The following is a 69627-nucleotide window of genomic DNA, read 5'->3' as shown; positions in this document are numbered from 1 at the left end:
GGAATCCTACACTTTGAGCAAAGATATCATACATCCAACTATAAAATTAAATGCTCGCATGCAAATTGAAATAAAAATTTAATTACAGATACAAAGCATTTCCCATTTACTATCAACACAAAATATAGCTTTTTCCATTTATTTTTTTTTTCCTTCAATAAAAATATCTAGCTATAGTCAGAAGTATATCCGAACAGACAAACAGGCAGGGAAAGAATCATCTTGATTGCCATTCAACTCATATTTATTCATAAAAGCAACTAAACAAGTTAATTAGTAGCCTCCAAGACATTAATCAATTGAACAGTAGAAATTACAAATCTCTCTTGTCCATCCAATCAAATGAGTATTTTATACACAAAGTAAATATAGTTAGATCGAAGTTCTCTTCCCCGAGCCTTCGAAAAACTGTAAATGGAACAAACTAAAGGCAGTTGCTTCTCGGATCAACCGAAGCATTTGAAATCACCTTTACAATAAACCAAGCTTTTAAGAGTCTCCAAATCTCTCCTACCATTCCTCTTTACAATACAACTACAAAGTTTGCAGGGACAAGAAAATGGAATATTTGCAACATACATAATTAATCTACTAAATTCCTTGGTCAAGAAGCATGTTTGCAGAAACAAGTCTATATACAGATTTTGTCAGCAAAATAATCCATTACCAATTTCAGTAGATACACTTGCTTCCTCCAAATTCTTCACACTTCATAAACATGGGTGGTTGACTCATCCTCAACACCATAAAGTCATGTGTGAGACTCTGACAATATGCATTCTGCCCAAAAATCGGATCCTAGAAAGCAGAACAAGAGAAAACAAATAGCTTAAAATGTAATCATTGTTCAAAAAAAAGAGAATCAATTCAATAAAATTTTAGATGAGAGAAACTGGATATTAATTACCATATAGAAATTTTAGCAGATTAGAAACAAAACAAAATGAATGCCAGCATTGATTATTATAAAAATTCTAGCAGAAGAAAAAGGAAACTACATGTAAGGCATCTCATCAACCCATCCAGATATTATTTTGTCACGTAAATATAGTGATTTATTACTTGAAAACCTCAAATACCAATGGAAGTTAAAGCACCAGACAAGCAAATTCCTCTCAGGAAAGAAACATTAAAAGAATTTCACTTCCAACTGTTCAGTATGTTACCCTTACAGGCATTCACTGGACAAGGTGTGGCAAAGGAATCAACTGTATCTCATGCCTGCAAATGATAGTCAAGAGTGAAGGCACGAATATCAGATGGCCCTGTCCCAAGCCTGCCAGCAAATATCAGAAACAAAACACGATAATGGTAAGCTTTCATAAAATTAATAATAAAACAAAAGGTAAATCAAAGTCACTGAGGAGTGAGCAAAAGGGCAAAATTCTCTATCTCTTTGATAGGTCACATCACAATAGGATTTACTGCAAAAGTAGAAAGGAATCTCAACATTCACACAGCCAATCCAAACAGTTAGGCAAGAGAAAATGAAACTGCAAAACTTAAAATTGCACTTTTACTCTTCACCAAACATCAGGAAACAGGTTTTCTCCCAATTTCACTGTTTATGTATCCAAAATAATAAAAAATATATATATATACCTTTTGTTAATGGTACCATAGTGAAACTTTATTTTTCCAGATTTAACATCTTCAATGTACTGCACCAACAGAAATACAATACAATTAATTAAGATTTAAGCTAAATGGTTGATGAGAATAGTAAAATAAATTTTAAAAAGATTTATTTTCATCAAAACAAAGAAATAAGGCTCTTACCAAATTCAACGTAACAAAAATTGAAGAAAATGCCAAAGAATCAAAAGGTATATTGTCCAATTCAAAGAGACAGCACTCGGATGACTCTGGTCCCGGTGAAAAGTGGGGCTTCTTCAGCTTTGCTAAGAAGATTATGTAAGTCTGCTCCAAAAAGAGACAGGAATATCGACACAGAAACATCTTCAGTAAATGCAGAGGAAATAAAAGTAGAAGTAATAAAGGATGCTCTCACTAACTTGGCCAATAAGAGGAATGTCCAGTTGTGCAAAAGGGGACACCACTTCCACTTCAGCCCCTGCTTCTTCCCAAGTTTCCCTGACTGCCCCTTCTGCAGCTGACTCCCCAATTTCCAGGTAACCAGCAGGAAGGGTCCTACATTAAGGCCACCAGGTCAACTCAAGTTTTTATATTAGCCATCAGAAATGGTAGAAATTAGCTACTTGACAAGAAAGGAAAGTGCTAGTAGCCTATATTCAATGCACAATTAATCTCCACAAGTAAATAACCAAAAATTAAGAAGAAAAACAATATGTGAATCCTTTCCTAAACCAAATTCCATTCAGTACATACATACCAAAGACCATAAGAAGGTTCAATGTTTCGCTTGCAAAGTAGGATCTTTTTCTCATGCTCAATGAGGCAACCGACAACCTAAAAGTATCAATTGCAAATAAGAATTAAGTATACAAAGTAGTACACATTAAGAAAGGAGAACAGGGATTCAGAAGACATGCTGTCGCACATTTATTCAAATCATTATTTCTCCAGTAACCATCCAAAATCACAAGGAATACCACCCCCATCCCCAATGCAAGTGGGCTGTTTAAGGAAGGAGGCAAATACCATACTCTGACTAGCATGAGTTAGAGTTCATGTCAGACATTGACAAAGTTATTCAATTTTGCAAAATGGTAAAGGCAAAAGGATCTCAACCAACTAATTACCACTTTCTCCAGGATACAGAAAAATAAGACCAACCCATGCCATGAAAAGCACCCACATTTACACATTAGCATTTTGAAATAACCAGCGGCTGCAACCATTTAAATAAACGGATAAAAGGAGTAAGCTTGGAATTAGGACACCCCGTACTGTGTGTATCCTAATTCCTAATAAATAAATAAAACTCACAACTACAGTAACCATTAAAGATGATCAAAATAAAATAATTACATTTCACTTTGAAGTTGTAGATTAAGGTAGGCCTTCCCATGATCCGTTACATTACTTTCAAAAATCTTGGTAGAAAATAGGGAAACAATCATAAGATCATACACTGAGGAATAGAACAACCGTTGTTCTAAAAAATAATAATAATAATAAAAAGTAACCACATCCTATATAAAACGTAGGGGGCCTTCTCTTAAGAGATATAAGAAAGCACAGCAACATCATTAGTTATCTGCATGATACCCATACATCAAAGTGAAGAAACTGGAAGAGGCAAAGGCTAGAACACCACAGCTATACTCAGGCAATAGCATGCCATGTCGCAAACAGCAGCTACATTCTAAATTTGCTGCAATAAATGAACATACCATTTTTGGATTTTGATAGGCAATTTTTCCACAAAGAGTGCAAATAGCTCTTATCTTCTCCTCTCCGTCAGGTATTTCATGCTTTGCTGGCCCACCACACCACTGACAGAATTTGATCTTATGAACATTGCCCTGTAACATAATATAGATTACTCAATCACGGACATACAAATAGGTATTCTACTTAAAATGTTCTTAGTCTTGACCTCCAGGGATACATATACCAGCACAGTGGGAGAAAACAACTATGAATAGCGTCTATACAGAATGTCAGAATCCATCTTTCAGTTATTACTTCATCAAAGTGATTTAGTTTTGCAATTATCTTGTTTCTGAGAACGGTTAAGAGTACCATCATCACTAAGAGTTTCAACAATAATAAACTTTGAAAGAGAAATTAATGACTGAATACTCAACAATAGAGCACGTAAAATATAATTCCAGTGCTACTCCTTCAAACCAAGTTAAATACTATAAGAGCATAACAACCACCCAATAATAAGACATGAGCATCCACAAAGGAGTACATCAAGGCATACTGTGTGCTTTAAACTTCCTAGAAACCTCCTTGCCTCATGCTTTATTGCTTGCAATATTTCAGAAATCAAGCAAAGGAGCCATTTCTGACTAAGATAGAAATCGGACATCAAACATGACATGAGTGGTTTTTCCTTTTGGCCAGGAGGAGGAATATTGGGGGATCGGGGAAGGGGTTGCTTGGGTTTGAATCTAAGCCTACATGCCTCACTAATGATCCTAGTTGCCACCAGGCCAAGTGCGGCTGGCAAACATTAAATGAGTTTGACATAGCCGGAATGACAGGGAGCTACTAATATCTAATATAGAAAATAATTAACAACTACAAGAATAAGGGGGAAATTTTATGAATTTTATCCACAGCATATTAGCATCAAAATGGTGAAAAAAAAATTAATTGCTATCAAGCAAATATTTCTAAACAAACATATCAACTAAAATATAGACGATCCAAATAATAACTGATATTCTTATCTACAAAGGACAAAGTAAAGGAGCAAGAAAAATTGGTAGTGTAATTTTAATGTTTTTCTTTTCATCATACTGCAAAATGGTACAAAAGTTAAAGTTCAAATCATCAAGAAAATGGAGTTTGAAAAAACTGTCCAAACTCAATGAGTATATCCTTTTTTTGGTCAATATGAACCATATTTCATGAACCTGAAAATAACTGCCTAACGTGCTAGAGAACTCAAATCCAAGGGTTGAGACAAAAAACCAGCTAAATGCTATTTGTTTATCTATGAAGAAAACCAAAACTCTAAACGTACAACTGCACCAAGCTCTAAAATCACTGTAAAATCAAAATCAAACATGGTTGCCTTATACAATGAATCATCCAATTGATAGCATAAGTATCAATGTAGGTTGATCCTATTATTATAATCTGCATTAACCAAAATTACATTTCCATAGGCAATTAATCCAAACCCACAATTCAATATTCCGAAAAGAGTTACTAGAACCAAGATAAAACCAAGTTCACCACATGAGCATTTGAACCCCGAACAAACACTTAAGTTTTTTGGTCAAATTGGTAATAATAATCACATACAAAGCATACTACTACATAAAAGTAAATTACTTAATTAATTGCCTAATTACCCAAAAAAAAAGTCAATTTTTTCTATTAGTGCATGTTAAATAGACCACAAAATCCAAATTCAGAAGAAAATACTCACAGCCGAATGAACTGCAACCGAAGAAAAAGAAGAAGAGGATGCAGGAGCATTTGAGTTGGACTCGGACTGAGTCGAGAACATTCGAATCAATCTAAAAGTCAGAGTTTTTGGAGTCCAGAAGGGATGCAGAAACAAAGAAGTTGAGGTGTCGCTTCCTTTTGAAGAAATTAAAGAAAACCCATTACCAGAATGAGACTTCTTTAATCTTTGAGAGATAAACCCAGATGAACAACCAAGAATTTGTATAGCTTTTAGCATTACGAAGTTAAACAATGAGAAAGAGTGAAGAACGGGGGAAGAAAGTTAAAAAAGAGAGGGAGGAAATTTAGATAAGTGAAATAAATAAATGGGTTATTTTGGTTTCAGATGATGATACATGAATCAGAATAATCCATTGTGGTTGGTCGATTGTAAATGAGTTCATCCCCGCTTCCAGTCGGCCCTATTTGACTTGGGTGTTAAATGCTTAGAGGAGTAGGTTCGTGTACGAGTGCTTTCTGTGATGCTCAGGTTAAAATCCTTTTGACTTGTGAGGATAACTCGAATCGAGTCGGGTTGAATTTCCAGCGAATTACTCCAAGGTCATCAATTGTTCATTTTCTGTCACATTTGTACTCCATGAGTAGACACTAATTACCTTTTAGCTTTCAAAGAGGGTCAGTTTCTTCTTTATAGTTTTCGATTGAGTTGGGTTGGGTTATGAGCAGGGTCAACAAGATTAGTCAGGATTTTAGTTTAATAGTTACAAGGTGAGTTTCAATTATAATATTCTTTCTTTTATGCAAAAAGGGTACTCGAGGAACTACCACTATCCTTTATAAACCTTTATAAACACAGTAACAAAGTAACCCAAATTTAACCATCACCATTTCTAGAACATAATTTCCTTCCTGCAATTTGAATCTGTTCCATTATACATGTTTTCCACCAAGCACACATCAACCTTGGGCAGGCAAAGATCACTCCATTTCCCTATAATCCCATCCTCAGCAAACCCGGACTAGATCTATAACAATCTCTGCTGTGAAACTAGGAAAGGATGACAGTATTTTGAATATCGTCATCAGACCCCTGTCAGTTCTGGTAAGCAACCCGAGATGAGAAACAAATAGGCTCATTCTAGTCATCCTTACGAATGATATAAATTATTACGCATTTAAATGTTAAATCACAAAACCACCATAGCTGGTGGTCATGCCACAGTAGAAATGGGGGGAACGGAACTATATTCGCATAGCCAGAGCAACAGGACCATTTTGTCAATGAATCTAAACTACAAAAGTTGATCTGACTGCCATAAACATGTCAGATTTCCTGCTTTCCAGAGAAATGCAGTGGCCTGAAGAAATCTCAGAGCACATGCATTGGAGAATCCTCAGTTCATAGCCAACTTATCACATAAAGACTGATATGCTGAGTTGCAAAGCTTGAATTTCTCCTCTGCAACAGCCTGCTCAATGTGCATTTGTTTGTCAGTTTGCTAAAACAAGTTAAATAACTATGATAATACGGACAACAGTAAAGAACATATCAGTTTGAAGCCAACAAGCAATTATTTTTGTTAAATGAAAAGTCCATTATTTAAAATGTAGCATTAAAAATCGTACAAGTTTGGTTAGATAAATAATCAGTGTAACTGCTGCGCTATGTTTCTAAAACTAGATGATAACAACTATTAATTTAGACTTTAGATATCAAAGTACTTTTTTTTATATATAGGGATGATCCTGAATCTTCCATAAAACAGTCCAAGCTGTCCAGCACACTAAGCAGAACAAAGTACCCTGATGATTGGGAAATGTTGATACCTTGGAAGAGCCATGATGACGATCTGGATGCCATTTTAGTGCACTGATTCGATATCTAAAAAATTAGAGAATAATGCAATCAGACAACATAAAGAAATATCCTCTAAAATTCAGCCATGGTGCTTTCAACAACAAAAACAATTTACAAGGTTATTGTATGTAACCCAAAAAACTAACAAGAACATACAAGTGTATTTGAAAAATGCAACAAAGAACTCACGCATTTTTAACGTCTTCAAGTGTCAGAGGACCAGATGCACTTAGGCCAAGGGCCCGCCTATCTGCAGCTGTATCTTGGTCTGAACTCTCAGACGTACCAGGTTCTGTTGAGGAGTCAGAGTCCTCATTAAATCGATATCTCCAGTTCCAAGATTGCTCATAGTTATTTGAATATCTGGATGAGCTTCTCCATTGACGATGCTCCTCATTAATGAAGGACCAGTAAAAGAACCGATTTCCACCAAATGCAGACCTAAATATAGTCTCAATGTCGTCGTCGTCGTCTTCACAAAATTCAAAAGGTCCTGATCAAGAGTTTAAAAAGGGTGAGCTTCTGGCACAGTACCCAGGAGAATGACATGCTAGTGCACATAATATTCTATAACCACCTAATGAATTTAATTAAAATCTTCTGAACGAGAGCATAAATTGCTGTGAAGTAATAGAATGACAATCATATGCTTAAAATGGATCATCATATCCAAAAATGAGTGATCATTATCAAAGTAAAGCCATGTGTAAAAAAAATCAAGAACTAAGGTTTCAAAGTCACTCCAGGAAAATTTTGAAGAACAAAATCAGTCTAGAGGCTCCTTTAGATGAGCATCATTTCATATGTCCTATAATATATTTATAGGTGTACCAATGACATATTTTAAAAGATTAAAATATCATAAAGCAAAGTCTTTCTCATCCTTACTTCTTCCCCTGTACTGAAATCCCCTATTGCCAGGCCGATCTTTTCTTGATCCCTTACTGTACTGCTTTTTAAACCAAGAGGGACCTCTGCTAGATGATGGATCATCTTCACCAAACTCATCTTTCCAGCTCTGAAAACAGGAAGACCAAAGCACAGTTGAATCCCTTTCAATCAAAGATATAATAAAAACAAAAATATACAAATAAGTTAAATATACAAAGATTCCTAACTAGTGAAGATAAACTTCTGAATATGTATGAAGCATTAATAGCACAACCTAGAGCATTAAAACTTGGAATTAATAGCTATTATATTTAGAATTAAACATGTTATGACGATTTTATAAAAATTAACCTTCTATCTTTCCTACAAAAGCTAACAAAGAATTTTTATGCTGATTTTTTGTAATAAGGACAAAACCAACTTTAATGAATTCCATCAGAAATATCAACTAAAATTTGACTTAACATGCCAAACATTATTTTTAGTAATTCCCTATTCAATAATATAGCATCCTCGATTGAAGCTATCCACAATCCTAATAGATCAGAAAGTAGCAATATGATCATCTTACATTACTAGATTTTCACCAAAGGATCAAGCTTAACTGGCAAGTTCATGGATATGGATCTTGACTGCATTAAGTAATAGTTCCAATTCAAACTAACAGAAATTTAGGAGGCCAATCAAGGTCACCGTGGTGCATGTTGGTCCTGCACATCATCTGTGACTGGGACTCTGAAAGGTCCTGGACATATATACGTGCATGGGAATCCCAAAATGCAGGATAACTCCCTTCAGCAATGGAATGGCCAATGGCTGCTATTAGAGCTATCATTGGGCTCCTATCAGTGGAATATGGGCCACTGCAATACAAGTCATCCATAATGCAACTTTTGAACCCACAAGGATTATGTTTGCTTTACGATAAGTGCACAGGTTTTATTTAAATTTTATAAATAAGTCATCAACATGAATACAAACCTCAAATAAGAAGTCTGCATAAGCACTAACATTTCGCAATAGTTCTTGTTTTCCACGCAGCCTTCTAGGCCTCTTACCCTGCAAACAAAAAAAAAATTACTAGAACTGCATAAAATTATCATTCACAATTTAAAAGATAATAAGAATAACAACCAACAACAATGAATTTTACAAGATTTTTCTATCTATGTTCGAAAATGATTAACCAAGTGAAAAATAAATACTCCTAATGGAGTAAGAATTGGCAGAAAGCAATCAGCAGATAAATCCTATAATACCTAGCAGAAATAACATCCAAGGACGATCTTACTGCTTAGAAAAAAGGGGAATAAAAGAATGTGCTTAAAAGAGTGAGACCAATGCTGAGAACAAGTAAACATACTCTACCAGTACAGAACTAAAAGAAAAAGTGAAACCTGAATCCAGTCATCATAGAGAATTCGGGCAATCTGCAATCAACTAATGGATACTTCAAATAATAGCTTATGTTCATCTTCACTGACTAATAATCAAGTATTCAACAAAAATGTTCAACTCCCAAGCATTCAAAAATGCAAATCCATTCCTTTCAATAGCTTCATCCAGTATCATATGTCATGCAAAAGTCTTTTTCTCAAAACCACAACTCACACTGCCAACAGATCTCAAATCACAGTTGGCTATTCCACCGCAGATAGTAAACCAATGACTGCTAGTTTCATTTTCTAGAAACATATTCAGACATTTGATCAAGAGAGCATTATAAGCATAAGAAATAGCCACACATAATACTTTATACATACATACCAGAACAAGCAAAGAAATATTAGAGTTTTTCATTAAATTGAGAGTAACAACATAAACAAAAGTCCCGTAAATTGAAGTCAAATGAATGTCAAGGATGATTACGATGCCATGACATCTAACCATTCAAAATTCGAACCAAATTCAGAATCTCCCATTTGCACTAAACGAAAATGTTTCATTTTGCACTGAATGATCTCAACTTGACATTCTTTGGAACCCCAGATAGCAAAAAGGCTCCTACTTTATCTCGGATTGTACAAACATTCTCTTAACCCAGATTATCTAATCTAAGACACCATAAATCATCAAAAAAACAGCAACATTTCACAAAATTAAACAAAACCATAAAGCGAAACATGCTAAAAAGCACAAAAATCTTTAATCATAGAATAAGAGAGAGAGCAAAAGGAAGCTTACAAATTGCCAATGAGTGCGTCTTTTATGTTCGAGAACGGGAGTGGAATGGAAGAAGGCGGCCCTTAGGAAAAGATAGCTGCTTTGTTGGTTGAAAATTGCTGCTTTTATTGCCCTATCCATCCTTCTCTACCCAACAAATGAAAAAAGCTTACGTCTTCGCCGAGATTATTTTAAGAACGAAGATCGAAACTCGCCGCCCGGAGACAAGACAGCTTAGAACAACAACATACCGGGTGTCTCGCAGACTCGATTTTTTCGGGAGGGTCAGTGGGTGTTAATTTTTTTTCTTTTTTACTTTTTTTACTTTTACCGCGCTCAGGCCTTTCCTTTTAGTGGATGACGAGCCCTCATAGATATAATTGAAAACAATATTAGAATATCAAATATCAGAATTTTAATTTAGAGGTGTCCGTGGATCAAGTTCCATGCTCAGGGCCGTCAGCCCAACGAAGACTTGGCTCTAGACATAATATTTGGCTCCAGCCAGTCAGGGTTAGACAGATTATTATATTAATAAATATTTATTTTTATTTAATTATAATTTTAAAATATTATTATAAAATATTTTTATAGTTTTTTAATAATAAATATAAATTAAACTGACTAGTCGAATAAAATTTTACTATATCAATTTTTACTTGTAAAAAAAATATTGACTGATATTCAATGTAATAATAATTTATCTTTTAATCAAGATCGAGAGTTATTTTCATATAATAAGAATATCAAAATTTATTTAGAAAAAGTGATAAAATTTGAAAGCTTATTTAATATTTTAATGAACTTTTAAGTTATAACATCAATACAATCCAAATAGGATATTAACTTTTATTTTTATTTTATTAATAAAAAATTTTTGTTGTTCATGCTTTATCTCATTATTTTTTTATAAAACTAAGGTGATATTTGGTATTTTATTAGAAATGTGATTATTGAGAATGTGATTGTTGAAAATATGATTACAAGTATGTGATTATTAGAAAGGTAACTTTGTAACGTTTAGTATAATATGAGAAAGTAATATTGTAAAGAATGTAATTATTGAAAAGATTATATTGTTTGTTTTCTTTTTAATGGATAACGAGTCCTAATAGATATAATTGAAAATAAAATTAGACTATCATATTTCAAAATTTAAATCTAAAGGTGTCTACAGATCAAGTTCCATGGTTAGGAGCGCCAAATACCCTTTATCTATAGATAAATGGAAGATAGTGTTGAATGTTTATGCATGTTTAAAGGCTTTCAAAAGCAAAAAAGGTTTCTAAGAGTTATATAAACTTGTTTTCCATGCAATTGCTATTTAGAATGTGTTTAAGTTTCATGTTTCATGACCTTTAGGGTTAAATAGTTTATAAATGGCATGAGATTCTAAGTGCATATTTACAAAACACTATCTCCCTAGGCTTGTCTTCTTCCCCATATCTATTAATAGAGTTTTATGACTCACACGTAATTTTCTTATACTATTTTTATTGTTGATCAATGATAGCCCTTTTGATAGTAACTAATATCACAAAGACATGATTTGTTCTTCTTTTGGTAAGTGATCTAAAAGCTACTTGTAGCTTGGAGATCAAGTCATGTTCTATTGGCGAGTCGATCTTATGTTTATATTAAGTTTATGCTTATGTATGGATAATGAACATATTATAATAATGTAACCAATAATGTTTAGGCACCTTACATTATGAATGTTATGATTAAATGTACAGAAGTCGCTCAAGAGCTTATATGGACACTCGAGGATGTTGATAAATGTTTATATGATACGATGTATGAGATTTATGACACTCTGATGTTATATGAGATGTTTGTACTTATATATTTATGTTAGGAAGTTTCATAACTATGTATTATTACCTATGATTGCATGCATGTGATTACACTATATATGTATGATGATTTAATGTAGACTTCTGGACATGATTTTAAATGCTTAATGATGAATGGAATGAGTCTTGGTTGAGCCTAATGAGCTACATCTGTTTGGGTCCATGCACTGATCATATCCGACCACAAAATGGGATATAACACTTATCTAGAGTTTTAGGTAGTTAATGATGCTAATAAACTCACTATATTTTTTTATAATTTTGTTGAAAGTGGGATCAAAGAATCCAAGTCAAAGTAAATTTAGCAAAATGTAATTTATATATTAATATTTAAATACTATATGAAAAGGTAAAAAAAATTTCTTCTATAATTTAAAATTTTATTGAAAAAGTCAAAACCTAAATTGAGTAAAATCCAAAAAACTTCCTAAAAACACTTCAAAATAACACTTTAGTCCTTTTTGTTTTAAAATGATGTTTTTGATCCCTTAACTATTGACACCGTTAGTCAAATAATTAAAAAAAATTATTTCTAATACTATATATATTTTAGGATACAAATGTCCCCTTAAAAAAAACTTGTTCATGTTCCTTCCAAAACTTAAAAAAATTCAAAATTTGACAGAGAAAAAAAAACTTAAAACTTAATAAAATTCTAAACATGGTTATTTGTCTCACTTTGATTCTTAGTAAAATTCAATATTTGATAGAGAAGAAAATAAACTTAAAACTTTTTATATATAATAATCAAGTTAAAATATTTTTATCTCACTCTACATCCTAGTCTCAATGAACAAATGTTGGGTAAAAATTTTTCAACAAGATTAGTAATCATTGTAAAAAATTAATCTCTTGACCCGATACCATCAAATTTAAAATATCCCTCATTAAACAAAAAATTTACTTTTTAATATATTCTTTTCAATGCAAAAAATTCTCAAACTATTGAAGAAATAAAGAATTTGATGAAAATAGCCTTTACCTTAAGAAAAAAATTTATGGTTTTTTAAGGTAGATATAGCATCAAATTTCCTAACCTTCAAATCAAAATTTTTTAGGTTTTTTTTTTCTGATTAAGGTTTTGGAGGAAATGATTAGTAGATTTTTTTAAAAAGAGAATTTGTTTAAATTAAAAAATAATATAAATGATATTTATATCTTAAAAAATTTATGTAGTATTAAGTCTAATTTTTTTTTTAACCGTAGATTAACAGTGTTAACAATCAAGGGACCAAAAATATCATTTTAAAATAAAAGAGATCAAAGTGTCATTTTTAAGTATTTTAAAAGGATTTTTTGGATTTAATGCAATCTAAACTGCTCTCCTTCTCCGAAAAAAAATTTCAAGTCTTACTCTTGAAATCCGTAGTGACGCTTTCTCTTCACGGTCCTTGGTTGCGTTTTTCACTCTTTATAAAATAACTCATCTAGACGTCAATCGTAAGTAATTTTTAACTCAAATTAAGTTTTTAAAAACTTCATGTATATATATTTTTTGATTAATTTGATAGTTTGGGACTCAAACAAAATCTAGCGAATAGAAAATAATATTGCATGTCAAATAATATTTTAAAATTATGAGTCTTTCTTTTTTTATTTATTTTGTAAAATGTTGTTTGATTATTTGATTTATGTATTTAACTTTATATGGTTTGTGGATGCTTATATTTAGGTTTGATCAATAAATATATATTTGTCAAATTGTTAATTGTTGAACATGATAATTTGTTATGCAAGATCATATTTTATTTATTCTAATATTTTAATTTATACTAATGAGAAATGAGGAATAATTTTTAACAAGTTTTTGAATAAATAAGTTATGAAAAGATAGTTTAAAATACAAGAAATTGTTTCATAAATCTTAGATTCTAGGCAACAACAATATAATTTTACTAATGATGATACTCCATAATCTTTTTAAACAAAATCACGTTGAATTTGATTTAAATATCCTCTGGACAGATCCTAAATTGAAAAGAAAATTAATTATTATTATTATTTTAATTATGATACTATTTAAAAAATGTTTAAGTTCATCCTTGGGTACATACATTTTCATGGCTTATTCTTTCTGTAACAGTAAGTTCCTTTTGGTTCTTTAGTTTTGCTTTTGATCTAGAGGAAGATTTGATTATTGTCTAGATTGAGTTTACAAACAAAAAACTTGCAAGAAGGCTGAACTAGTGGAAACAATCTATTAAAAGAATAGGAAGAAACATCTCCTGCAAAGATTGTGAAAGAAAAGCTAACGAAAAGAGAAGTGTAAGAGATAGAAGAAGAAGGTAAAACGCTGTAGGGACCTAAAAATCAAAGCTGCCATTAACTAACATTTTTCGTCCGATTAAACAAAGTTTAAACCCAAGAGAAACATGGCAAAATAATATAAGCGGGGTAGGGAAGGGAGCACAGTTTAGGGATAGAGGATTTCCTTTCGGTTCACTCAGCCGCCCTTTTTGCCACTTTTATGGAAAACCAATCTCTTGGAAATGCACAAAGCAAAAAGCAGGTGGGCAAGTCTTCTATATAGACACAATATAGATCCATTGCTAGTGCTGCAATAGATCTTTATTGCATTCAAATTTATTTTCTGAGCTAATCCAATCTATAGCTTTATATATAAATGTAAAAATTATTAACAATTATATATATGATCTTTTGTTATTCATTACTATAGTAAAAGGATGCCCGAAGGGTTCCTAACTTGACACATGAAGAGGTTTTCGGCTTGACACATGGATTTTTTGGCTTAGGGTTAGTGGGGTGTGGGTTTTCAGGCTTTTGCTTGATTTTGGAGCTTCTGTTTTTGGGCTTTTGAACTTAACTTTGGGTTTTTGTTTCCTTTTTTTTTTTTTGATTAAGTTTTGTTTGCTTTTGGTTGAGGGTGTATTAGAGGTTTGCTCTTTTATTCTTAAGGTTTATATGCTTATTGTCTTCTTGTGTTTCTTCATGTTCCCAATAGCCGATCACTTCTAGATTTTTTTTCTTCTTATGTTTGGCTTCGAGATTTTAGTTTTAGCTTTTGCGTTTAGTTTTAAGTCGCTTGATTCAACTATTGGGGATTCTTATGAGGTTTTTCATTAGGATTTGGGGTTGTTAGTTTGACTGTTGTCCTTTATTTATTGTTGTTTTGTTCTATAAATAAGACTGATTCAAATAATTAAGGTTCAAAGTTTTATTACAAATTTTTGTCTCGAGCTTTTTAGAATGGTTTTATAATGAAACAGTTGAAAAAAGCAGCACATTCGCATATACCCCTGTATGTGTGTGTTTTTATTCTCTAGACCTAATTTTTGCTGCCAACATAAATTTTTGATTGGCATAATCCTTGACTTTTTGAAATTTCTTATCATATTGATATAATTATTTTTTCTTTGGATATTGTTAATTGGATGTTCATACACCCCTTCAAATGTTATATTTGTTCTGTTAATGGTTTTTGTTTATATATATATACATATAAAATACATTGTACTTTTATTATTTTGTGTAAAATTCTATTAATTTATACAATTTTCACACCATCTGATTCATTTTATTATTATATAATTGTTTTTCTCCAATTCCTCTACCATTCTTAGTGTATCTTTTTGAAAAACATATTATAAAATTTTTACTACCCTGAGATCATTACATTCACACATTATTTCAATTGCACACTTTTACCTAAAACTACAATTGTTTGATTACAATTTGACATAAAATCCTAGAAACAAATGTAAAAAATCACTAAATCCACGACAAGCCTACTTTTCAACTATTGGTATTTTGACAATTATAGATGAAAATACTTTATCCTTTTTGTATGAAAGCAACGATCTTGCATCCATATTGTTAAATATACACCATTCAATTGCAAGCTTTTGATCCACATTTTGTAAAAAAACTTATTAGCAAACCACTAAAATGCCTACAGATATAATAGTAGTATCTTTTGCAACAAAATATTTTCTACAGTTGAAACCTTTGACAGCTATTCTATATGTTGATTAAATTATCCTTAGTCTATTTCTCCAAGTATCATATACTACAGTTAAAAATGAAAACTCTATATTTAGTTCATTTCAGAGTGCAATACATGGACAGCACACTAATATAATGAAATGTAGCCCTCTCCCACACCCTTCCCCATTTGCAAAATCCAGATTCTGAGACATTTAAGTTGGAGCTTCAAGTTCTTACACTTAATAGGGTGTCTCTTGAGGAACCTATGGAAGAATTTTTATGTTGAATGATAAAATAACACTGGCAAATTGTATGTTACGATTGCAACACAATGGAAATGTAGTGCTGCAGGGCCCACGCATTTGTCCACCGTTTGGTCAATATCTTTTTGGAATGACCAGGCTGGAACGAACTACTTTTAATTCTTCGCAAAGTGTGTGTGGGTTGGGCTAACATGATCCGACTGACTCCCACCCGGCAAGGCAATGGTGTCAGTTTCGCTGCATTTTGATTGTTTCATTGTTAGGGCATAAGCGGGACCGCAACGCCTGACAGCTTCTAGACAAAGCGTACACCGAATGCATTGTTGATGACGTCAACCGAATTAAAACTCTCTTCAATGTCATGGCTTGTACCAACTAATACCTAAGCTAAATATCGTAACAGAAATATTATAATGGGAAGGGTAAATGTAATATGTTTTTATTTTTAATTTAAAAAATATATTTATTAGATAAAAGAAAATATTTATTTATAAATTTAAAACTTATAAAACATCAATTGGACTAAGCAATATCCAAAAAACAAGATTGCAAACCTAAAAAAAGTAAGTAACCTCTTACTATTAATTTGATATCTAAAGCAAGTAATAATCATGATTATGCTAAAATCTGTTTCATCTTAGAGATCGGAATGAGACATAACCAATGTCAAAGTGCAATAACAAAAAGGGATTCATACAAACTTTAATATTTGGGTTTAAACCTCCAACCAACCCTAACCATATGCGACTGACAGTTAACTAAAATGAATGAAGTGCAAATAAACAAAAGCACATGATCGCACTTTTAGACTAGAAAACTCATATTGATACATTGCTGGATCACTAGGGAGTTGAGTAGTGAGCAGTGACCTCCATCAACAAAAAAAAGAAAAGGTTTGTCTTTGCATTCGTGCGGGGCCGATTGTGAGATGATAGCCGGCCATAATCTAAAAGGTAGAGACGTTCACATGAATAAAGATGTGGCCAAAAGCCATCTCATTTGCTTCCATAATTATGTTCGTTCCATGTTAAGCATGATTAAAGTAAAGTAAATTCGTGTTTTTGTTTGGTTTCCAACTATAACAACTTTGGCATGAAAACAACTGCAGTAATTAGTTTAACTAAAAGAAATGTCAACCAAAGAAAGTTGGGTCTTATGTAACTATTTATTTACTTTGTTTTAACTTGAGTTTTACCATGTGAGAGTAACTATAAGTAAAAGAGAATACGTATGCATATATATATATAGAGAGAGAGGTAATTTAATTAATTAAACAATAATTAAATATTATATATCTTTGGTAATTCTCTTTAGAAAAGAAATAGAAGTGGTCAAACATCTAAATCTCGGTGACCGAGGTGGGCGACCACGTTGTGTGTTTTTATTTAACGGTAATGCATCGCACGTTACATATGCTTGCACACAATCGAACGCCAAATCTCCCGTTAATCATGTCAACTTATTGATGTTCGACGTTGATCCGGCTTTGGAGTCAAGAGAATATCAGAGGATCAGACAAGTGTAGGTAGAAGTGAGCCCAGCCGAATAAAATTGGTCATTAACTGCGAAGAGTTGGGAACCGAGTGCTGAGTTGGCAGATTGCCTACTTTTCCTTTATTTCTTTCTTCTTTTCTTTTTATTGTATGATCCTATGTATAATTAGTCCAACACTAAAGTGAGGAAAAAGGAAATTTAATTTAGAAAATTTTTTTCTTTATTTGGTAGGGTCTTTCTAAGGACTAATCTACCCCTTGAAGTCCTAAGAGAGATTGTATGGAGTCCTACTTGTAAAAAAAAAGAAAAAACACCTTATTTAAAGAGCGGTAGATCCGTCTACACATATTGTTAAACCGAGAGGGCGCCAGCTGTTTCCACCGTGAACATGACGAGAAATGGGGTCCGTCAATGAGGAAATTGGAAACGGACGGCCAAGATCTTCGGAAATCGAATTTGGGGTGCATTTAAGGTGAATTTACATTTGAAGCGGAGTTTCATTTGCACCACCTTCCTTTTTTAAAACAACGAGGGCGGGTACCTTAACCGCACATTCCCACGAACTCAACAGTCCGTTCAAACAGCAGCAAAGAAAGGAGAGAGAGAGAGAAAGGTATTTCTTGTATTTTTAAATTTAATTTTTTTTGTTGGTAATCGTTATTTTGCTTGTTCATTTGATTTTTCTATTAATTTTATGGTACTAATTAGATTGGATTTCGATGCTTAGATCTTCAATTTCAAGATCATTTTAATGTAAAATTCTGAGTTTTTACTTAATTTCGCGTTTAATTATTGATAATTCTTCTGCATTATCTTGTGGTAATATGTGAGATTTTATGCTAAATTTTCTGGTTCTTAAATTCGTGTAAGGAGTTAGATCAATGGTGGAATCGAGAATCTGCATATTGAGTTCCTCAATTGAAGTTCATTTTCAGTTGAGGATGGAGGGAACAATGCTACTCTTATTCCTTGTTTATGAATAGTTATGATGTCATTTTGGGCTACGGATCATATGTATTGTATAGTCTCAAGTGGATTAAAAGTGTCACATCTTACAAATAGTTTATAGTGATGGGATGTATCAGATTCTGATATGAGATCATCTTGTGTATTTATGATTATTGATGTTGGTATCGGATGTGTATGAAACAGGCAATAGAAAAATGGCAGAAAACGAGGATGTTCAGCCACTTGTTTGTGACAATGGGACTGGAATGGTCAAGGTACTCAATTATCTGATCTCCATTTCCTTTTATTGCTGTATGATGATAATATTAAGTTTGGAAAAGCGTGTTGGATTTGTTGGTTAGTGCATTCAAAATTTTTAGATGCTGATTGATGTCATACTTTTCAGGCTGGATTTGCCGGAGATGATGCTCCAAGAGCTGTTTTCCCTAGCATTGTTGGTCGCCCACGTCACACAGGTGTGATGGTTGGTATGGGTCAAAAAGATGCCTATGTGGGAGATGAGGCTCAATCTAAGAGAGGTATTTTGACGTTGAAATATCCAATTGAGCATGGTATTGTTAGCAATTGGGATGACATGGAGAAAATCTGGCATCATACCTTCTACAATGAGCTTCGGGTTGCCCCTGAGGAGCATCCTGTTCTCCTCACAGAAGCTCCTCTTAACCCCAAGGCCAATCGTGAGAAAATGACTCAAATTATGTTTGAGACGTTCAACACCCCTGCTATGTATGTTGCTATCCAGGCTGTTCTTTCCTTGTATGCCAGTGGTCGTACAACGGGTAAGCACTTTCATCATCTGCTTCTTGTCTGTTCAAAATAATGCATGAAATTATGTCCATCTGATTATAGGTCCAGATTCATGATTGAAATGAGTTACTTGAAAATTTTTGTAATGTATGAAATTGGAAATCTTCCTGCCTAGATATTGTTAGAAACACAAATGAGCTGAGTTAATTAGTCATGATCAGGCATGGTAAATCTAATATCCATGGAAGCCCATGTAAACACATCACTTTACATTTCATATATGCATATTGCTCTTGTTGTGACTTTGGGAACAATGGTAAACAGCTTGGTTACGGGAATTTCAGATGTCCTGCAATTTCCTGTTTCCATGATCTCCATAAATTATCTAGAGCAATCTTTTTGTTTCTCTTGTGAAAACAATAACTTGGTCTACCTACTGAGTATATTTTGGACTTGTTATAGAAGTGATTGTTTTTCTGAATGAACAGGTTTCATGACCTTGCCCTAATATGCATGGTTATTGTTTAGGTATTGTATTGGACTCTGGGGATGGTGTGAGCCACACAGTTCCTATCTATGAAGGCTATGCTCTCCCACATGCCATCTTGCGTCTCGACCTAGCTGGTCGTGATCTCACAGACGCCCTCATGAAAATTTTAACAGAGCGTGGTTACTCTTTCACAACTACTGCAGAGCGGGAAATTGTGAGGGACATGAAGGAGAAACTAGCTTACATTGCTCTTGACTATGAACAAGAGCTGGAGACTGCAAAGACCAGCTCTACTGTGGAGAAAAGCTATGAGCTACCAGATGGACAGGTTATTACTATTGGGGCTGAACGATTCCGCTGTCCAGAAGTCCTCTTCCAGCCATCCATGATTGGGATGGAAGCTGCAGGCATACATGAAACAACATACAACTCTATCATGAAGTGTGATGTCGATATTAGGAAGGATCTCTATGGAAATATTGTCCTCAGTGGTGGCTCCACTATGTTCCCTGGAATCGCTGACAGGATGAGCAAGGAAATTACAGCATTAGCTCCAAGCAGCATGAAGATTAAAGTGGTTGCACCACCAGAGAGGAAGTACAGTGTTTGGATTGGAGGTTCCATTTTGGCATCCCTCAGCACCTTCCAGCAGGTATTGTGTCCTTTTTTTATGAAGAAAAACCAATCATACCCCATTGATACCTTTATAATTTTTTTGAATCTTGTGTTTTACATAAAATATGCTTTGGAATCACTTTAGTTCGTTACAAATACTTGTAAACAACTTTGCATTGTTTGTTATGAGTTACCATACAGTAACAATGTCTCTACTTAAAAAGTCAAAAAATTTATTGTGCTACTAGGGCAAGACATATCGTCTCGCTCTGAATAGCAATAAACCCTCATGTTCTAAACTGATTCCTGATGGAGAACAGTTTAGGCAATTTCCGTTCCTGACATTTTCTTTTGATAATACTTAAAGAAATCCGGATTTTAAGATATTAAAAGAAAAAAAGGTAAATTTAAGGGTGGATATTTTCTTTGCAGATGTGGATTGCAAAGGCAGAGTATGACGAGTCAGGGCCATCAATTGTACACAGGAAATGCTTCTAGTTACGCAAAAGCAAGAGGTGGGGGTGAAGAGATATACACTACACATTTTGTATCACGGCAAGGCTTATAAATCAAGTGCTTTCTATTTCTATCTTTTCTTTCTTTCCTTCCTTTTTCTTTTTAATTTATTTTCATTTTTTCCTCTCTCTTTTTTTTTTTTTTGTTTCCTTCTGTTGTTTTCCACTGTTGATGTCCAGAAGATGAACATGGAGCGGTTCAATTTTTTTTTTTTATAATTACTATTTGATTGTAGAAGCATTGTGTATTGTTACTGATTTGGTTTTGGATTGAATCAGAAATTCTTTTCATTATAATTTCACGAGCCTTCATGTAATACACAAGACCAATTATTCTACGGTTTTTTCTTTTTCTGCGATGAGTTTCCTAATCATCATTTTATCATGAATTTGGAACTTTCTGGGACGCCAACTAGGCAGCTATTGTTTTACATAAAGTCACAAGTTTAAAACCTATTCCTTCTTTAATTGTAATATTGAAATGTCATATACATTTCTTATCCCACCTTATAAGTCTCATCCCCTTATATTAAAATTTAAATCCGTAATTATATCTAATCTTATATATCTTAAATCCATCTATCTCAATAATTAAATCCGATACTTCCAAATTAAAATCTCAGACTTGTAAAATTATGGAAAGCAAGCACTCGCTAATCAACATGGTTCAGGAATCATGAACATGCTGAGATGCCCTCAAGAAAAGGTTTTACTGCTAATTGCTTAACCAGCTTCATACAAATATAATTAATCTAATTTTTGTCTTTTGAGAAGCAGCATTTTATTGAATCGAAGCACATGAATTGGACATGTTGAATATATACAACTTCATCATCTGGAACAAGATGAAGGGTGAAAAATGCCCATAGAAATGAGGATGGAAAGGACAAAAAGAGAAGAGAAAACGCAGCATTCTCCTATCAGGGCTATCATCATGAGTTGCATATCAAAATATAACAATGAAAATCAGCTCAAACTTTTTCCAAGACTTGCTTGATAATGGGAGGAGAAAGGAAACGCAAGGCAGAGAAACTTTTGGAAGAAAAAGAAAAAAAAAACGTATGATTCATACAGAAACTTGCTGAACTTCACCACAACCCCACTGCTTATTTTACGTCACAAGGTATTAATTCAGATGATAGACCATGCATTTTACAGCAATCCTTAAAGAATGTTAAAGTTTGATGGTCCAGTGGTTTCGACGAACCCACGAACAGACTGCTCTGGCACAGACATCTTTGCACCCAGCGACTCATGGTCTATAAAGATGACAACAACTGTAATATCATCATGGAAAAACCGCCTAATCCCTTTATCAACCTTCTTAAGATCGTCATATCTCATCTCTCTTTTCCTAGCTGCCTCGTTTAAAGCTGTTTTAATAAGCCTCTTTGCAATTCCCTAACATTTTTGGAGAGAGAGTGAAAAAGTGAATTGGAGTTCAATGGTAAACGAAGATGCACTCAAAATGGTACTTACTGCTCGTGGATAGTTATACACAATGTCGACAGCCTGCTGATTTGTCAAATGTTCCCAAAGTCCATCAGATGCAAAAATTAGAAACTTATCACTAGGTTGTAAAACCCTGGTGCACATGGATGGTTCGGCTGTTAGCACAGGTCGACGAATGGGTTCAGAGAGGTGAAATCGTGGGAAAGAAGGATCAAGAGAAAACTCTGGTCGCTTCAAGTATGCATCTCCGATAGATCTGGATACCTGTTACCATTTCATAGGCAAAAACAAAAGAAGATAGATAAGTCAAAACACAAGCAGATTGTATTGCAAGGAAACCAACATCAAATTGATCACTGAATCAAGTGAAAGAAACATCATAGATTTTGACAATAAATGTTCATATTAAGAACCAACTACGGAGCCCAGCTCGCTGAATATACTTATTATAGTGTACCAATAACAGCAATAAATTCATCAAGAAAAGTTAAAGAGTATTTCTGAAATTGATCCTCTTACACCTTTTCCATTACAAAGATAGTTCTAGCCATCACATATATAGCTGCTAGCAACTCAAACTAAGGAAAGCTGCCATATCATTCTAGAAAGCCTCAAGCTATCTGGATAAGGAAAAAGCCAGATGGTGCATCTTAAAAGGACATACTTCTAGAGGTATAGATGACTATGCATAGTTTAGAACTTCAGTTTTGATCAGCAAATGAAATTTGCAGGGGCTGCCTTCATATCAATATTGCAAAACCAACAACTAAAGATTTTGAGGTGGTTTCTGCTACCATGTAATGAGCTTCTTGACATTCCAATTATGTATTATTAACTTATTGACATTACTACAACTTTATTATGAAAAAGTGCTATATCTGAAGCTGAAAAAAGATCATAAAATAAGAAAAGAATAAGGTAATCCTAAAGCAGATGCGAATACCATGAAACGACATGCTACAAAGACCTATGAGCGATGTACATATGGCACCAATAATCCCATCAATCAAATAAACTTAAGAGAGAGAGAGAAAGATATTGACTGAATGACAGAAAGAGTAATCCCAACAATGTAGTCTGAAGACAGGGATTTCATATGCAATGGAAGGAGATTATAAAAAGGGTAAAAGGCTTCTCCTGCAAACTAGCCTGTTTGATCATGATATTTCAATTAATAATCTAATATTTGATGATTCCACAGCCATTAGACCACAGCATTCATCCCCTGATAATCACATAACAGAAAACTAAACACAGCTAACTTGAATTGATACACTCAGGGGTGTAACTATCCCAAACAATCTTAAAAACATATGCAAGAAAATTGTGCTCCATTATTGCCTATGAAAAGAGATTCAGTTAAAAAAAGAAAAAAAAAAGTGAGCCAGTCTTTTTGTGGTCCCCCTATGTAACAACACACATACATCATAGCATAAAACATGGAGAGCAGATGACACTGAACAAAAGAGATCATACCTGAATGATGCCTTTAATACGCCATACTCCATGCTTCATAACAACAATATGAGAATCATCTGGATGCAATGACCTGAGTTCCTGTCTGACCTCCTCTATACTAGCATTATGATCTCTAGTCAACTGCTCAGCAACTATCTTATTTGATCTACCTAAATAACCAATTACAGCTCGAGAATCACCCAAATTAGCAATGTATAATGTTCCCCTCCATATAACTCCAACCAGACAACAAGATCCAATTGCTGCAATTAATGGTTTTATTCCACATGTCCTACGTACAAGAGTAAGAAACCCATCTTCAGTTGCGGAAAAAGCACTTCCAAGAATATCTTCAGAAATGGTTCCATTTGCTCGAGCAAGCCCTGTTAAATGATATGTAAGATCCGTTCAAGAATGAATTACTAAAAGGCATTGAAAAAGACATGAGAGTGATCTCAAGAAATGCATCTAATACAAACTAAACAGTTTATGTATTTTGAAGGAAGAACACAATCATCTTTGTTAAAGCTTACACGAACATCTTCCTTATTGTAAGACTGCTTGACTGTAAAGAGAATTTGCAACTATAGAGCCATGGCATATGAAATGTAAATTTATTCAGCATATAGTCATATATCATTCTTCTCTTTGCTTATCATACAGAAATAAGTTCTAGTCTTTGGATTTAGGAATCATCACAGGATATTAGAAAAAGTTGCAATTCCTCTGACTTTGTAATAATCCAATGTCTAGTCCCAAGTATATCCCAATGAATGAAATTTTGCAGCCTTAACTTTGTTAAGCGAATTTTGAGTTTTCAAAGTCAACTGTAATTTACTTTCTTTGTTAACACTAGACATGATATTTAAGCCATATTAGTTATAACATTAAAAACAAAATTTTCATTTACTAAAGTCAGAATTCCAAAAAGAAATCCAACTCTGTGTGACATCACACCATTTTTGCAGTAAGCTCCAAGAAAATAGACAACAGACACATACAAATTCAAATAAGGTTGCTATAAACCAGCATCAATCATAGCCTACTGCAGTGAAAAACAAATGCGGAAACCAACAAAAACTAAATTCAAACAAATATGGAAAAGGACATAAATATATCTAAGCAAAGAATTCTACAAGATGGCTAAAGATACAATCAAGTTGTGTATATTAAAAGAAAGTTAGCAAAAATTAAGAGTGAAGAAAAACTTAAAAGAAAAAAGAAGGCAACCCACAAAAATTCCACACATCAAATTTACAAAATTCACAACATTACCAACATATGTACAAAATATACTACCACAAAGACATAACACCAAGTATATATACCTAAGAGCTCAGCTCACTACCCAAAAATTCATCCAAAAAACACATAATTAGCACAAATCAACAAAACCAACCAAAGAAAAAGCAACAAAAAATAAACCCCAAATTAAGAAAACAAAAGGAAAAAGAAGAAAAAAAAAAGCATCCACTCATCAAAAATTCCTAAATAACTCAACGAATTATCCATTAAAGCAGAAAGCATTCATACAAAGAAAAAACAAAAATAAAGAAAAGAAATAAAGAAAATAGGTAATTTTTAAAAGATAAAAAAGGGAACCTACTAATTAGATTTTGAAAGAGATGATCAGAGATAAAGCGAGAAGCATCAGGGCCACCATGTCCATCATAGACACCAACAAAAGTAGCATCTTTTCCGGTCTCGACTTGACTATGATCTTCAATGATTTCATTGGCTTGAACAACAGCAAAGGAGAAATCACCATAAGAGTGTTTTTCAAGGTCTCTACACCAAAGAAGTGAATCACGTAAAGAAGAAGAATCTTCTTCAAGTTCGTCATTATTGCTATTATTATTATCCTTGTTCATACGGGCATATCGACTCACTGGTCTCCAACAAGCGAGAGCTATCCTTGCCAACCATGAAAACATCCCTCATTTCCCTTAAAAACAATACCCTTTATTGAACTTTTTCACTTTGAAAGAAAAAAAATAGGGTTGAAAAAAAATGGGCTTTTAAGGTTTAGATAGTAAAAATTTTGGAGACCCCCACCAAGTTTTTTGATCAAAGGCAGTGAATTTCGGTTTGGGTTTTTCGGAAAAGTGAAGAAAGTTTAAGTCTTTGAAGGTAGTAGTTACAGTTGATGGATTAAAGAAGAAAAAAAAAGAAGAAATGTGAAGAAAGAGAAGAAAAGATGAAGAATTTGATGGATCAGAAGGCAGAGAACAAGTGGGGGGCGTTTTAGAGAGAAAAGTTGCAGACAGAGAAAGTGGATTTTTTCAGGAAGAGTTTTTTTTTTTCCTTCGCCAAGGGAAAGAAAAGTTGACGAAGCCTATGAGGAAATAGCAATGCTTTTCCTTTTCTTTTTTTTTTTCCTTTTCAGAAACGGAAAGAAGAAAAGGACCAACCTTTTCTTTTTCTTTCTTCCCTAATTTTATGCGTAGGGTGAGAATTACGATGATGCCATTAATTTGAAGATCAGATGCTGACCTCCGGATCTGGGACCCCTCTTCATTGCTTTCTTTTGCTGTTCTAATAACGAAAGGAAAAGCAGTTTAGATATTCAAATCTGCTTCTTCTCGTATAATTGGGAAACTGAGCTCAGAACCCCAACTCAGCCAGAGTTAAAGCTTCTGTTGTGAGTCAGCTCACTTAAAACAGAAGAGCAACTCACAGCCTGAGCCTTCTCTCTTGTTTACATTGGAGAAAATATTTGTTATGTTCAATAGTTACAAGTCGAAACAATCTGAATAAAAGAGATTGAAGGAAGACGCGTGTAGCTGAGTAGGTGGCTTCCAACAGTTACAAGCTGTTTTTGTAAAGACTAAGCCTTGAGAGGGAGGAAATGGGATGTTGTTGTGCGGTAGAGTTATGTTCTTTTCCAAAACTAAAAAGGACCCAGTATCATGTGACATTGTGGCATGTGAAACTGAGGCTTTCTTTTCCTTTTGTGTGTCTATGTGTGCGTGTGTCACAAGCCTGTCAATGTGTTTTAGCTTACCTATAAAAATCATCCCAATCTTAATCTTTAAGGCCACCCATCAATCATACAGTGTTGCAATAAATTATAGATATTGCAGTTTTGCCAGCATCAACATTTGATTGACCCCACCACCACATTCAATCAGACGGTGGTGATTCCTGTAGGTTTTGTCAATATCAAATGAACAGAGTTCAAAATGTCCCCAATCAGAGGAACTTCCAAAATCTTGGTGTTGTGCTGGCTCTCTCAAGGTGAAACTACTGTTGAAGCTCCTCTCCTTTGATGTGATGGCTTGGAACTTCAGCAGAAACAGACACATTTTATCTTGTAAATTTCGCAACTTATCTGACCTCTTTATGCATTGAAGTTGGAGCAATGTGTATTTATATGTAAATTCCAGAGTCATGAAAACTAGTTCAGAATCAAAACAGATCGATCATCTTTTTCTTCTCCAGTTCATTGTTGAGCTCAATTACCTACACAGCTTAGTTAACTAGCCTTGCATTTGAACATGTCACTTCTTTTAATTCTGTGTAAAATTCATGAAATGTTTTTTGATGTGTAACCTTTATCACATATTTATTTGTACATTTTACACTCAAAAGCATTCCATGAGTGAGACTGAATTGAAATTGATCAATCTTTATTTTGCTAATAACAAAAAAATATATATGAATAGTAAGTAATAATACTACATATACAAATTGCTGAGCCTTTCTTCCCCAAGTCTTACAAGGCCTAAAATTGAATTCCCATTTCCTAGCTAGGCATCAGCTCTACTTAGACAACATCATTAACCAGACGCCTGTGCCTGTTATAGTGTTTCTCCATGAAAACCTTCGAAGCTCCTTCTATAGTTTTCCGCCATGTCTGCATTAAAAAAGGCCAAAAGTATAACCAAGAAGAAGAGAAAACAGAAAAAACCAACCCAAAAAAGAAGAGCTTGAAAATGTTTGGTATCTAATTAATAATTAGGTTTTGTTTTAAACTATGAACCACAGTCTTTCTTATCTTATCTTATTAAATTAAAAAGGGTTTTTAGTCACTATAACTCATTTCTTATTGATGAAGCAAGAGGCGAAACTAGCTAACTTTTATTGAGAATTTAAAGATGAAAAAAATTAATGTATAAAATATTAATAATTAAATACGATATACAAAATTAATAATTTTTTCTTATATTATCAATATTGTTTAAAAACTAAATAAATAATTTCTTTAAACTAAATAAATCACACAAAAAAATATATTATATAATCAAGATTAATAAAAAAATGATATATTAGTGAAATTTTAAACAACAATCAACAATTGAATGTTACAATCCATATTTGAGAATTATACAATAATATTCTAATTTTTAAAGACTAAAATTATTGAAAACACATAATAAAAAAAATTATAAGTAGAAAATAAAATTACATAACAAAAAAGAAAAAAGAAGAATATAGTTAATGATTTGTAAAAATTTGAAAAAAAAAATCTATAGAAGCTTAAAATATATGATCAAATAGAATAGAATTGAAAAAAATAAACAAATAATACTAATATAATTAGAACAAGAAAGAAAAAAAAAGCTTTGCTTTTTTGTAATTTGGCAATAAAAAGATAAAAAAGAAGAGAAAAATAAAAGAAAGAGATGAAAAGAGGTGTGAAGAAACTTAACAATTTTAAAATTAGGATAAAATTAAATGAATTTATAGTATCATTTTATTATTTTTTATTTATATTAATAATTTAATATAAAATTATTTTAAGTGTCCATTAAATAATATATATAAAACATATTGTATTAACAATTTATTAAAAAATTATTTTGAGGTTCATAAATTATACATATATACATAATATAAAAATATTTAAAACTCGTGGCCCGCCATTCACAGGGGACGCTCGGCCCCTGCTGTGAAGTCAATCATTTCAATTTGATTAGCACAAGAAATAGCTTATTATCTACTTCCAAAATTGGAGATGAAAGATTTTGGTTTGGGTCATTTTCTTGTCCCCTCCCCTCTATTGAAAATGATGGGCATAATCATATCTATGTCCAATTGTATAAGAATAGCGATTAGGCAATGATCAAATATTAAATTATCATGATTTTATTATTAATTTCTCACCTATACATTTCGAGATTGATTTTTATTTTTAAAGAAATTAATATATAAATAATATGCATTTCCTTACTCCTTTAACTTCCTCGTGCAAGAATAACAAGTCTTTTTAACTCTTTACCTTCTCAATGGTGCCAAACAGGGAGCTGTTCCTGATTTCCGTAGCTCTTATCTGCGACCTCCCAATCCCAAGTTGCCTCAGCAATGCCGACCGCCGCCTGGCCGCCGGGGGAAGAAGCCATTTCCTCTCAGCCAAGCTTGTGCTTCCATTGCCTGAAGGACTCTCACACTGACTATAATCACCCTCCCTTCTCCTCAACGCCGCACCAGTACTTCTTTTCCGCCGTTTGACCGCCACCCTTAACTCCTTCCTAGCTGGACCCTTGTCATCGTCGTCACCTTCCAGTTCAGCAAACTTCCTCAGCAGCTCGTCGGATGACTTTTTAGTCACATGTTGAACTTGAACATTGCTAGGATTAGCATCGGCAGCTTCCATTGTTAGAAAAAGAGGGAGAGAGAGAGAGAGAGAGAGAGATATCTGGGGTTAAGAGATTTTGGGTCAGAAATGGAGGGGAATATAAATGATGGGGTGGATTTTGTTGGGTTGCGGCCAACAGTAGGTGGGAAAATGGGAATGGACCGTTGGGGTTAGTGAACCATTTGAATAATTAGAAGGGTTGGCAAAATATAGCCGTTACGCTGGGATGAGGGGGGGATGAATGATGGTATCTTTTTTAGCAGCAGGATGTGATCTTAAATGAAGACAAAACAGGATATATTGCATGTCATGCTACTTCAAATTTTCCACCTTGGTCGGATCTCCGTGTAAATTGCGCTCTCCCCACGTTGTTTTGCTGACAAAACGTCGTGGGTGGCGCAGAAAAATGGGATCTCTTTGAGAAAGTAAAAGGAAGACTCAATGGCTGCGGTTTCATGTGAAGGTTTACTAGGAATACCATGCAATGGTTAATGTCTTAACGGCTGCTTGGAAGTATTAGTTCATGTTTATTAATAAATTATAAGTATCAAATTTAAATAAAAATATATATATGTTAATTATAATTTTTTAATTAATATCATCCTAAACCGCGATTATAGACAATCATTAACATTCCTTGATTATGTAAGATAAATACAATTTTTTTTTTCAAAGGAAACAATTTGAGCATGTGCATGCTTAAAAACAAACAAATGAAATGAATGTGAACTATTCGTAGTAGTAAAAGGGATGACTTGTTAAAGATTTGGTCAATAGAAAATCTTTAAATTGTAGATAGTATATTTGTTTCAAGATTGCTGTTGAATTAGAACTTTGGGCAATAATTGGACGGTTGAATCTATTCAAAAAGTTTAATTGCCTTCTTTTTGCAAAATTATTAAGTAGATGTAGATCATACCCATCATAGTCCCACCCACTAATAACGTGCCATATTAACTAAACCTCTCGTGTCAGATTGTTCTAATGAATGTGGGTTTGGAAGCAGGGGGAAAACAAAAGAGAAGAAGAATTAAATCTGATGGCACATGTTAGCCTGTGAGAGGAAAAGGGGGAAAAGCAAGAGAGAAGAAAAATTGAACCCTAAAGTTTTCTACTAATTGTTATTTTAATTTGAATTTTTTTTATGAATTTAGGGACAAATTTTTGACATAATAAGTTGAGTTGACATGACACTTTAGTATTGGGTGGGGCTATCGTTGACAGAATGGGAATGATCTACTTAACCCTTTTTTCTTTTTTTCTTTTTTTTGCCTGTTTTAATTACATATAAATAAATGCTTTGATGGATCCCCTTCTACATTTTTTATTTTGTAAAAGGAACAAAAAAGATAAATAAACAAAATCTAATTGTTAGAAAGTAGAAAAGAAGGCCATATGCATATCCCTTGGAGTTGAAAATCTCAAAAGCGTCCCTTGAAGAACACGTAATAGGGTTTTAGTGCTCAACTATCAGTGGATTTTAGGTTATGATGGGGAAACAGAAGCCACCCAAAATGGTGAAAGATGAGACTCCTTTGCATCTATATTTCAACCGACCAATCATTCATTGCAAAGAGGTCCTTTTCTATACGGATCGTATAGCTTTACCGCCCTATTAAACACCATATCCTCACTTCACTGACTCTGAGATCCTTTTCCTTAGCTCTTTACATGGATATCCCCCAATGGGTTTCAGGTGCACTTATACATCTCGTTATCTGTCCCATCACCATCCACTCCATAAACATGAGGTCAGATAATCTCATTTTTCTTTTTCGTATGTTAATACTTCAAAGATAAGAAACTTGTCACAACTCAAATTTGAACTAATCCTAGTTTACCTTTCTTAAAAACACTAACGTCTAATGTGCAAATCCCCACTCTCCTTGAATTTTACTTCCCCATATGCACCAAGTCAGATAAAAAAAACTTGTATTAGCAGTCAAGCTACTGTAACTCTCCTTTCTCAAGGCCTAATATTAAGCAAAGTAAGAACAAAAAATGATGTCAGCATGGTGAAGCACCCTGTTTATCATGGAGTTAATATTATCCTATCCATGTCTTTTCCACAAAAATTTATGCTTTAAGCAGAAGAGGCATGGAGGCGGATCAAGCACAAAACATCATATTCTGTTTTACTTACCAGTCATATACTTTAATTAACAAAGGAAAGGGAAGAACAACCATTGTTTTCTTTGTTCGATGCAGGTTGTATCACTGATTTTTTTCCCCATATAAATTGTAATCAATCATGAATAGTTCACAAGTTAGTAAACTTTTAGCAGTTCCACAACACTAACTGGTATTAAACCTCCCTACCATTTTATGAGCTGAATTGAGTCCCAAACGTTAGAGCATGGCATTCAAGATTTCTCATGTTGAGCTGCAACAGAAAAAACATAAATTAGTAGGGATGGTGAATGTTACCAGAGAAAGCTTATCATCATGTAAGTGAAAGAAATAAGACATTAGCCTATGTGTCTTTAGACCTGCAAAAAATTCCATTAACTTTCACTTCTCTGGGTGACATCGTTAGAATTACCGTGAAAAGAGTTTATTATATTATACATTTTTCCTTTATGCTAACAAATGGAGCATAAATAACACATTGAACTGCTAGAGGCGGAAAAGTAGCAAAAAAGTCATAAAAGCTTATTATCCGTTCTTTTCTTTGACACAATCCAACTAGTACTTTCCTTTCTTCTCAAGGAGGGGGAGGGAGGGTGGAGAATAGGTGGCTATTCAAGTTAAAGTTAATCCCAAGTCATATCAATCTAGATGCCTGATCAAGAAGAGTCCTACATGTACAACAGTAACTTTTTATTCACACACATTGGGTAGATGACTATGATGTTTCTTGTCTTTTTAACAGGCTGACACTAACCAAAGCACCTGATGATTTATCATTTATTTAGTGGAGAGGGATGATTTTGGATAAAGGATAGCAAGCACAATTGTACTCTTTCTGACCGTATGAAAGCAATAATGCACCATATAATAGATTGAAGACATTGTTCATCATGTAGGAATGATATAAACCAACATTTCCTCCATAGTAGCTTAGGCCTTAGGTAATGCCTGACACAGACATGCATCTCCACAAACTAACACAAACATGCTAACTTGATTTCCAAGTTTAACATCTTTGAAGAAGACAAATGCTTACCACAACAGCAACTCCTGTTTCATAGAATCTAGGAATGCAAATAAGTCTTACTAATTGCCCTTCTGACCCTGCATCAGTTAATTGTAAGTTGAGTTTTATTGGTCAGGTAACGAAAACTAAGGATGCTGTTATCTTTTTCCTTCTGCTTGAAAGGTAATTTTGAATTGTTAAGTGCAAGGGTTGGAGTAATTACCTTTTAACAAGCGAGTTTCATATTTTTCCTGATTACCAACAAAGTAAACATGAGGGCAGCTATCAATTAGGAAGGGATCCCGATCAGTGAAAGGATAACATCCTGTCAGATGACAAAAGCAGTAACAATTTACATAAGCTCATGAGGGGACATAAATCCACCAGTTTCCTGATTTCTTTACAGAATATGTTGCATCACCACAGGTTAGCAGCTTGTTGGGCTGTAACAGAATCAGAAAATATATTACAGGTGCCTAGCAAAATTAATTATTAAAAAAGGAAATAATCAGGAGAAAAGGTTTTTTAAACTGTTATACTTAAGTTAATTTAGCATGATAAAACAGTTATTTAATTTATTTTAAACTCAAGATCAAACATGTTAATGTTGTGTTATTAATCAGTACCAATCTTTCATTATTGAACTGAGGAACCTTATTCCATAAAGTAAGCCCCTTTTCCTTCTTTGAAATTTTCTTTTTCCAATTATTGGGGGACTATATGACTCACTGATGCGCTCAGCCTCTGACATTTTCCAAGTTAACATATACAAATGACTATAATGTACAAAGATGCATATTGCACTAGTTTAAGAATGAAAATATAAAAATATATAAAAGTTTTACCAAGAGTATTAGGTGCTGTTGGGGCGAGATGCCTCCATCTTAATGTCCTTTCCAGAAAGTCAATTTTATCCTTTGCCTCTGAATACTTAGTGAGATCATTTATGTTCTGACCTGATGTTCCAAGAAATCTTGAAAATAAAGGAGCACAATGTCAGCAATCAGCATCCATCTAATTTAGGTGAGCAATTACAATCAGCTATATTCATGTATTACCTGATGTTATCAAGCTCAAAGCAATGAGGATTGGTACAGGACCTAAAAGTGTTATAAGTTGCTGACCCCGGAAAAAGGCATCTGTTCAAAGGCTGAAGGAGCAGGATATTAGAAACGATACAAAAGCAGTTCTAATGTACACTATCTCAACATGTAGAGCAAACCTGCTGAGGCAAAGAAAAATTTGCAGGGTCATTAGATCCAGGCATGATATCCAATGGCAAACTTGCAGCAATCTAAACATAAGTAAAAATTAGTAAGCAACAAGAACAGTATGTGAACTATAAGAAGCTAACCTTAAGTTGCTAATCATAACAATGGTGAAAAGGACAAAAACCTGAGTCAACAAAATATCCAGCTCTTTAATTGGCTCAGACAACCTTGACTGGTCCTTTGAAGCTAAATTCTGCCCAAACAACATGACTCAAATATCAGGTAGATGCCTTCAGGACTTTCTAAAATATCACCTCTCCACATTTTGGTATTTCAGGTGATAATAAAAATAATGCTGATTTTTTATTGTCAACATTATATGGAAATACTTCAACAGCAAGACCTTTTGCCAGAAATATTTTGCTAAATAGAAAGTTCAATTCTTTGTTGTTGCTGTGGGGGAGAGAAAGGCAACATCACTCAAATAGCAGGCAGATGCCCTCAGGATTTTATATATTATCACCTCTCCACGTTTGGTATTTCATGTGATAATAAATAATGATGAATTTTTATTGTCAACATCATATGGAAATACTTCAATGGCAAGACCTTTTGCCAAATAGAAAGTTCAATTCTTTGTTGTTGTTGTGGGGAAGAGAAAGGCAACATCATTCAAATATCAGGTAGATGCCTTCAGGATTTTATAAAATATCACCTCTCCACATTGGTATTTCATGTGATAATAAATAATGATGATTTTATATTGTTAACATCATAGGGAAATACTTCAACAGCAAGACCTTTTGCTGGAAATATTTTGCTAAGTAGAAAGTTCAATTCTTTGTTGATGCTGTGGGAAAGAGAAAGGTGGGGATCGATGCAGGATTTATGATTATTGTTTAATTAGAGAAGGGGAAAGGGAGTAAGTGCTATAACCATAATCCACAATGAGAGTAGGAGACTATTATTACTGTCAGACTACTCTGATGAGAGATCTTGAAAAGAGGTCAATGATTTAAAAAAGCAAGCAACAAAAAGATAAAAACTTGCAGCAGAAAATCTTGACTGGCTTGCCATATTAACAGACTAAGAAAAGAGAGGAAAAATTTCACCTGTCCATTAAGAAGTCCACGAGAAATTTCAACAGAGTTCCCAGCAATCACAAGATGAACTATGTCTGCTGCAAGGCCTTGCTCCTATTGAATCAAATATCATGAAGTAAGCAAGCAGTAACAGGTCCCAAGATATTCAGGACAATGGATTAGAAAAAAAAAAAAAATACAACAGAAACTGCAAGAACCTCTTCATCTCCCAAATGTCCTGTTATATGATCAACAAGAAGCTGAAATTGAAGGGGATTAGAAGCGCCACTCCCAACACTAAGCCCGGAGACAAAAACAACATACTTGTCTTCTCCTGCCCACAGTCAAGATTTGAAAATTTTGAGGCACTGTTTAAAGACACAGAAATGCCAAACTTTCATACACAGTTTAACTATGTATACTGAAAGCAAATTACAAGGCCTTGGGTTTATCAGCCAATTAAGTCCAAATATCCAAGTTAAGAAAAGGTCGAGCCATATGTTATCAAAGCTAATTTTCTTCCTACCAATTTCAATACTCAAACTCATTATTGAGATATAATGGGAGAAATCTAACAAAAAAAACAACTAGCAGGCGCAATTCATTGTAATCATTTCAAAAAGTACAAGAAAAATCATAACAATGGAAATGAGACAAAACAAGGTACAATTTGTAGGATTACTTTGACATACTTAGGACATGTCATGTCCTGAAAGATCATGGGTAAGAGATACAGAGATTGAGAGAGAAAGAGAGAAAAGAGCTTTCCTTCTCAACACTTGATGATGACTGAAAATCACATCATGAATCAGCAGAAGATTTGCAGCTTTCATTGATGAATCATTTCAGGACCAATTTGTCACTCCATTTCCTCACAGTCAGAGAGCCTATAACTTTTAATTTATAAATTGTGATTTGATAACTTGTTCTAATAATTTCTCTATTTTAGCACAAACGAAGAAAATCAGTGTTCAGAGCAATGCATGAATTTCCTAGCAAATTAGATGGTAGTATTAATTTAAACAGGGATAAACACTTTACACAGACTACTTAACATGAGGAATGACTATGACCAACAAACAAGTGGCAGAGTTCTGGTGTAATAAAAATTTTGGAGGGGGGAACATATAATACTTGATTGCAGCGGCCGCTCAATCTGAGGTGGTAGGCCAGCTTCCAGAACGTCTTCAACAAAGAAGTCCCCTGCAGTGGTTTCCTTCCCATGCAATGCAATGACAACACCTATCAAATGTATCATGTACGTGCAAAATCAACATGCTTCATAAGAACAATGTCTGAATCCATAAATTTCATTAAGTCTAGCCTTAATTACACATAGAAGACTAGGTTCAATCAATCACATGCCTTTTATAGATAGCAGAAGCTTTTATTTAAAAAGAAGAAGAAGAAAAGGAAGGTTCAGGAATGAAGAGTGAGTAAAACTGAGTGTCTTCGAGAGGACAAGGATGGATGAGCCAAATAGTTCTAGCTATCAACAAGTTAATATGATAAAATTCTAGAAGAGTATAATTAATAATATTTGAACACAAGGCTTAGAAGCAATCAATTGTAAGAAATGCGGTCATTTCCAATGAATTAATAAAAATAAGTCGATGCAAATAGAAATTTCTATATTACAGTCAGTTGTCTGCAATACAGACCTGTTACATAAACAGAAGGTGAAAGCATAGTGCCACCAAGCTTAACTCTTCCACTCTCATCTTCCAAAACCAAATAATCATCTTGATGCATAAAATTATGAGGTTTTACAAGAGGGGCAGTAGATCTCTGAAAATTACAGCAACAAATTTAGAAGTCAAATAATATTGAATTCCACATCTGAATTTCAAGATACAAAATGAAATAAAACCAACGCAAATGGATTGCATCCATTGACAACCATAATACCTCCTTAGAATATTCATCAAGAATGCAAGGTTTGAGTTTCATGTGCTTGTAAAGGGTCCCAACAATGATGCATTCTTTGCCTTCTTCTAGCCCCAAAACTGTACAAACTGCAAAAACGCAATCCAAAGAAATAACTTTTAAATCACTAAAACTTGATCAAACTACTAGTTTACTCAAAACGTCAACATTGTGAGGACTGGCTTGGTTCTTAGTGCTTCAAAATTCTACATGAAAAACTAAAACAATGTAGAAAACAGAATCCCAAATACACACAAATGATATTAATAGCAAGCTCGCCGTAAAAGTAAGCAATTAAAACCTAGTGAGTTATCAGAATTCAATTTTCCCAAAATACACGCTGTCACCTTGTACAAGTTTTTGAATTGGAAATCCACTATCATCAACTAGCCACCCACCACAATGCAAGTATTTAAAACATTACCTTCCAATACTAATCACCTCAAAACCTCCAAAATGAGTCCATATAATCACCAAGCAAGCTCACAACCAATTAAAAGCCAAAACCAAAAACTTTTCCCGTACTATTGAACTAACATAGGCCTGACAAAACCTTAAAACCCGATGAAATTGCAAATTACACTATTTATTTAACATAAATAGCGATTAAAACAGCCAAAAGTGACCCACATGAACAATAAAAACAAATTGAACAAATACTTCCAACTAAATAACCTCACCAAAATTGAGCAAAAAAAAAAAAAAACCTCACCAAAGCTGCCTACCCAAAAAACTAAATTCATAAAGCACAGTGCAGCGACCATACGTAATTAAACCCAGCAAAAAAGAAAAAATAATTTTGACCCCAGAAAAAGAATGCTAAACATTGGAAGCTTTTGATTCTAAAACAAATAAAATAATACTAAAAGATAGGTCACCGGGGAGATGGGATTTCCAGTTGGGAGCAAGGGAATAAAGCAAAGTTCTCATCATGTGGAGACGAGCAAAGTAAATTTGACTGTACTGTTGGCCTCTGTAAACTTCGTTCTGAATCTCGAAATTCTCATCCTACAACACCCTCACCCCAAAAATAAAATAAAATAAAAGCCATTAATTCTCTTCAAAATGTGATGAGATTTTAGAATATTACAGAAAAAATGGAGCTGAAAAGAATGGTAAAAGAAAAGAGAATAACTAACCAACGAGAGGTAAGCAGATTGCTTTCTCTGCAGCTGCTTTTGCGAGTCGACTTCCGTGGCTTCCATGGCGGGAAAATTAGAGATGGAGGCCGAAATCTTACATGCATCTGTCCTCAGCGGACAGATATTATAGATCCCAGGTTATCTTCAGTAAAAATAAATACTTCCGAAAGGTAATTTAGTAGGCATGTCGCTCAACTGTTACAGCCCTCGCCTTACATGTTAGGGGGCGAGGTTCGATGCCCGCAAGCTTCTTGTTTCTTGCTTACTTTAATTGAGTTTTAGTTACTATATCAATAAAATAACATTAAAAATATTTTTATTAAATTATAAAAGTGTGACATCAAAATATGCACTTAATTAAATAAAATAAATACATGATTAAATAATATATTTAAAATATTTTATCATTGTATGATTGATAAAATCACAATAAATTTTTTAATAAAAAATTACTCTTGATTAATTATTAATCTTGTGATGATCAAAAAAATCTTTTTTTTTAAGTACATAATTTTATTACTAGTCATCATAGTCAAAATAAATTATGGCTTTTATGAGTACAAAATGAAAATAAAGTATAAAAATTAAAACCCCAAGACATATGGACAAATTAATTGGTGTCCACGTTTTCAAAAAAAAAATGGTATCCACATACAACCTTGTTTGAATAAATCAAAAAAGAATATTTAATTATCGCATCAACTCTATCTGCACACCAACCTAATCCCCACAAAACCCCCCCTAATCCATGTTTATTTAAATACAACAAGCAACCGCCTATTTGAACACAAACTCAACAATTTAAAACTATTTGATTATGTATATGAAACTTAGAGATATAAAACTCTATTCTTTAATCTAAATGAACTTTTCAACCTACCATCCAGCCTCCTAGGCTCTTTCATCTACATTCTTATTTCAAATCGAATTCCATCCCCATTTAAAAACTCCTAAACCACATCAACCCCTTATCATTTGCTATCTCCATCTTGTTCATATCTCTAGCTTTTACCAATAGATCAGCTTCTTCATTAGCTTTATCTTCACACGTTAAAACTAGACCTTTTCATTGTAACCATCATTTAAATAAAATTTTCTTTGAAATTCTCAAATGCCAAACTAACCAAATTACCAACATCTCGACTTATTTCAGCTTCCATCAAGTTAGTATCAAAGCTTAGGATGAGAAGAAAGATATTGATTCGAGTCCTATATAGATTCATCAATAACTTCCTTCACCCATTGATTGCTCTGCAAAACGTTATCTCTTTTAATGTTTGACAATTTGTTTTTATTGGAACTTTTCTTACCTCTAGGTCTCCTAGGTCTTTTGATTATACTTTTATCCTCCACCTTATCTCTTAACTCAACATCATTTTCATAAATGTTACCTCTGATATGAATTATAACTTGCAATTTATCGTCTCTAATTTAGTCTTTTTTTCTTTTGAAGTTGCAAACAAGTCAACAATCTCTTCACCACAGATATTATTTTTGTATTATCATATTCACCTTTTCTAAACTAGATAACCATGTGTTACTCGATGTAAAATTCTTGAAAGAGACCTTATCCAAAGCGCAAAAATTCTAAATTTAAAGGACTCAAATTTAAAGGACTCTTATCCAAAGCACTTTACATAATTAAATTCTCTCTCTTCATTACAGACTGTAATAGCATTATTTCCCAAACATTCCTTATTATTTGGATTTGGACTTTTATCCCAACATTTACTACCCTTTTTTCACAACAGTCCATTCCGACATTCCCTCCTTCATTCACACTATTTGAAAAGTCCTTCCCAATGACATTGTTTTCAATACCACTTTCAATAAATGTGTTTGAATTTGAACGATTTTGTTTGAATTCCAATAGTCTTTCTCCATCTTATCCCCAATTTAAAAATTGAATAGATTTAAAATTTAAATCTCACTATACTCTTGAATCATACTTGAATTTTGAACCATCCTACTACAGATAATCATGTAAAAATACTTTTTCACCAATATATCATTCTAATTACCATCATTATCAGATTTATGTCGAATCCCCCTCATAGGACCCTAGCCCATTCTTCCAGCTCTTGTTTATTTCACACTATTGTTTTCATACTTTTTTTTAAATAAAGGAATGAAGGTGGAAAATATGTAACATAAAAACAACACACTTAATTAAATAATGTGCTTCAAATATTTACTTCTTCTATATGTGATAAGCTGATTTTATTCGAAATGATAAGATCCATGAAGATTATATTCGTGCTTAATTTCATTTATTTATTAAGTATAATATTTTAAGTTATGGGGTAAAAAACATCTTTTCAATAAAGAAATAAATCATTTATCATTGAACAAAATGTTTTAGTGCTAATTTCATATTATGCCTTATGTTCCACTTTATTAATCTAATAAAATAGTAAACTCTTTAAAAGTTTATTTGATTGTATCATTAATGATATGGTTAATATTAACAACCAATAAAAATATTAAATTGATGTTAATTACTAATATGTAAATAGCATTGTCAATGTTGTCATGATATATTGATATTAATGTGTATATTCAAATATAAAAAAATTAAAAATTATTCAAATGAGTAAATTTTGTCTCAGAGCAACGTATTGACAATGTGTTGACAAAATTATATTATATTTATTACTTTATACTAAATTAAGATCCCAAAGGGCTTAATTGGGCAACAAATATCATATAATTTGGTCCTTAAGCTTTACTTTAATTTACTAAAGAAAAGAAGGAAATAAGAAAAAAGGGAAAAAGAAAATAACATAAAAAATTATAATTAAATAAAATAAAAGTGCAGCATAAAAAAATACAGTTAATAAAATAAAATAAAATATATGATTAAATAATATATTTAAAGTATTTGAATATTACATAATTGTTAAAATCATATATAAATTTTTAAATAAAAATATGCATCAATTAACTAAAATTTCATGATAATAATTAAATATAGGTAAATATTAAAATTAATTTTCTTTTTTTATTTTCTTCTAAAAAAACTAATTATTTTATTTGTATACGGTAATGTAATATGCTTCCATGTTTATTTAAATAGATTAAAAAAATATTTATTCAATATTATTATTTTGATAATTTTAAAAAAATGAAAGTGAAAAATGTGTAACATAAAATAATACACTTGATCAAATAAAATATTTAAAATGTTTACTTATTTTATATATAATATACTTATAAAGAAATGTATGATGCATGAAAATCATATTCATGCTTAACTTTATTTTTTTGGTAAATATAATTTTGACATTGACGATTTGAAACTGACTTTCTACTAGAAGGATGCATACATTTATAATTAAAAAAATATTTAAATGCTAATTTCATCTTTTCTTTTACATTTGACTCTGTTGATTATAGATAAAAGTAAACTATTTAAAAGTTAATTGGTTATATTAACAATAATGTGATTAATAAGAACACAAAATAAAATTATTAAATTGATATTAATTAGTAATATAGAAATAATATTATAAATATAAAAATATTTTAAAAGAAAACAGTATTTATAATAATATTATTTTTTTTTCGCAGCGTAGAAAAAGTTCGGTTTCCCGACCCCAACGGTTATTGGAGGCACCAATTGTTTTTGACATAAAAATCTCTCTTTCACAGAGACGACGAAATTCATTCTTTACTCTTTCGCTTCACAATAAACAAATAAATAAAAGAAACAAAAAAGGAAACCCTTAGAAAAATTTCCATTTCATTAATGGCGTCTCTGCAAGGATCGTTTTCTACAATTTCGGCGGTTCGCTCGAGCTTCTCTTCCTCGTCTTCGTCGTCTTTGGCGGGAGTTTCTTTCGTCAGACGGCCGGAGTGTGACCGTAGGAGATCCGGCGACCGGAGAAACCGTCTTAGAATGCCGTGTAGAGCAATGGTGCAGCAAGCAGTGCAGGGAGGAGCTCCGGCTACTTATGCCAAAGAGATGGAGCGACTTTCCGCTAAGGAATCTCTTCTTCTTGCTGTGAGTTTCCCCTTATTTTTTGACTTTTTCTCTAATATAATTATTAATCATTTTATGGTTATAGAAATTGTCCAAAGAAATAAACGATTTAAGAATTTTGAAGTGCTTTTCAGTTCTGACCAAATTTTGATCCGAAGGAAAGTAATTTCCCTATTAATACACTTGGCATTTTTTTTATGAATAATTCAAATCTGTTTCAGTTAGGTGCCTAGTTTCTGCCTAGGAATTGCTTTTTCTTGCTATTGCTAAAGGGTTCGTAAATAGTTTCATCTTTTCTATTTCCAGGACCGGCAAAAATGTTAATCTTGATTTCCGAGTGATGAGGGTAATTATTTGGCATTTTGGTTTAGTACTTTAGTTGAATGACTGTAATTATTACTTGAAGGGAGAAGAATACAGTAGTATAGTTTTGAAGTTTTGTATGCGGAAAACTATAACCATCATTTGAGATCTCTTTAATTTAGTTCCATTTTCATGTATGACATTTCCATTTCTATTGTAACATAGTACCCTGGGACTTTAACAGAAGTGTGTCAATGTCATCCTTTCTTCTGTTATGCACTAAGACTTGTCATGGAAATGGTCACATAAGCAACAGAGGCGTGCTCTGTGGCAAGTGTAAGTTAGAAAAAAATAGGGTAAATTACACACGTCATCCATGATTTTTTTTATATAATTTCATTTTTATTTATTAACAACTTGGAGTTTTACATATTTCCCATAATTCCAATAATCCATCTCTTATGAACTCATGATTTTGTGGTGCGAATTTATAAGAAAATTACATTTATAAGTTTGTGAAGGTACTTCTTGAAATTTTGTAAAAATGGCGAGTCTAGAGAGAGTAAGTGAGAACAATGGGTTGATTGAATAACAAAAAGAGGAAAATCAGAGTAAAATCAGGGCTGTACTATTGTCAGCAGTGAAGTCAATTAATTGATGCCAGTGACTGCTATGGAGGACAAGGAAAAGTAGAGGGGTTTGGATTTGTGAAACTACTGAGAAAGACTGAAAATGTGCAAGAAAAGTGCAGAAACACAAGAAAAAGAAAGGAAGAAGAAGGAAAGGATAAAATGAATGATAAGTACTCTGGCTGACGTGGTGCTTATGTGGCTGTCACATCAATACTTATTTGGGCATTTATATTAAAAGTTCCATTCTTTTCCCAAAAAGAACCAAATGATGGATAGCATTAAACCACTTGTGAAAGGTCACAATGTATTATGTTATAACTTATTATGATATAATTGCACAAACATGCAAGGGATGATAGGTGCAAGTCACCTATTTTTGACTTGCCATACTTCTCAGTTCTCACATGGTAAGACACTTTTTCTTATGTGACTATTTCTATCAACTTTCTGAAGTCTGATCAATGAAAGGATGAAATTGACACATATGAAATGCCATGAAATAATATTAGACTGACTGTCACGGATGATGGGTGTAATTCATTCTATCTTATTCTTCTTCAATTTCAAAACTGGTCTACATTCATATTGTCGATCAGTTATCGTTCAGCTAGAATGCAATCTGATAATAAATTTTTTCCTGTTGTGAGTCAACATATTTTCCTATAGGTGATGGTTTTTATTCAGTTGTAATTGATTATTCACAGTTCAAGTCAGTACTACTAGCTTGAGGAAAAAGAACTTTGTCAGCATACAAAGCTAGATGTTTTCAATGAATTTATGTCACTTAAAGATTGAGTAATATAACTTATCCATTGATTTGGTGAGTATTCCATGAGTATATGTGTATTGTTATGCACCTTCAAGCTTGGCCTTTCATGTTTACTTTTGCATTAAATGTTGTTTCAGTTTAAGGATGCTGGGGGTTTTGAGGCTTTAGTCACGGGAAAGACAACAGATATGCAACGAATTGACGTGAATGAGAGGATAACTGGCCTTGAGAGGCTCAATCCAACACCGAGGCCAACAACGTAGGTGCTTGGTTAAACAATGCCTTTTTGCGTGTTCACCTTTTGCATAAGACTCTTATTAGTTTATATAGCTTTCCAGGTCTCCCTTTCTGGAAGGTAGATGGAACTTTGAGTGGTTTGGATCCGGAAGCCCTGGACTTTCTGCTACTAAAATCTTATTTGAGTGAGTGTCCTTTGATAGCTTGATGATCTCCATTTTTCTGATCGACTAGCAGCTGATCTTCTTGGTGACTCCTTTGTACTTTTTCAGGAGATTCCCTTCGACGTTGGCAAAATTGTCAAAGATGGATTTGCTTCTTAAGGATGGATATGCAAAGGTTACAGCACACTTGACACTGCTTAACTCGGTAAATATGTCCTTGGCATCTTTATGTGCTCTACTATGAAACATTCACATATGAATGTTGCATGTCAACAGCATCGCTATGATCTTCAATTTGAAGGCTCTGGCTTGAACTATATATTGATGTTCAACGTCTGTATGCATCATCTTCCTTTAATAAATCATACATACTAGTATATCAATTCTCAGATTGGATTAATTCCCTTTAAGAAAAAGGGGTGTTAGCCAACCGCATGAAGTATGCGGTCTCAATTCGGAATTTCTGTACAACAACATCTGGAATGTGCTCCCACTTCTTGACACACCTTGAGCATTAAGTAAAACATGAATAGGTTCTGCTAATTTTTGTGCAATGGAAGTGGTGTTGAATCCATGTGGAGAAAATATGATATAACCTGGACCGTTATTGCTAATTGAAGTAGTTTGTTTTTCCTTGAGTATCATGGAAGTAGGTAAAGATTATGTTTGTCATATTATTCAACTGAAAGACATTGCCCCTAGATTGAACTGGATGGATGAACCTCTTAAATTTTCATGGATATCATTATTAAATTAATGGGATCAGGTAATCTGAGACCACTATTTTCAGGCCACTTAAAAGTGTTTATGCTAACTAATTTTGCTTGAGCTTCGCAACTATTAATATTGGTTTTTACTCGACTTTATTGTTTATGTTCAAAATGTTACTGTTTAAAAGGTGGGTGGGCTCTTATTTGTGTGAGATTTGGCACCATTGGTAGGGGGTCCACTGATTAAAGAGGATTGGAGCAATAATGTGTACAGAAGATTCTTATTTAGAAGGTTTTGTCTCTTAATTTTGTCGCTGTAAAATTTAAATTACTGGAGATGGATTTTAGAATTATTGCCTTTATTTCTTTGTTTTTCATGATCATCTCAACCTTGGTGCAATGATAAGATTGCTCCATTGAGACTTGTGGACTATGTGTCCAATATGTGGAAAGCAGAGGTGAAGTTGCATACGTTTGGACCCTCCTTGGACATTGTGGTAGCCTTTGCTGGCTGCGCAATGGAAGTATTCACTCTGCTAATTTCTAATTTGAATTTTGTTGTTGGCTTGTATTGCATACAACTTTATAAGTTTCTCTAATTTAGAAGTGGAATAAATGCTGTTTATTCATTTAGCATTTAAGTTTTCTGTTTTTAAACTGCTGTTTGAATTTTAATCCAAGAGTTACGCTAACTCTGATTGAATATCTCTCTCAAGGATTAGAGTTATGAATAGCCACTTTTTTAACTTTTGCTAACCATAGTTTATCTGAGTACTAGGAAAAACTTCCTTGTTACAAAAGTTTCTAGTGATTTGAGGTTATCTTTGGTGGAATGCAGATAGAAAGCAAATGTATTCTTTCCACCAGGGTATCTGTTGAGGGGCCACTACGAATGAAAGAAGAATATGTTGAGGGGATTCTTGAATCACCAACTGTTGTTGAAGAAACAATACCAGAACAGCTAAAAGGTGCATATAGTCAGGCAGTTAATACCGTCCAGCAACTTCCTGTTCTTATTAGGGATGCAGTGGCCAGTGGACTGAGAGTTCCTCTGAGTAAGCATTTCAAATTTTCTTCCCTTTGATAATATAGCTGAGAGCAATATAAACTGTTAATGTACATAATAATACAAGACCAAGCTGAAATGACCACAAAAGACCTAATTGAAAGCTAATCTAAGCTGGCATTCTGAGAAACAGTATGCTTGCTTATGTTTTTCTGAATCAATAGTGTAGGCCATGGCCATATGACCCTCATGGATGCTAGGTATTAATGTCACTTTTGTCATTGTGAGATGTCCCTGTTTGCACATGTTCACAGTAATAGTGCAATAGGCATGCTATGAAGTATCTGAAAAAAATATTGTAAATGACCATTCCTTTTTTCCATTTTATAAGGCTCTTAATATTTAAATCAGAGATTGAGAAAGTAAACATGTGGTGTTTAAAAAAGGCTTTGGAAGGCGCTTATTGGATTTTTTATAGTTATGATAACTCATAATTGATGTATTTTTTTTAAAAATTTTTTAGAAGAGAAAGCAGTTGATTATTTAGAAACCATTTTAGAGCTTCATATATGAAACGGGATTCTTTCTTTCAAGAGCAAAGGACATGGGAACTTAAAAATGCTGAACTGCATGTCAGTGTGGCCCATAATATTCTTATTATAGGTTGGTTATGGATGTATAACACAGCTTTTTGTAAAACTCTATCAAGGTTATTGGGCAGTTGGGTGGGCTGTGTTTCTACATCAGGATAAAAGGCCCAGATATGATGATAATCCATACATGCTTATATGGCTTTATTGTGGGTTTTAAACAGAAATAACGAATCCAATTGATTAATTCATTCCATGTAGTGGAAAAATATTACCAGCTGATTGTGATGGCTGCTGGCCATTTTGTAATCTTCTGTCAGATTAAAAAAGAGTACGGTAAATGACTGGTTATGTTTGTGAGTTACACTCTGTTGTTTTCTATAATCCCCCTGGAAAAATTTAGAGTTGCCATGTAAGCTGAGCTGCTTACATACCCCTCATTTTCTCATTTTGGGATCGTTTGGACAGTGCCCAGTCTTTCAGTTGAACTTTTGGCTGGTTGGTGTGGGAGGTGTAGTTGGGAAAAGGGATTGTTGTTTCAGGCAATTCTTATCTTAGTGGATATCTTGCAGTTGACTTGTAAGCCCAGTCAGTTGTTTGAGGACATCAAAGGGTAGGCAAACACAACAAAGTCAGAGATCTTCAACAAATTGTTTTTCTAGATCTCAGTATCTTGCTTGTTTCTTATCTTTTTGTTTTTAGTTTTTGTTGTAAAATTATATGATGCAATTTCAGAAGTAGATTGTTTAAATGCTTTTTCCTTTGAGGGAAAACAATTTTTGAATTTCACAATTTACAAAGTCAAATTAAAGGATGTTGTAAACTCACCGCTCTGGTCTCCCCTCCTCCGAAGCCTGGCTCCGCCCCTTCCCTTGTGAATGCTTCAACAAATGGGTTACACTTACTACTCATTAATAAAATTGTTACTTATGAGCAAAGAGAAGAACCAATCCATTTGCTGTGGAATCATTGCCTATTTGATGATAAAGAATCAGTTCCATCAAAGGATCCTATTCTAATTTTGTCATCACTTGTGACTTTGTTTGCAACTTTCTTCAGTTGTCCCATCCTGGATTATAAATGTGTTAAGGGTCAAATAGTACAGAAAAAGTTCATGATTTAGGGTAAATTACGTATCTTTTTGTTTGGTATTCAACTCTTTTATGAATCTGAGCTGGAGTTTCTTGTGTTTCAAGGTGGGACTTTCCAGAGACTGTTCATGATTTCTTATCTTGATGAAGAGATCCTTGTAAGTTAATGTTTGTACTTTGTGGTCTTTGTTTCTTTTGATTTTGGAATTTTATTTACCCTTTCTGGGCCTTCAGGTTGTTTTCTAGATAATTCATTGTTAAAGTAGACAATAACATAAGATATAATGAGTTCACCACATAGATGTAATTAGCAATTAATGTAGGTGACAAAAGGTCTGAATGGGTCATTTCATACCTTGAGGAAAATGGAATTATACCATAGTTTTTTTTTTTTCTTTTGAGGAACTTATGAATCCATTAGAGTTGAGCTGTTTGATAAGAAAATGGACTTTTTGGTGTAACCCAAGTAGCATAGTCTTTTTGTAAGCCTCTACTTTGGATTAGCTAAGTGATTCACCTTTTGTATTTTAGTTTATTAGTTGCCATCTGTTATTACGTCCTTTCTCATTAGCTCTATTTACTTCTTGATTGATCTGGGGCTCGTTTGGGTTTGTTCTTATGAACTATATTGTTCAACGTAATATATATGTAGTATTCATATGCCTTAACAAGTTATCTCTCAATCTGTTGGACACTGTGATAGGTATGCTTATAATATTACGGTGTCATAACTTAAAAATTAGCTTGCTAAACTTCTGAGCTTAAAATACTAGACTGAGGAGGTTAAAAATTTGCCCCAAGAACCTTCATCTTCCGTTTTTTCTGTAGGGTAGAAACAATTCTTAAGATTAAAAGTTTCCTATAGATTTTTAGTATTCACAACCAGACGTCTGCTGTTAATAGCTTGTGTAGATGACGAACTGATTTTGAAAGATTAGCTACTGCTCAATGTGAAGATCACGAGACTTAAAATAGCAGTAACGAAAGGGGATAGAGAAAAAATAAGCGAAAACCTTTTTCTTGCAGTTGAATAAGTTTGGAGAAATAAAAAAAAACCCCATGAAAGCCAATATAGGTTGTGTTGGTTGAACTTAAGTAGCAGGTCCTAAGGTGATTGTGGATGAATTCCCCAACTTGTACAAATGATCCATGGATCTTGAAATGTGACCATAGAACCAAATAAGATTTGGTGCACAACTGCACATATGTCTTAGGCCTAAACTGCAATTGGCGTGTAGCATAAGTAATCGCCAGTTTTAGAGATACCCGGGGAAGACCAACATCGCCTTTTGAATTCTTTTGCCGTTTGATGCAGATTATTAGGGATGTTGCTGGCATACCTGATGTTCTTACTAGGCTGGATCCACCCTCATCTACCATGGCAGAAACTAGCCCAGATTATGAGAGCTAGGGAGTCATATACATGTATAAGACCTGTCTCTTTGTTTTTTCTTTTTCTTTTTGGAAAATAAACTAAAAGGGCATAATTTAGCATTTCATATCTTGTTTTGTTTACTTCTCTCACTGTTATTTCAATGATGTTTCTATTCAATCTCTTTCTAATTTGTTTGTCAACGCTTGGTGACAAGGACAAGGAACTCATACTCAATTTGATGAGGCTCTAAATTGTCAGTGTCATGAAATTTCGGGACGGGTTTAGGATGGGGGAAATTAGGGTAACGTAGTTCCATAGCAATCATATAACTTCCCACTGAAGTCCTGTAACATTTTTGTAGTATTAGGTCACCTGCCACAAGTTCAAGAAAAAGCTTTTTCACTAATTTTGTCCGGATTGAGATTTAATTCTTATCTATGTTAACCAACGACATGCATTCTGTGTCATGTTAGTATGTTAGTATATTTAACGGTATTAAAATTTAAAATAATATTAATAAATTTAAAAAGTAAAAAAAATTAATTTATATAAATTATTGTATAAAGATTAAATATATATTTTATAACATAGATAAAAAATATAATTTAATCAAATATTTAAAGCATAATATCAAAAAATTCTAAAGTATTTAAAAAATTTTAAATAAATTTTTTTACTTTTATTACGTTTAATTAAATTTTTATATTTTAATTTTAAGTACAGTATCATATGATATGTTGACATATAATAATTAATGATAATATATATATTCTTATAATTAGAAACAGTGTGATTTTAAATTTTACTCTTTAGATAAGAGGATCATGTACTAACTAATGAATTAAATACGCACTTACATGCATCAATATTATATTAGTATCATATGAATATAAAATGATAAATGATATATTGATTAATGTTAATTAATAAAATATTAATTATAAAAATTTATTTAATTCGAAATAAAATAAAAAAATTAATTAAATGTAATAAAAAATAAAAATAAATTTAATTTTTTAAAAAAATTAATTTATGAACTTATTAGAGCATTATGTCAAAACTTAACTGTTCAATGATGATAAAAAATAAGTAGTTAAAGCATTTGGGCTAAGTAAATATTTATTAAGTCTACTAATTTTGAACAAAAGAACCTGGATCCGTCCTTTCATTTTCAAGGTCAGTCTCAGTCTCCATCCATGCTTGCTTTCAACTTTCAAGTTTCAAGTCATGTGGGCGTTTTTGGAACGATCCAGTTCACACTTGATCTTCATGATGCATAATGTTCCCGCAATTTGATTCAACAAATATTCGTCTCCGGAGCAAATTAATAAGTGTGAACACATTTGACGAAATGAAACAGCGTGCTTTGCTTGACTAACAAAAGTAAAAACTGGGTGCTGTGCTGTGCTGTGCTGTCATGTTGATTCCAGTCCCGCCGCTTCTCACTGCTTCCCTGTACGTCACTCGGTAAGACATACTTACTTTCAAGAGGTCGCATATTGTAAAATATTTTTCCTGGTTTGGCAGGTCGCCGCCCTGTTGGGTATTGGCTCTTCTAACCCTAAAAGTTATGGTGAGAAGCAGAAGAGGGGAAATCGCTGAACGCTAGCCGCTGGGAGTAAATTGTGGCCCTACTTAGTGGGATATTTGGTATTCATAAAATACTAACAAAAACATATGGCGGCGCACATTTCCATTTAAGCAACCCTTTTCTATATTATATATATTTATAAGGTTGCTTTCATGTTTTAAACTTTAATTAATTTGGACCCCATCTTGTTTTTTCTTTATAGGAGAGTAAAAGGTCAATATTTGAATTTTATCTTTGTATCATCCTAATTTGTTGGTTCTAATATTTTTTATCTTTATTTTTAATGAATTTAACCTTTGTATTTTTATCAAAACTCCAACAAAGGATGATTAGTAAGGATGTTAAAGTTTTTTTTTTTAATCTGGATGATTTGGCATTTTGGTAACAGTTTGACACGGTAAAGTGGGTTGAATTTTTTTGTTATGTGACACATATTAATAAAAAAGTATATTTTATTTCAATTAAATAATTAATGTTTTTTAACTTATAAAAAGTAAATTTTAGTATTTTTATTAAAAAAATAAAGTTTTTCATACTAATGTGTATCACATATATAGTAAAAAAAAAATTCAAGTTGACATGTCTGTAATAAAAAAAAAACCATATGGTTAAAAATAGTTGTAATATTTTAATATCGTTATCAATTATTTTGAAATTAATTTTTAATAAAAATATGGAAATAAGTTTGTTAAATTTGAGTTAACAGGACTAAAATGGTCTAATTAAGATAATATGAGGACCAAATTTTGAGTTAATCAAACAAGAAACCCTTTTATTTGTGATTCTCATAATCTTGTGCATCCCTTAACTTCAACCATTCGACAAATCACCTTCTAAAGACAAATATTTAGCAAGTTTATTTCTCTGTAAGGTTACAATTACAAGTAAATATTTCAATTATAATCAAATAATTTTCAAATATATCCCATTTTATGTCATTAAAAAATTATAAAGAAGTCCATTAATTACATAAATAGATAAAAAAAATTAGATTAAACTCACGTAAAATGAAACTTAAAAGTTTTAGGACCTCTTTATTATTGGTATTGAGACGAAGCTTGGTTGATGGCTGTAGGTCATGTTAGCAGCCACAATTCTTGGAACTGATTGGCCCGAGTTATTACGTGGAAAATCTAGCTTCCCAATTATAATGGTTTAGGGGTTGTTGTCATCCGTCCCATCTACGACTATGCTGCTATTTGTCTGTAAACATGGCAAGTGGCACACCTGGGTAGGGTAAGGTGAGCCTTATTTGTACTATGATCCAAAACAAGTGGCTTAGAGACAAAGCACATGATATGCTCTCAACAATCAATTTAAATTCAAAAATTGAAGTGGAAAATCATTGTATGATCTGTAATTTAAGAATTCTATTTATTTATTTTTTCACCACAATTTGTCCCTTGATTAATTAATTAGTCACACCACTCAAATCCGTCAGCATGGAGCAATGGAGGATATAGATTGGAGACCCCTGACTTTCGTAATCTCTGAATATGTCATCAAGATTACCCTAATCTCCTTTTGTCCTTTGATCTAAAAAGCCAAATATTTCTGCTCAGCTTCGACTTGGACGTTCTTGATATCAACACAATGATTTTAGTATATCATTTATCAACATCCAATTGCTATTCGACAAATAAAGTCCGACCCAATTGTTAATTCTTTTAAATAAAAAGAAGAAAAAAACAATAATTATCGAAAATTAGTTACTATAATTTAACTTATTGAACTCGTGGATTGGGTAAAAATCTTAAGTTTTGATATTTGATGCTGATTCCATGTTGTCACCCTCATCTAAGGCTAAAATGAGCAATTAAAGTGGCTGAAGAGGCAAGGGCTGTTTTAATTAATTTTCTTCTTAAAACAATATTAGGGCTAGGGTAATTTGGCAAAGAGATTATCGTAGTGAGCCATATATAGTTGCAGAGCCGGTAGTTCAGACCTCAATTTTCATCCTGCTTAGCTTTCCAATTTTCTATTAGGCAAATTAGTCGGTTCTACGTATACCGCCCAAAGTAAATTAATAATGCAATTTGCTAATAAAGTTTACCAAAAATGTTGACTTAATATATACAAGGTGCCTAAAGTCAAATTAGTACCAATGCTAACCTCTTTGGTTCCAATGTTGGGTTTCTTTTAGCTTAGCTTAAACATGACTATAACAGAATTAATTAGTACTTCATTGGTTGCATTTTCCTCTGTGATTTCTATCTTAAAAATGAAATCCTGTCGCTGTTAAGGAAGTAATTACAGAGTTTTACAACCATGTTCTCTTTGTGTCCAGCACATGTTCTCTGGATGATCAATCTCACCACAAAGGAGGAAAGAACAAAAACTAAGATCTGCCTTCTTTGTCAGACTTACTTACTAAACACTACCAACTGTTTGATTCTTGTGATATTACTAAAAGAAAAGATTCATCAGGTTTTGTCCTCTTTTTCCATCTTGGGGAGCTAGAATTCATCCATTATTCCTCTCTTATAAGATTACTTAAAGTAGATTCAATAGGGGTAAAGTTGATTTGTGAATGATCTTGAATTCATGTGATTTACAAGTGATCTCTCATTCACATTAATTGTAAATGTACATTAATCCTTGTTGAGTAAAATTAACACATGTTATCCTAATTTGGGACTCGAGGGATTGAACAGTTTATCCTATGCTATAAAAAATTAAAACTAACTTTTTTCGATCATTAAAAATTAAAACTTAGATTAAATATTATTTAATGAAAACCTAGCTTTACTAGTGCTCAAATGGTTTAAAAAAGGGGTGAAATTACATCCATTAACCATTATATAAGTTGCCAATATACAAAGTTAAAGAAAGAAATAAAAAAAAAATGTATGAAAAGCTAGGTTTTCTGAAATTTGTGAAGCATATACATGAGATATGCACCAAGTGCTTGCTAACATCAGACAAGTGGGAGGCGACTTGAAGGGATAAAATCGTTTGCTATATTAATTATCATAAAATTAATAAAGAGAGTCTTGCAAGAAAAGTAAGACATGTATCGAATCAAATAGCATGATATAGTTTTGCACGTTCATGTTTGGTCTGCCAAACGCTCTCCTTCCCAAGGTTAAGAAGAAAGGCCCCATTCTAGATAAGACAAACAGGCATTGCACTTCCAAATGAAAACAGACAAAGTCCTAGAATTTTTTAATTTTAAGAAAAGAATTAATTGAAGATGTTTTCAGTTGCTTCTCTTGCATCCAAATGGGGCATAAATTAAAAGAAAGTTTGATAAGAAAGAACAAAATATCATTGCAAAAGTGTAGAAATCTCAAAGTCACATGAAATCAAGTTAATCTCTTATATTTACATCAGAGATAATATGATTAGAGAGAGGGATCAGAGAGAGAAACAGATGCATAGAATTCAGTTAAAACTATATCTAAAACCCCCCCAACCCAAAAACAACATCTTCAATATGATTAAACATTCAATAAAATTAAAAGGAGAGAAAAAAAATCCCAAGTAAAGAATCAATTTAAGCAAGTTGAGCTTCTTCAAATCCATGCATGTGAGAAGCATCCAAAGGAAGCAAAGGGAATTCACCAAGCTCTTGAATGAATCCATCCAAATCTCCAAAACCACTTAAGAAACCACCTGAATTCTCACCATACCACATACCTTCTTCTTCCTTAACCCTTTCCCTTGTCTCCAAGCCAGCAAGAAACCCAGTTCTCAGCTCCATTTTCTTGGCCACAGCTGCTGCCACTGGCTTGTCACAGAAACTAGTGATCCTTGGCTCTTGATGATCTCTTCTGCCAATTCTTGCTTTCTTTTTGCAACCCTTTTCTTGAGCTGGTTTCCCTGTGAGCCTTTGCACCAGTTCTCTGAAGTTTGCTACGTCGGTCTTGATGATCTCTGGTGCAAATATGTGAATTATGCGTATCTTTGGCTTTGCCTTTGATATTGTTTGTGAATCCTTGTGAATGGACAGTGCTGATGGTGTTGAAGGAGGCATTCTGGTTTGATTCCTGATCATGATATTCTCCATGGACAAATGTCTGAGAGAAAGGAGGAAAGAGAAAGAGGTGGGGGAGTTGGTGTATTTGTTTAGAGAAATGAAAGGGGGAATGCTTATATAGGAGAAGAAAGTGATAGGAAAGATATTGTTTAAAGGTGAAACATTAAAAAATTATAAAAAAAGGAAAAAAGAAATAAAGGAAAGCTGTCTGTTGGGAGTAAGGACTGGATGAATCCTTGTCTGACAAAATGCAAGAGATAGACAACTTCAATGGTCCCCAATTCCCCAAATTGGATTAGCTTATAACAAGTATTATTTTTTTTCAAGTGTGTCAAAATATGTATTTTTCTCACATCTACTTGCAATGACCAAACCATCCTCTCTGATACCATTTTGAGCATTTATTATGTATAGGCTTTATTTAATGTTACAAATGGTGGTTTCCTATTCTTAAAGAGATTATATATATATATATATATATATATATCCAATGAGAATTAATTAACTCTTCATATATTTTAAGTAGGAATGGACTCTTCAAATATCATGTAAATTAGATGCATGGAACCCTTTGGAAGAACCATATGTGTATGTGACTCATTTTCCGGTCACTGGAGCTTCCTTCAATGGTACCAATGACCTGAGTTTAGGGTACAAATCTTAAATTCAAATTATAATGTATTCCATTAGACAAAAACAAAAGTAATATGTAAAACACATTTTTCACTTGTAAAATGAAGGCACTTTGAAATAATAACCCCAAAACCTAGCTAAATTCAAGAGTAAAAAACCTTTCATTAATTCCCATGAAAGAGCAAAAATTATATACATGTTGTGGGACATAACATTGTTTTTTTAAAAAAAAATAAAAATAAAACACCAAAACTGACCTCAACATTGGGAAAGGAAGGGCGTTTTGGTAATTAAAGAGAAAGAATATCTTACTTTATTATTATTATTATTATTATTTTTACCATGTGATGAACCCACAAATTTACTACTTACACATGTATCCGCGTAGTTGGAATAAAAACCAATGTCATGGCTTGCATAAACGACAGCCGTACATATCCGCGTCTCCAGATTCATGACAATAAAAAGATTTATACTATCCATTCTCAAATTGCTACTCCCCTTCGTTTTTTCCCTTTTTCAATCTTCGTGCCTCCCAATGTTTTGGTAATTATGAAAATGCCCTCCATCATCTTTAGATTCTTCAATTTTGATCCATTTCTGACCTGATTGATCAAACTTTGAATTTAGAATGCAATTATTCACCCCATTAACATGTTGGGAAAAAAGAAAGAAAGTAAAACTTTTTTAAAAAATTTAGAAAATGTATAATGAATGATTGTTGGTAGTTTGGGCACATAATTAACAATATCAATCATTTAGCAAAAGAATTAATTACTAACAACATCAATCATTGGGTATTGTATATGCTTCCAACTATATTTTAAGCAAGTTGACCACAAACTTTGGCTATGTTAAAAAATGGATCATTTTCATTATCCATTCTATGCTCTCTCCCCTCTGTCTCTCTGTTTTTTTTTTTGGTTTAATTTTTCCTTTGATTTTGGATTTATGGGCCTATACTCATTAATTGTCAAGTTGATTTAAATATATACTGAGTGCCAAAAGAAATATGATCAAATCGCTTATAGAAAAATTATAATTGAATATATAAATAATGTTGCAATCAGCATTAGCTCAAGTATTTTGGAGGGGTAGAGAATTTATAAGCATGCCGAATTTGGATTAGAATATGTACCGTCAACTTTTCACAAGATTTTCATGACTTAAAAAAAGTTCAATTATTTTTAAATCGGGACCTTTTGAATTTGTTCCAAGTTTATCTATCCATCAATATATCGTTAAAATTTGGATGAAATTTAACACATGTATGTCCACCAAAATGCCACATGAAATTTTTTAACTAAATTTTTAGAAATGCAAAAGATTAGAAACAAAAAACTCGAGTTTTTTGAGTCACGAATGAAAATAAAACATTACAATTAAAAGACTAATGAAATTCACTCATAAAAGTGAAAGAAAAAGAATACGTCAAACCTTAGGAGCTTTGGGTTATATATATTGGAAAGGGGTTAATTAAAATAGTGTCAAAACCTAAGTGTGCAAAAGTGTAAATACAAAGAAATATCCCAAAGACAGAGGCAGAAGATTCCCGAAATGTCACACATACCTGACTGATATGAGTTAGTAAAATGATGTTTTTGTAGCATGGTGTTTACCTCTTCAAAGTAGAGGGCTGGCAAAGACATAGGAAATTACCTTATATCTGAAACTTGTTTTTGGTTATTTTAATTCTTTAATAATTTGTAGATGAAGCTCGTACGGATACTTACAGTGGTGTATATATCTCACTTTGCTATATATATTATAATTCATTTGCATCTATGCTAATGAGAAAAACCAAAGCCGGTTTCAATATTCCCTACTCACTCATGGAGCTTTCTGACCCTAACAATTATATTCTCCAAGACTAGAGCGAAACCCAAGCTTCTTAAAACCCTAACAACTAGTTAGCTAGCATTAGGGTTTTTGGCATTTTCTTTGTTTTTCGTTTCTTTCCTTTTGTTTTGTCCCAAGCTACAAGCCCAGTACAGCAAATCATGTTCTATATCTATCTATATATATATATATATATATATATAAGTTTTTTTATGCCATTATTATCTACAATTTCAGAAAGCAAAGAAAAAAAAATCTTAAACCGTCTTTAATGATTTTGTAATGGTATGATTTCATTAAAACTCTGAGTAGATTACTCTTTTAGCAAAAGAAGAAACAAAAAATAAATGACAAATGGAAAAAACATGAAATAAATGGAACTTAAGTAATCTTAATTAAGTGAAGCCTTTTTATATAATGATGGATTTATTATGGGCAAACAAATGAGTGCCAAGAAAGTTAAGAGAGCACGAAATTGTAGTAACTTCAGACAGCAAAGCATCATATTTAATGCCAAATGTATAGAGAGGTTGCATTTGCTTCACCCTTTTTACAAGGAGAGGTAATGTCAAACAAGGCAAAGGCAGTCACATCATTGAGAGAATAGCAAACTGGCAAAACCTAGGTAACCTATTACAGTCAATAGAAATAGATGCCACCCTTTATCATATTCTTTATCCTTTCCATCAACCATTAGTTTTTCATTTATTTTTTCTCGAAATATTATTGAAACTTGCAGGCACATATGAATCAAAACCTATTGCTTTTCAATATATTTTTTTAAAAAAAAAAGAAAGGGGAAAAAGAGACTAATAGTAATGGGTCTAAGATCACAGGAAATGCAAGAGTGGAGAGCATGATAGCCGGCAGGGACGATTTGTATCACATCTTGTACCCTTACTTTGTACCAACATTTTGGAAATTGTACCATATCAGAAACAGAGCAAATGTACAGAGAGAAAAGAAAAGAGTCATAATGGCCGTTGAATGTGCACGTGAAGACGGAGATACGATGAGATCTGAGGGCCCGAGGGGTTTGCGTCACCAATTGGGGAACAGCAGTGCACACGAGTCTCGTGCCGGCTGGGCCGGACCAACCCTTCAGATACGCATTGTCCTCTCATCGCCACGTGTAAGTTTTCGGATTTTGCCCAAAACTAAAAACAACAAAAACCGTGTGACTCAGGGCCCACCCGTTGACGTGGTTCCAAGTCCCTCGTTCACCTTAGCTGGATTCTACTTCCTTTTACTAACGTGCTCGCCTTAGGTTTAGATTTTGATTTTTAGAACAAAGTTAACAACAGCCCACTAACAAGCGGCCATGTGTTGCTACCTTGCAACATGTTCTTTTCTTCTCCTTTTTATTTTATTTACCCAGTAATCAAATTTCAATTGAGAAATATTAGCTGCAACCCAAATGCTTTCTTTTATTTGCTAAACTAATCAAATTATTAAAAAAATTATTATCTCATTAGAAAATTAGGAAGTTGATTATTTGTCCATTACTTTGTGTTAGTTACTTAGAATAATATGTATACCATACCCTACAAAAGTCATATATAAAATATTAAAAGTTAATGAGAGGTTACATTTATTTCAAATCAAAAACCAATTATTATTTGAATGTATCTTAGTTTCTTAACCTTGGAATTATCCCCCTGTTCGTAATACAACCATCTCATTACATCATTGGTAAATTGATTATTGCTAACTTATTGACTTAGCAATACAATCTAGAGTTGATTAATTCATTGTTACTAATTATATAAGATTTGACTGTCATAGGAAGATGGTACATGCCTGCATCATGTATGATAGATTTTTATCCATCAATTATAAGACTATGGTAAAATGAATAGGATTGTTTAATAAAATAAGTCCTTTTCCCATTATATGTATCAATGTAAAGATAATGAATTTACTTTGTGGACAGGTACATAATCTGTCTTTGAACTATCATCCTGTATCCACATTTCACATCATGATAAACAAATAAAGAAGAATTCTTTCTTGTTTCCTATAGTTCAATAGGTTTGTATACTTCTTCAAAGCTCGAGATACCTGTCTACCTCATAGTCATAGGCAGATAGACTAAGTTAATAACTTGACTTGGCTTTTATTGAGACAGGTGTGGTTGATATTTTTACTATTTTTATTTTGTTATTAATTTATTTGTTACTTTTTATCATTTTTATAAATAAATAAATAAATAAATAAATAAAATCACCCAAATGAAACTTACATAAATAAATAAATAGATGAGATCTTTGTCGGTACTTTCCACCAAGAAATTGTCTCTGTGTAGATGTCAATAAGATTTTGCTTCTATAATAAGGAGAAGATTGTGATGTGTGAAATCATTAGTTTTCAAGTTCAAATTTTGATTTTCATGGTTTTGGTTTTATTTTATATTAGATTTTTATCAATGAGATGAAGGGATTCTTAAAAGTTAATCATAGAAAAATGTTTTAATGTGTGATGAAAAATAAACTTGTTTTCTCTCAAAAAATGTAATTATTTTTATAAATAAGTATTTTCCTTTTTCAAAATAATTAATTTTTACAAACTCAAAAGTTTATATTCTATTATAATTTTTGTTTTCTCAGCATAGTCATTATCATTTCAACAATTTAGTTTCATATTCTAATTCGTTCAAAATTTGTATGTAAATTAATGAAGTTAATTTACCTATTGATAAATATTTTTCATATTTGATGATTAAATCATTTAGTTATACTCTATATCCAAGAAATAAAATAATAATAATAATATTTTACAACCTGTTATCTTTAAACAGTATTCAAATTATTATAGGTATTTTGATAATTTTAAACAAAAATTATATTAGATTTTTACATAATACTAAATACAGTGACCTTTAATCCCTAAACCAAACATGGTAATCTTGAATCACATGTGATAAGATCACCATGGCGATTGATCACCATGATGATCTTGAAAGTGATATTAAATGCTGCTATATATACATTGGATGAGTAATGACACTTAATTTTGTGTTTCCTTTCTATGAATGATCATGAAAGTCATGAAGCTATATGAATCTAAATTTCCAGAGAATTTTCTCAAATTATTGTTGTCCATTGTGTTTTTGTTTGTGATATAATATGAACTTCTACAATCATCTCAAATTCCCTTCTGCTTTGTTGGTATAAGATGCAACTTACTGGCATAAAGTTATATAAGCTTAATCAACGAAATAATCTTCAAACATACCAAAAAAGTAAAAAAATAAACAAACTAATCTTCTAAAACTCATGGCAATTTGTAACATGAAAAGGTCCTTTCCTTACTTGATGCATATTATTGTTGCAGTTCCTATTAATATATGTATAAATATATAATCACAATCATTTTCTAAAAAAGTGAAAAAAAAAAATTTACTGCATTTGATATGATAATATGGCATGATTTTTGACATGTTCCAAGCTCAATGGAAAGTTTCCTTCCAGTAAAAGCTATTGATTGCTTTAGTGTAGTTAGCAACTAAATTAATATATCCCATCGATCTATTAATAAAACTAAAGAATAAGAAAAGGGAAGATTTAATTATATTATAATAATTATTATTATTATCTAATCAACCATTCAAGTCCTAATTATTGTTACGTTTTTTCTGATAATGAAGTCCTTATTGTTAATACACAATAAGGGCAAATTCAACATGACATGAACTAGTTTTAGTTTAGTATTTAGAAATGACTGAATCTGCAACACAACTCATATTGTCTCGTGCTCTATCTCGTCATCATATATAGTTTTTCCTACTAGAAGAACGTTGCTTTTTCTATGTGTTGGTTCATGACATGCATTACTGACCTCTTCTATATTTACACACTACCTACTCTTGGAGACAAGTCGTTTGGAGCCCATACATATAGTCGTGTTCATACTAATTTTTTTGGGGTTTCGGATAATCGAATCGTGTTCATACTAATTTTTTTGGGGTTTCGGATAATCGAATCGTGTTCATACTTTGATATTTTCCAGTTGACTCAAGGATCGAATTCATGAACTTGTAGAATCCTCAATCCATCTAGAAATATTATGGCTTATCTTTCCACGCTAATCTTCACTAAAAGACTTCACCAGTTGTAAATATATACCTTTTCTATTTCTCGGTCTTCTTGTTTTTGTGTCTTACCTAATGTAGATATGAAGCATGAAAAGCCACCAATATATTCAACAAGTCTTTTACATATTTGCAAAGTCATGGGTGGAAATTGAAAGACCTTTATTATTTATATAAAGAGTCAAGGGTTAACTACTCCCTCATAAAATAGTTGTAAAAGTTTGGGCTGTCTATATCGGTTTGCATTGGAGGAGTAGGAAGAGGCGGTGTATCTTCATCGGTTTCCTTGCTTCAATTAAAAGATGTTTCTAAAATTCAAATCCCATTTTCTAAACTCAAATCAAAGTCTGATAATAGGAAGTGAACGTTCCACCTTGGGTCCTATAGGGAAGCATACACAATTTGAAAGGAAAGCGACAATTATAACCATGGTTTATGGTTAAGGAAATGATAATCATTGAGGTTTACTTTCAATGAATAAATGTTCTATCTAAAGATTTGGGGTTAAAGGTTATTCAAAGTTCTGCATATTATAAATGATTTTTACTATGTCTGACAATCCTGTTCATCAATTTTTTTTTACAAAATTTGATGATTAAATGTGAAAATGTGAGAATTATAGTGGGATGGATGACCGGGAAAAGATAAAAAATCATGAACCTTATTCCACACAAAATGGCCACAGAATGGGCCAGCTTAATCTGCTACCAAGGAAATGGGCAGTTTGGAAGCCCCTTCATGCAGTCCAGCCCAATTCACTAGACAATTTGAACAACAGCCCATCATCGCAGCGAAAGAGCCCAAGAACGCTCTCGAAACTTTCAACTCTTGGTATGCTTAATTTGTTACATGGGCCAACCAATGACCCAGAAAGATGATAAAAAGTTTAAATCCAGAAATTTAGAATTGTTTTCTTCTTAAAATAATCATTTTTCCGCCCACAATCCAAGGAAGATTTGTATTTTAATGACCCAAATTATCTTTAAACTTGGAAAAGAACAAAAGGACCCAGATCAGACTTGGGAGAACTGCCATGGGTTCTTTTAATGCATAAAATGCAGATAAGGTAGCTTTTATTTTAAGAGATCAATGGCATTCAAAAATAAAATATCCAAAGACAGCACCCGAAAAGCATAAACCATGCTGTCTAATTGTTTCTACCAATAATTAGTGGTCAACAAAATTATTGGAACGTGACGAGTACAAAGCTCAAAAGTTCAATTCAAAAACAAGCAAACATCTAACCATGATGGGAAGGCCAAAATCCTTGACGATAGACAAACTTTCCTAGATGCAAATTTAAAGCTTATTCCTATACCAGAACACACCTTTGCCCTGCTCACCCTTATCTGGTTCAACATAAATACACTCTTTGGCCTCCCTCCATAATGCCTTGTACACCGGAGTACCATCAAACTGGTAGTATTCTCCCAATACAGGCTTTATTGCCTTTGTAGCCTCCATTGCGTGATAGTGAGGCATAGTCGAAAATAAATGATGAGCCACATGAGTATCCGTGATATTATGGAAAACCTTGTTCAAAATTCCATAATCTCTGTCAACGGTTGCTAAAGCTCCCTTGAACCAGTCCCACTCTGAGGAATCATAATGTGGCAAAGATGGGTGAGTGTGCTGTAAGTATGTGATCATGACAAGGAATGCGTTAACCACCAACAATGGTACTCCATAAACACAAACAACCCAAGCCAGCCCTTTTGCTAATGCAAGACGGTAGAGACAGTAGGTAATGGCCAGAACACCAGCATCAGAGATGTATATTTGCAATCGTTCACGATCATTGTAGATGGGGCCATAGGGATCATAGTGACAAGCAAATCGTTCATAAGGCCTCCCTGACACGTTGAATGCTAGGTAAAGTGGCCAACCAATAGTAAGCTGAATTGTAAGTGTGAGGAATCGACCTAGTGGATTGTTAAGGTATTTGGCCCACCATCTTATAGCTGCTTTCTGCTTGGGGACAAACACTTCATCCCGGTCAAGGGAACCAGTGTTAGAATGATGACGGCGATGACTATATTTCCAAGAGAAGTAGGGGACAAGCAGAGATGAGTGAAGGACGAGACCAACAGTATCATCAAGCCATTGATAATCACTGAAGGCATGGTGGCCACACTCGTGTGCTATAACCCAAACACCAGTTAGGACGCTGCCTTGGACTGCCCAATAAATTGGCCAGGCCACATAAGAGAGAGGGTGAGGAAGCTGATGAAAGTAATTGGTAGCCACATAATAGAAGAGAGAGACCAAGATAAAATCATAAACAAGATAAGAGAATGAGCGCAGAACAGAGCGCTGGAAACAGTGAGGTGGGATGGCTTTCTTGACCTGACTGAGAGTGAATGGTGGTTTTGAGCAAGGAACTCTCTTCAGGGATTGAAATTCTGACTTCTTTGGAGTTGGCGGGACGGACATTCTGCCACCTGCACCCATTGTTCCGCACCCTGAAGAACATAAAGGTGGCAAAACGTTAATACCAAACGCAGTTTATCGGAAAATTGAGTTGAAGCAAACAGATAAAAATTATCACTAAACTTATTACTTTCAATATTAATTTCCTTGACTAACCAACCGACAGCATATATCTCCAAAACACAAACTCATATAAGCTCAATCTGAAAGCCAAGATCAATGGATTAAGATGCACGCGACCAACACTTACAATTTGAAAAGAAAAAACCTCCACGCTTTGTAGTTATAACTAATTCTAATTAGGCACAAGACCAAAGATCAACCAACTTCCAGGCCCTACCACTTTAGCCTTGCAAACAGCCAGGAATTTAAAAGCAAAAGAAAAACAGGAAACATGTAGCAGAAAAGTAGAAAAAGCATAAAAATTCTTGTGAAAAAAGTTAATGATCTATAGAGGACAAAAAATTAACAGCCCATAAAATAAAAGAGAGCATTGACAAAATATCTATCAGAATAAATGGGAGACTCTACTACCCCATTAAGGAGACCACCGCGGCTAGTGAGGTAAAGGTGACCAATGAAAGCGCACCTATAACATTCGAGTCCTATTGTTCCGCTTTATTGCTTTGTATCTGTTCTTATTCCTGCCCTGGGCTCGCCATTCATCTGCTTCCAAATGAAGTTTTTGACTCCAAGTCGGATAGTTCTACCGAAAGTCCAGATACGAAACCATACTATTCGCATAATTTGACAACTTTCCCATTTAATTATTCAAGGAGAGTAGATCTAAACATCTAATGGTCTAATACACTTATTAGCATAGACGAATATGACAAAACGATAAGTGGACACTAATTTTAAAATAATGGACCCTCCGTGTTAGGCGGATTTTACTTTTCCCATTTTCATGGCCAAAACTATACTCAACTTTTTCTATAATTAATGCTCTCAATAATTCCACATCATCAACTACAACTATTATTATTTGCACTAGAAATAAAAGCATCCCTAACTTCGTATATTAAATGACCGTCCTATAACGTAATTCAAAGTCAAATCAATCAAGTTCACGTAATCAATATACATATTAATACAATAAATTTTAATTACGTAATTGATTGAGCTTATAACTCGCATGATAAAATAGTCTTTAGGGACCTCACTGGTTAAGCGCCAATTGCATGGTCACTGATAGCTGTAAATGTAATCTAATGTTTTTCTCGTGGAAATGAGAACAAATCAATGTATTGTGACTTTCGGCTAAAGGCGTGGCGTGCTAGTGCCGGCCCCCGATGAAGAAAGGAAATATTGCTCGTCAACCTTATCAAAGAGACATATTCCAACTTCGAAGAAGTTGATTTATGTAGTGGTCTGAGCTACACGTATTAGAAAACGCAGACTTTTTGGAAATTGGAGTAAGATCTCACACCCACAGGCAGGCAATGTCACAGTCACCCACTGAGTCACCTACAGACCCTGAATCAGGCTGATAACCACACAAATCTTAGAAGGCAAGGGGTGACGCACACCGTCTGTTAGCACCAATCAGACCAAAATCAAACAGACAGTCCCAATTATTCAGTCACAGATCTCTCACAGCCTCAGTTTCTTACCCAACGGTATCCCCTTTACCCAAATTGACTTAATAATCTCCCTAAGGGGCTAATAAACGCGTTGGGTTAATTGTTATCCAAAAGATTCACAAAAAGGTTAAACATGTAAATTCAAAAAAAAAAAATCAAAATTCTATTATTCGATTATTTTTCATATTCTCCGGCCAGTGACAAATATTATTTAATCAAGTTGAGCGGGACTGACGCATGACAACTTAATTATAATATTGAAAAAAATGCCACCTGTCTTAAAAGAAAACAAGAAATAAAATTCCAACGAAGACCGGCATCTTACACTTGGACGGAACAGGCAAGGGTGTTATGGTTCATCGCATCTGAGATTATTTTTAGCATTTGGCTCTGTCTTTCATTAAACGACAAGACACAAAGATAACAACAAAAGTTTTAGCACACATGATTCTTTGTTCATTACTATAATCAAAGATTTTGCAATCTCTGATTAAAACAACATGCCAAAGCAAAACATTAAGTTCATAGTTGAAAATGAAAAGGAATCATTATTCAAAAAATTCAAACAGAAAGAAAGGAGACGAAAAAAAAAATAAAGAAGGGAAAAATAGAAGATCTATGGAGAAACAGTTTTGGAAGCTTAATCAAAATGAAGAACGGATTAAGATCCGATAAATAAGGTGTTCAGATCCGAACTCAGAGAGATAAAAAAAACTCGGAATGCCAATGATAGATTACATCAAAACCTCAAATCTAAGCTCGAAAAAGCAAGAGATCTTAATCTCCATTATAAACTGGGAACATGAAATAAATTACATTACAACTAAATCCAAAAATCAAAACAACACACAAATGCAAGCATAAACCAAGAAAACAACGGATTTAATGGCAAGGAATAAATTGATGATAACGAAAAATCAACGCAAAAAAGAAAATACCTCAAAATGGAGATACAAAACCTCTGTTTCTTTTCTTGGCCTCTCTCTCCCTCTCTCTAAAACAAAAGCTTTCTCGACCTCTCCCCCTTTGTGGCCGTGCGAATAGACGGCCCCTTTTTGGAAGTGAAGAGCAGAGGCCTGTATTTAAGCTTAGCTTTCCCTCCTTGGACCGGGGACCCATTCGCCATTTTCCTTACAACATGTCGTTCGTTCAGTTTCGTGCCTTCCAAGTGGCGGTACATGAATGGCTGAATTATGATTCTTCCATCAGAGCCGTCGCTTTTTTGTGTACGGTGGAGATTGGGTAGAAGGTTTGTCTTTGGAAAAATATCCTTTCAATCACCTCAGCAAGGCTGCAACGGGACTCCCAAGTGGGGATTGTTCCGTTTTGCTGTTATTTTGACGGAAATACCCTCTGTCTCAATTTTCTCTAACTTCCGGCTTGGTACGAAGTTTGATTAGCTTTTTATTAATTAGTTGGCATGATATATCATATTTATGATTCACCGATTTAATTTTGTAGGAGTCATAATAATGAAACTTGACGTTAGTTAATCATAATTATAAAATTTTAATTCATAATCTATAATTATCTATCTATAATTTGTAATCAATGTCTACAATAAGAATAAATCATACTCATGATTTTTAAAGTTCAAGACATATATTATTTTAATCATTATAATTTGAAAAATAAGTTGTTAGTATTTACGTTTTTGATATCATAATAAAATGATTTCGCTATTATCATTTTCGTGAAATTTGATGTTAAATAATAATTAAGAATATGTGTTAGTCGACATATGATGTTTTATTTTTTTTTATGTGGTGATAGCGAAATGGCTATATTTATGATTTTTTCGTTAAAGTCGTCTTTTCTATTGTATGGTGGAGATTGGCTAAATTAAAGTAGCATTCGGTATTTTATTGATAATGTAATTACAAAGTGTGTAATTACTAAGAATGTGATTGTTGAGGAAATAACTTTATAACAATTGATATAACATGAAAAGGTAATGATTGTAAAGAATGTGATATTGAAAAAATTACACCGTAATATTTAGTTTAGAAGCATTTAATAAAGTGTAAAAATATAAAATTGAGTAAACTTATCTTTTATTTAATATAAATTTTTAACTTTTTACCTTTATTCTTTAAAATAATAAATAATATCATGATAAAAAATAATATAATATTTAAATATTAATAATTATTAATATTAAAATATATAAAATTACTAGATATTATTTTTTAATAAATAAATATTTATTAAAATATGTGAATAACTAAATATGTTTTCTAATTCCACACCATGGAAAGCACATACCTATGGTCCACAGTCAAATCTGAATTCAAGTTTTCATTTGACGTGCCTTCTCAAGCCTAATCAAAAGAGAGAAAAAATAAAAAAGATAGCTAGTAATTAGTAGAGTAGCCCAAACATAGAAACAAAAATGGAAATTGAATTTTTACTAAGAAGGAAAAATGAAAGAAAAAGATAGATGGAGGAGGTGGTATGAAGTCTAGAGAACAAAATTTTAGGATATGAATGTGATTTATGAAGTTCAACTCTCTATAAACAGTTATCAGATACTAAAATCATGTTTATTTCCTATTCTAAACTATGACATTTTTATCATTTAATGGGCAGAAAAATAATTTTGCATACTGAATTTGTAATCTAAAATAATTCTCATCTATAGAAGATATTATAGTCATTTTATTGTTGATTGCATATGTTTTTGATGATGTCAAAATATTCCTCATTCATTAATGTATAATCTTATTGTTTAAGTATACATGATTTAATTTAATACCTCTAACAAAGTGATTAATTAAAGGCAAGCCAAAGAGCTTACTAAGCTTAATAAAAAGTTAATCAGTTAATAGGGAAAGAGCAAGTAATGAATAAAAATAAAACCTTAGTAACTGATTATCAAAGAACTTTAATTAATTAAGGCATGACTGTATGATAAGTTAAAGCAAAACAAAAATATGCTAATCGGTTAAGAGGTCTAGTTAATAGGTTAGAGCACAAGGTCCTAGTATCTTCAAGAGTCAAAAACAACTTTGAAAATATAGTTAACCGTTGAAGAGAGCCAAAATGGAGACGTTCAAAATTCAAAAATCTTTCAGTTGATTAAAATTGATTTTAATCGATTATGGTTGAATAAAGTAAAGCTTCAATAAGGTAAAGGAAGAACTAACCAATTAAAGGAAGATTGTTGTGTAGAGAAATGAAAATAAAAAGTTTATAATTGGTTAGAGCTTGTCATAACCAATTTAAGGAAGTCTGTTGAAAAAGAAAAGTCTGAAGATAAAGAAATCTTAATCGGTTAGAACCTCCTGTAATCAGTTAGAACAAAATACATAGTAGTAGGACAGTGCAAAGTAGAGAAACTATAACCAGTTAGAGTTGTCTATAACTGATTAGCCGAAGTCTATCACCCTTTTTAAATTTAAACTCTAAAGGACAAAATAACGACTAAAAGTGTAGTAAAATTGTTTCTAACAGCTAGAAACTATCTCTAAGAGAAAATTTTGACTCTTTAGGTATAACAAGAAGCTCCAACGATTTAACAAAGCAAATTTGAAGAAAAAATAGCTATTTTGAGCAAAAAACAAAATATTCTTCACCAAAAAACACCTGTTCTTTATTTTATATCCAAAAAAAGTATTTGAGCTTGATTGTCGTTTATCTAAACTTGTAAAGGTACTTAGTTGTACTCTTTTTCTTCTCTTTCTTGAAAAATTAAAGTGTGGGAAGCATTCTAAAGCTTGTTGTAAGGGATCACAGCTTGGGTTAGAAGCTTACCTTATAAAAACTTAGTAGAACTTGTTAATTCCATTGATTGAGAGATTAAGGTAATGGATATAGGTCAAAGATACCAAACCACTATAAATAGTCTTGCATTTCCCACTTCTCTTTACCTTTCCTTACTTAGTGTCTTTTAGTCACTACAAGCTTCCTCTAATCGGTTAAAAGCTCTATCATTCAAAAAAGGTTGAGTTTTAAATTTTTAGTGCTATACACCCTTCCTTTAGCACTCCATACGAACCAACATTTATACCTTTTAACATGTGTCTTTTTTATATTTTGCTATTTGGTGATTGTTAATGGAGTGAAAAGAGAGAGAGTCGCAGAATGGAAGAAAGAGAAAGTAGAGGTTCTGTGTATCAGGCAAAAAAAGAAAAAAGAAAGGTTCGTTGGATTAGTGAAGGGATCAAAGGAGTTATTTTCTTTGTTTCTGTTGCTACCAATGTGTCTTATTCCTTATTGAACTAGTATTTTGAGTTTTAATTTAATTTAACCTAATCTCTCTTCAGATTTTTAATTTGAATAGAATTGGTACAAATATATCTTTATCTTTTCATATTTATCTTCTTTCTTTCTTTTTTGTTTTTTATTTTTTTTATTTTTTATTTTCAAAGTTCAATACCACCAAACAAAATAGGATGTCTACAACAATATTTATTATCATGGTATGCAAATGCTTAACTACTATGATGATGTCATGCATCCATATTTATGGTTTTTCAGAGGTCCTCAAATTGCATCATTGATTCTTTATCCTGTCTTTTTTCAATCCAATCATAATTCATTCTTGAAAATTTTACATTTCGCTGAACTTCTTTTCTCTTTTGAATACTTTTGCTTTTTCATCCCCAAGAGATTAAAGCCACTTTATTCTTTGTTCATTTATCACTGATTACTTTCTTTTTCAATGATTTCAATGTATGACATTAATCCTTTATTCATTATCATTTCAATTTAATAACAAATGCGATACACTTTTAAATCTCCTCAATTCATGATAAAATGGAAAATTGGTTGAAAAAATGGGGTACTTAGGAAACAATTGAAGTTCCAAGAAAAG

At 32.9% G+C, this 69627-nt stretch overlaps 9 protein-coding genes across 15 annotated transcripts; 2 read left to right on the top strand and 7 right to left on the bottom strand.

Moving 5' to 3' along the window:
• Nucleotides 1-261: 261 nt before the first annotated feature.
• Nucleotides 262-5522, bottom strand: NUDX23 (nudix hydrolase homolog 23). 2 transcript variants are annotated; one of them, XM_021426542.2, is made up of 8 exons: nt 5036-5522; nt 3318-3449; nt 2354-2430; nt 2016-2151; nt 1780-1920; nt 1603-1661; nt 1167-1276; nt 262-798 (listed from the first exon to the last, which is right to left on the bottom strand). In XM_021426542.2, exons 1-7 carry the CDS (start codon nt 5291-5293, stop codon nt 1216-1218), a joined length of 864 nt encoding a protein of 287 aa, XP_021282217.1. In that variant the 5' UTR covers nt 5294-5522; the 3' UTR covers nt 262-798; nt 1167-1215. The 2 variants fall into 2 exon arrangements, with proteins under 2 accessions (XP_021282217.1, XP_021282216.1); XM_021426541.2 differs by having other exon boundaries at nt 1173-1276; nt 5036-5521.
• A 384-nt stretch (nt 5523-5906) lies between these two features.
• LOC110415399 (Chaperone DnaJ-domain superfamily protein) lies at nt 5907-10279 on the bottom strand. The gene is made up of 6 exons (XM_021427044.2): nt 9950-10279; nt 8747-8824; nt 7763-7892; nt 7064-7367; nt 6844-6898; nt 5907-6485 (listed from the first exon to the last, which is right to left on the bottom strand). Exons 1-6 carry the CDS (start codon nt 10067-10069, stop codon nt 6411-6413), a joined length of 762 nt encoding a protein of 253 aa, XP_021282719.1. The 5' UTR covers nt 10070-10279; the 3' UTR covers nt 5907-6410.
• Nucleotides 10280-17939: 7660 nt separating this feature from the next.
• LOC110415084 (actin-like) lies at nt 17940-21179 on the top strand. The gene is made up of 5 exons (XM_021426572.2): nt 17940-18099; nt 18639-18709; nt 18841-19234; nt 19731-20344; nt 20740-21179. The coding sequence occupies exons 2-5, from the start codon at nt 18650-18652 to the stop codon at nt 20803-20805; spliced, it is 1134 nt and encodes a 377-aa protein (XP_021282247.1). The 5' UTR covers nt 17940-18099; nt 18639-18649; the 3' UTR covers nt 20806-21179.
• Nucleotides 21180-21713: 534 nt separating this feature from the next.
• LOC110415083 (Protein phosphatase 2C family protein) lies at nt 21714-26389 on the bottom strand. The gene is made up of 4 exons (XM_021426571.2): nt 25339-26389; nt 23751-24115; nt 22302-22538; nt 21714-22223 (listed from the first exon to the last, which is right to left on the bottom strand). Exons 1-4 carry the CDS (start codon nt 25664-25666, stop codon nt 21987-21989), a joined length of 1167 nt encoding a protein of 388 aa, XP_021282246.1. The 5' UTR covers nt 25667-26389; the 3' UTR covers nt 21714-21986.
• Nucleotides 26390-27255: 866 nt separating this feature from the next.
• On the bottom strand, nt 27256-29456 carry LOC110415587 (uncharacterized). The gene is made up of 2 exons (XM_021427286.2): nt 28954-29456; nt 27256-27588 (listed from the first exon to the last, which is right to left on the bottom strand). The coding sequence occupies exons 1-2, from the start codon at nt 29326-29328 to the stop codon at nt 27499-27501; spliced, it is 465 nt and encodes a 154-aa protein (XP_021282961.1). The 5' UTR covers nt 29329-29456; the 3' UTR covers nt 27256-27498.
• A 1966-nt stretch (nt 29457-31422) lies between these two features.
• On the bottom strand, nt 31423-38065 carry POLD2 (DNA polymerase delta small subunit). Of its 2 annotated transcripts, XM_021426624.2 has the most exons (14): nt 37805-38065; nt 37544-37673; nt 36648-36754; nt 36401-36527; nt 35874-35981; nt 34958-35073; nt 34770-34853; nt 33842-33910; nt 33669-33740; nt 33505-33596; nt 33292-33419; nt 32670-32771; nt 32477-32544; nt 31423-31693 (listed from the first exon to the last, which is right to left on the bottom strand). In XM_021426624.2, the coding sequence occupies exons 1-14, from the start codon at nt 37868-37870 to the stop codon at nt 31634-31636; spliced, it is 1329 nt and encodes a 442-aa protein (XP_021282299.1). In that variant the 5' UTR covers nt 37871-38065; the 3' UTR covers nt 31423-31633. The 2 variants fall into 2 exon arrangements, with proteins under 2 accessions (XP_021282299.1, XP_021282300.1); XM_021426625.2 differs by lacking the exon at nt 37544-37673 and having other exon boundaries at nt 37805-38064.
• A 3343-nt stretch (nt 38066-41408) lies between these two features.
• Nucleotides 41409-48917, top strand: LOC110414974 (Plastid-lipid associated protein PAP / fibrillin family protein). 4 transcript variants are annotated; one of them, XM_021426403.2, is made up of 7 exons: nt 41410-41810; nt 43631-43752; nt 43832-43915; nt 44003-44099; nt 45443-45659; nt 47397-47449; nt 48607-48917. In XM_021426403.2, the coding sequence occupies exons 1-7, from the start codon at nt 41556-41558 to the stop codon at nt 48700-48702; spliced, it is 924 nt and encodes a 307-aa protein (XP_021282078.1). In that variant the 5' UTR covers nt 41410-41555; the 3' UTR covers nt 48703-48917. The 4 variants fall into 4 exon arrangements, with proteins under 4 accessions (XP_021282079.1, XP_021282080.1, XP_021282078.1 ...); XM_021426404.2 differs by lacking the exons at nt 47397-47449; nt 48607-48917 and adding an exon at nt 46669-47386 and having other exon boundaries at nt 41409-41810; XM_021426405.2 differs by lacking the exons at nt 47397-47449; nt 48607-48917 and adding an exon at nt 46320-46653 and having other exon boundaries at nt 41409-41810.
• A 4628-nt stretch (nt 48918-53545) lies between these two features.
• Nucleotides 53546-54309, bottom strand: LOC110415611 (VQ motif-containing protein). The gene has a single exon (XM_021427314.2). It carries the CDS (start codon nt 54264-54266, stop codon nt 53754-53756), a length of 513 nt encoding a protein of 170 aa, XP_021282989.1. The 5' UTR covers nt 54267-54309; the 3' UTR covers nt 53546-53753.
• A 7527-nt stretch (nt 54310-61836) lies between these two features.
• FAD2 (fatty acid desaturase 2) lies at nt 61837-65909 on the bottom strand. Of its 2 annotated transcripts, none has more exons than XM_021426780.2 (2): nt 65750-65909; nt 61837-63260 (listed from the first exon to the last, which is right to left on the bottom strand). In XM_021426780.2, exon 2 carries the CDS (start codon nt 63247-63249, stop codon nt 62098-62100), a length of 1152 nt encoding a protein of 383 aa, XP_021282455.1. In that variant the 5' UTR covers nt 63250-63260; nt 65750-65909; the 3' UTR covers nt 61837-62097. The 2 variants fall into 2 exon arrangements, with proteins under 2 accessions (XP_021282455.1, XP_021282456.1); XM_021426781.2 differs by lacking the exon at nt 65750-65909 and adding an exon at nt 63818-64009.
• Between the last annotated feature and the right edge of the window lie 3718 nt (nt 65910-69627).

The sequence above is a fragment of the Theobroma umbraticum genome, unplaced genomic scaffold, assembly GCF_002168275.2.
Source record: "Theobroma umbraticum cultivar Fairchild unplaced genomic scaffold, ASM216827v3 scaffold_147.0, whole genome shotgun sequence".
In the NCBI taxonomy this organism is placed as follows: Eukaryota; Viridiplantae; Streptophyta; class Magnoliopsida; order Malvales; family Malvaceae; genus Theobroma; species Theobroma umbraticum.
Note: the sequence above shows the minus strand (reverse complement) of the source record. Positions and strands in the feature narration are given on the sequence as shown.

Excerpts from the sequence above, each read along its gene's own strand:
- NUDX23 (XM_021426542.2), bottom strand. The coding sequence starts at position 5,293 with ATGCTAAAAGCTATACAAATTCTTGGTTGTTCATCTGGGTTTATCTCT. Across the intron at positions 2,431-3,317 it reads CCTATCAAAATCCAAAAATG|GTTGTCGGTTGCCTCATTGA; the intron begins GTATGTTCATTT and ends TGATACTTTTAG. Across the intron at positions 1,277-1,602 it reads TATGGTACCATTAACAAAAG|GCTTGGGACAGGGCCATCTG; the intron begins GTATATATATAT and ends ATTTGCTGGCAG.
- LOC110415399 (XM_021427044.2), bottom strand. The coding sequence starts at position 10,069 with ATGGATAGGGCAATAAAAGCAGCAATTTTCAACCAACAAAGCAGCTAT. Across the intron at positions 7,368-7,762 it reads ATTTCAGTACAGGGGAAGAA|GACCTTTTGAATTTTGTGAA; the intron begins GTAAGGATGAGA and ends ACTCTTGATCAG. Across the intron at positions 6,899-7,063 it reads CTTGAAGACGTTAAAAATGC|ATATCGAATCAGTGCACTAA; the intron begins GTGAGTTCTTTG and ends CTAATTTTTTAG.
- LOC110415084 (XM_021426572.2), top strand. The coding sequence starts at position 18,650 with ATGGCAGAAAACGAGGATGTTCAGCCACTTGTTTGTGACAATGGGACT. Across the intron at positions 18,710-18,840 it reads ATGGGACTGGAATGGTCAAG|GCTGGATTTGCCGGAGATGA; the intron begins GTACTCAATTAT and ends CATACTTTTCAG. Across the intron at positions 19,235-19,730 it reads TGCCAGTGGTCGTACAACGG|GTATTGTATTGGACTCTGGG; the intron begins GTAAGCACTTTC and ends GTTATTGTTTAG.
- LOC110415083 (XM_021426571.2), bottom strand. The coding sequence starts at position 25,666 with ATGTTTTCATGGTTGGCAAGGATAGCTCTCGCTTGTTGGAGACCAGTG. Across the intron at positions 22,539-23,750 it reads GTATTAAAGGCATCATTCAG|GTATCCAGATCTATCGGAGA; the intron begins GTATGATCTCTT and ends AAATGGTAACAG. Across the intron at positions 22,224-22,301 it reads TGTATAACTATCCACGAGCA|GGAATTGCAAAGAGGCTTAT; the intron begins GTAAGTACCATT and ends CAAAAATGTTAG.
- LOC110415587 (XM_021427286.2), bottom strand. The coding sequence starts at position 29,328 with ATGGAAGCTGCCGATGCTAATCCTAGCAATGTTCAAGTTCAACATGTG. Across the intron at positions 27,589-28,953 it reads TGTTTGGCACCATTGAGAAG|ACATGGCGGAAAACTATAGA; the intron begins GTAAAGAGTTAA and ends TTTTTAATGCAG.
- POLD2 (XM_021426624.2), bottom strand. The coding sequence starts at position 37,870 with ATGGAAGCCACGGAAGTCGACTCGCAAAAGCAGCTGCAGAGAAAGCAA. Across the intron at positions 32,772-33,291 it reads AACAGCACCTAATACTCTTG|GATGTTATCCTTTCACTGAT; the intron begins GTAAAACTTTTA and ends GTCATCTGACAG. Across the intron at positions 31,694-32,476 it reads AAACAGGAGTTGCTGTTGTG|CTCAACATGAGAAATCTTGA; the intron begins GTAAGCATTTGT and ends TTTCTGTTGCAG.
- LOC110414974 (XM_021426403.2), top strand. The coding sequence starts at position 41,556 with ATGGCGTCTCTGCAAGGATCGTTTTCTACAATTTCGGCGGTTCGCTCG. Across the intron at positions 44,100-45,442 it reads ACTTGACACTGCTTAACTCG|ATAGAAAGCAAATGTATTCT; the intron begins GTAAATATGTCC and ends GGTGGAATGCAG. Across the intron at positions 47,450-48,606 it reads ATCTTGATGAAGAGATCCTT|ATTATTAGGGATGTTGCTGG; the intron begins GTAAGTTAATGT and ends CGTTTGATGCAG.
- LOC110415611 (XM_021427314.2), bottom strand. The coding sequence starts at position 54,266 with ATGGAGAATATCATGATCAGGAATCAAACCAGAATGCCTCCTTCAACA.
- FAD2 (XM_021426780.2), bottom strand. The coding sequence starts at position 63,249 with ATGGGTGCAGGTGGCAGAATGTCCGTCCCGCCAACTCCAAAGAAGTCA.